The sequence below is a fragment of the Lepidothrix coronata genome, unplaced genomic scaffold, assembly GCF_001604755.1.
Source record: "Lepidothrix coronata isolate B3197 unplaced genomic scaffold, Lepidothrix_coronata-1.0 Scaffold27, whole genome shotgun sequence".
NCBI classification, from domain to species: Eukaryota; Metazoa; Chordata; class Aves; order Passeriformes; family Pipridae; genus Lepidothrix; species Lepidothrix coronata.
Genome location: NW_016690207.1, coordinates 6863297 through 6918887, shown reverse-complemented (window position 1 = coordinate 6918887; position 55591 = coordinate 6863297). Strand labels below are relative to the sequence as shown.

The window sequence follows — 55591 nt, the reverse complement described above, 5'->3', positions numbered from 1 at the left end:
GATGCAGGCTCATGGAGGCTGGAAGGGACTTCTGGAGGGTCTTTCTCCCAGCTCTGAGGTCAGACCAGGTCGCTGCGTTGTCAAATATAATTCTGCCTTTTTCTGTATCGACTCCCCCTACCCAGGACTTTTTGGGCAGAAAAAACTACGTCCATTATTATCTGAGTTCAGTAAAGTTGAAAGGTGAATTCCAACTACACCTTGACAGTGGGCCACAGGGAAATCTCATCCTTTTTTCTTCTTCTGTGCAAATATATTTATTTTGTGGGCATTTATTTGTCTTTTTCTGGGCTGCAGCCCTTGTGGTGCCAAACCACTGTGTGTCTCCTTCTAATATCTGGTTTTTGGATGTAATGGGATCATTTGTTTCCAGGCTGGCAGATTTTGTGTTATCCTGTGAAGATGTAGTGACAGACATGAGTTTTCAGCAAGAATGAGGAAGGAAACCTCCTTCATGGCCACGTGAGTACTTTTATGCTAGAAAAGAAATAAACTTCAGGGGAAGTGATGGTCTGGATGGATTGGTGGTGGGTTAAGGTTTTTTTAGGGCTGAATTTTGATTTTACCCCTTGTTGGTGACACAAGTTACTGGAGCTCAGTCCAGATACTGAGAATCAAGAGCCAGACTGGGCCTATCCAGGCTTGGTCACAGATCCAACCTCCAGCTGTTCCAGTTGCTTAATTAATAATCCCTTTTGTACAGATTAGGGGTGTTTTGTGCCTTCCTCTGCTCATAGTTCTGGGAAGGTTTTTTTTTTTTAGTTGCTGCTGTCTCCTACGACGGATTAGTGGGATGGGGGAGACCTCCAGGCCTTAGGATGCTGGCCCCATTACCTGCGAGGTGAATGCCCTTCCCCCCTGCCCCCGCACGTGGCCCGCGACCCCGCAAGGAGCACACACAGACCACCAGGGAGGGACGGACGAAAGAGGAAGTTTATTGTGGGGAAGGGGTTTATAAGGCTTTTAGGAGGGTCAAAAGGGGGCCAATCACAAGTTCAGCGGCACAGAAAAAAACAATCAGGTAAGGGGTCAACAGCCAACAGGAAGGGGTTAATAAGGACAAGTGAGTAACACCTCAGGACACCTTCCCAGGACACTTTGTATGGGAGACAAGTCCCTCACAGGGGTGTCGGGAAGAAGAAACAGTAACCTTGCAGAAAATACAAAAAGCCATTTTGAAAACATGTTTAAACCACATTGAAAACTTCTGTGTCCATAACGTTTGAGCTGTTTTCCTCTTTCTCCTCACCAGTCCATCTCTGACAGGACTTCTTCCATCCTGCATATGGCAAATCCATTGCCACAGTCTCCTGTTTTGAAGAGTGAACACCAAGAACATCCCAGAGGCTGTTCTCTGATAAACACAAAGCAGCCTTAAACAACACTGGCATCCTTAATTTCTCAGGATGATGCATCAAGAATGTATTTTACTATTGTGTTTTATGGTTGTATTTTAAATTCAGGCCTATTTGCTTAAATTTATTTTTAAAAAACAGGGAATACTTGAATTTCCAATGCCCCAAAATCAGCAGTGGAATTGAATCTTATCCAGAAACTAGTTTCTGAACTGATTTCAGAATCACACTCTGGGTTTAGATGGGGCATTATTTATTCCTGGGCTGTCAGTTTATATTTTTCCAAGGGACTTTATTGGAGTTTTTTGGGGATTTTCAAGTGTTCTCTATTTTTACAGGCTCTAACCAGGGATGTGGGACTGAATCATATCCATCCAACAATACTTCACTGGTATATTAGAAATATCTTAATGAAGGGAGAAGCTTCAGCATGGAAATTATAGTGATTTTTTTTTTTTTTCCATGAAGGACCTAGAATTTGGCTCACTTAAAAGAGTTGTTGATATTATGTGTTTTTGGAGGCCAAATAAACCATAGGACCTCACTTCAAGGTAGTTGGTGTGTTGTTTTTTAATGTATAAATTGGGGGGGGGGGCTGTAATTTTCATTTTTATGGTGAGTTCTGCTCTGACATTTCCTGTCTCAGAGGTTTGGGATTTTGGCTTGCAGGGGTTTGGGGTTTTGTTTTGTTTTTCTTTTTTTTGTTTGTTTGCCTCTTTGTTTGGTATTGTTTTGTTTGTTTTTTAAATTATTATTTTTATTGTTAAAATATTTTTATTTTTAAAATAAAACTAGAAATAAAAATAAGTGAAAAGTAAAAATAAGCAAAAATAAAAGTGAAAATAAAAATAAGTGAAAATCAAAGCAAATTTTAAAGCATTTAGACATAAAACACAACAAAAGCTTTCTGTCCAAGCAAGAACAGACAGGAATTTCTTTATCCAAAAAACAGCTTTACAGTCATGTCTACACATCCAGTGCTGTCTGAGAGGCTCTAGCTCTGCTCTTAAGCCTGGTCTAAAACATAGAATTGGTTTCTACAGAAGATGAATCAAGTAATACATGACCTCACAGCAGCCTCAGCCCCTGAGCTCCAGTGATAATTAATCAATTGGTTAATTGAACTGTTCCAGCTGTGGTTCCTTTAAACCCAACAAACTCAAACTCCTGCCCATGTGTAGAACACTACAAGATCTAAAACAAACACTTTGAATTTCAAGATAAACTAAATTGTTTTGACTGTAATAAGGGACTTTAAGAATAAACTTTCTATTTTAGTGACACTGCTGGGTCCCAAGGTGGAGTTTAGACCCAGCCTTCACCTGAGCTGTGCCAGGTAGGGTTTTTTCCTGATAAATTGCAGAATTAGGTGGGTTTTGTCCATTAGGTTGCAAATAGTCTCCCAGCAAAGAGGAAACAAGATCTGCACCATGTTCCACCTGCCCATAGAGGAAAAAACCCCAAACCCAGCAAAAAAGACATTTTCCCATCCTTTCATGGTGGACAGCACTCAGCAGGTGATGGAGCAGGTGATGGAACAGAGGTAGCACATCACAGGCAGTCAGGGTAGCACAACAGGTGTATCTCGAATATGCTGCAAATCAAACAAAAATTATCTGTTATCTAATAGATTCAAATAAAACCATCTCTCTACCACACTTGTACATCCAAGCAGGCACTGCATATTTTATTTTCCAACAGTATAACCCTGAGAGAGGAGGGGCAATTAAAGTCACCAGGGAGGAAGGTGAGCAAGAGGTAAGTGCTGTTCTTTCAGCATCCCAGCACCAGTTCTGGAGACCAGAGACTCCAGTTTTTCCTGCACTATTAATGGCATGAGTTGTGTTTCCAAGCAGTACTGGCAGCTCATCTTTTAATCCAGGTAACTCATGTCCCCACCACAATATCACCACATGTGGGTATTCCTACCCAGCACATGTGCAGCTGAGTCCACTAAGCAGCAAAAGGGCCACCAAGGAAACGTCCTTCTCTCAGCAAGACATTGACCCAGGGACTTCTTGGGTGACCAGTGGTGCTGTGTCAGTGATGGTCCCCATGAGGATAAGGATGTTCTTGGTGAACTCAGAACACCTACAGAACCAGCACAATGGGGTGTCCCAATGCCAGTCTTAGCAGGCAGACACAATGCACGGACCTCACCACGTCCTGCAAGGCAAATACACATTGTTAAGGTTAATGAACAGGGCAACCTGTTTTGTGAAACACACTGGCACACCTGAATTTTTAATTTTAATTCCCTGCCCTGAAATACAGTCACTGGGTATCTATTTTAAAAGCATGGGAAAAGAAACACCCACTAGGAATTCATATACTTGTCCACATGTGAGGCAAGACATGAGTGACGTGAGCAGGACGAGACTCTACAGATATCAAGGGGAAAATAATACATTTCTCAATAAAGCTTCTCTAACACTTAAAATTCATGCATTCAGAAAGATGGTTGCTGGTCTGGAGTCCCACAAATTGCAGTGGAGATACATGACAACTAAAAATTAGTTTATCATCCCTGTCACACTGTGGAACTCCTGCTGAAAACCAGAGCATCCCACAAGCAGGAGCAGCCTCCTCTCCACCATCCCGACACATGCCCAAGAATCTCCAGTCTCCCAGAATAAACTACCCCAGGCAGAGCTGGAAAACTTTCTCTTCCTTGACAGCACTTCCCCAGCTCTGCTACCCTTCTCTGGACACCCTCCAGCATCTCAATGTCTTTCCTGTAGTGAGGGACCCAAAACTGAACACAATTTGAGGTGCAGCCTCCACACCTTTGGATGAGATTCAAGTTATGCTTCCTCAGGGAGGATAAATAAGTGTGTACTGCTGACTGTTGTTTCTTAAATCACTTGAGTTAATAGGCAAGAAATGCATTAAGATTAAAAAAAATAGGAAAAAAAAATTAGAAGTTCTGGAAGAGAGGAGTGACCTAGAAAATCTAATTGTCCTCTGAACAGCAATTGCCCTAAGTTTGGAAGCTAAGTTTACTAATTAAGCTGAAACAGTAGATTTTAGTGGTGCTTAAAGTGCTAATTTCAACTCCTCTTTAAACCATGAGTCTCCAGCAAGTCTCTCAGCAATTACAGTAAAATGTTTTGCATAGGAATGGCTTACTGAGGGTCTGCAAAGCACCTCAGCTCTTCCTGAAGAGCTTCTTCCAGAAGCTTCTCCTCCTTCCAGCTGCAACCAGCCAGCCATTGTCCAAAGGCTTTCAAGACCAGTTCCTCCAGGCTAAAAGCCCGTTCCTGACTTTTGCCAGCAGCAGAGGATTTGTGGGAAAGGGAAAACCTTCATCTCTCCCTTTCCATGCATTCTCACAGTCCTTAACCGCTCACTGACTTCAATCTGAAAGCATAAGGGTCCCTATTCCTTCCAAATACTTCACTGTTCTGGGTACCTCAATCATTTCCCCCAAATTTAACTGTGCAGCAGAGAATATCTGTCATTAAAATCACCAGTCTTAGTGTCTCCGTGTGCTAATAGACAGGAAAAAAGGTAAAATGCAGGTATAACCTTGGATTCCAAAACATTAGCAACGTGTGGAGCAGCAAAGAGACAAAGCATCACTTTCTGACCAAGGTATTTTCAGAGAATCACAGTCCACAGCCCATGGAAAAAGATTATCCATATCACTGCATCTCTGGGGACCAACAGCACAGACAGACCGTAGGACAAATTCCTGCAAAAGGAATCTGATGTTACGTAGGAAAATAACACAGGAACAGCATCAGTTGGGTCAGTGTATACTAAATAATGAGGTCCCCAATAATTAAACCCACCCAGAGACACATCCTAACCCAGCTTGGAGAGGCAGGGACAGCAACAGAATGGAGTGTCACAGCTCTGGATTCCCACCCTATTTCAGGGTCACCCATGTCTGTCCTTAGGACACGAGCAGCACATGCAGTGATGGTTTTGGGGGGACAGTGTAAACTTTCCTCATCGCTTGCACATCACCCAGTCATGGAATCCCAGAATGGTCTGAGTTGGAAGGAAGCTTAAATCTCATCCAGTCTCACCCCCTGCCACAGGCAGGGACACCTTCCACTAGCCCAGGCTGCTCCAACCTGGCCTTGGACACTTCCAGGGATGGGGCAGCCACAGCTTCTCTGGGCAGCCTGTGCCAGGGCCTCACCACCCTCACAGCCAAGGATTTCTTCCAGTATCCCACCTAACCCTGCCCTCTGGCAGTGGGAAGCCATTGCCCCGTGTCCTGGCACTCCAGGCCCCTTCAATGAGTTTTATTCCCTTCCAGCTTCAGTGGGACAGGTGTTACAGAAGATGCCAATCTTACACTCAGGCTGGCTGGGAACTGCTCTACAAACACAGCTACAGCCACAACAGCCTCATGTCTTCTTTCTACTCCATTGACCCAACCAACCTTGGTCATATCTCAAATACAGGACAGCTCTATCACCCAACACGATGACAAGTAATTTTGAGGGCTCTGTCCAAAGAAACCCTGTTGGGCTTGGAGCATGATCCCACTAAACCTGATAAAACACACAGCTGGATGATCGCTAAGTGTTTGCTCTTANGAAAAAAGAAACATCCTCACTAAAACCTACATTTTATGCAGCAAAACCCTCAGTAAGAGATTCAGCACTGCAAAGGTAACTCCAGGGCAGGAAAAACAACCAGTGAAAAGTAACATTACTGATCAAAGGGGAAAGAGATGGTTTTTGCCTTTCTTTTCAATCAAAGCTCAGTACATCAGGTTGTAACCTCTGCATGAAGCTTCCCGTTAATGGCAGCCAGTCTATAACAACTTGACACAGTGACCTTACTTCTGGGCCCAGGAGGATTATTAACAATCAGAGCACATCACAAGCTCTCACTCTGGTACAGGAGATCAACATCAGCCCCAGTTAAAGACAACCAGATACTGGAGAAACCAGTGCTCAGAGGGCCAGTTTGTTTTAGAATCCCAAATAACTGTCATGTCTGTGTGGGTGCCAAATGTGGGAGCCCAAAATGCTGCACTCACCTTGGTTTCTTTGCTCCTCAAGGTTCTTTTGTGGACAGCTGCCAGCAACAGAAAGCATTCATCTCCTTCCAGTCCTGCTCCAAATGGAGAAAATACAAAAATAAAATACAAGAAATAAAATAAAATACAAAAATAAAATAAAATAAAATATGCCATGCTTACTCTTCCAAGGAGCTCCCATGGGGCTGGGACCTGCAACCACCTCGAGCCAAGAAGGATGTTTCTGACCATCCCAAACTTGCTTGAGTTTTTGGAGCAGTGCAGCTCAGCAGGGACGTGTCCAGACTAAACAGGCTCTTGCACTCCTTAGAGGAGGACAGTAAAAGTGTTGAGGGATAGTAAAAACAATGCTGTTTGTGCTGCCTCGTTCACCCAGCCCAGCCCCCAGCTAAGCATGTGGCACAAACATTTTAGATGCTGATGATGAACTTTTTGATGATGATTAGTGATGTTCCCTCACTAATCCTCCTTAATGACATCTTTGAAATTTGGTTTTGATCTTGGTGGCGGGAAGCACCTCCCCACACTGTTCTGCTGCAAACCAAAGGAGACACCAACAGCAAACCAGATACCCAGAACTGAAGGGTTTTTTTGGAAGTGACCAGCTCCAGGAAGGGAATAAAGCTGTTGGAGAAAAGCTGAGATCACTGCAGGGGTCTCACTTACCAAGACTATCCATATGCCCAACTCCTATCAGCTGAAGCCACGATCTTGCTTTAAGGGTCTGTCTCCAAGCTGGGCCCTGCCCAGCAAACACCCTGTCTCCCAGACACACCAAAATCCATGCCAAACCTCCTTCCTCACCTATCTAACGCTGTTAAACACAAGGAGGAGAGCAGCTGCCTGCCAGTGCATACAGGGCACCTCCATCCTTTCCATCCACTGCCACCCCCCAGGCAGATGAGTCCATGTTAAACTGCACACAGTCCCATCCCTCCAATATTTCATCCACCCCCAAACCATTCTGAAGCCAACGCTGCCTTAGCCGTGCCTTCGGCCTCGAGGCATTGTATTCAAGAGATCCATCAAGATGGTGTGTTAAAGTACTTTATTGGATACTCTGCACATTAAGCTTTGTACAAAAACCTCTCCATTAACACCAGAGTGAGCGACAGCCACCAGGAACTTTGAACACTGGCTCAGTTCCCTTCTGAAGAAGCAGAAGTGAAAGTAATGTTAAAAAAATAGCCAGATTGGCCACACCAAGTTGGACCCCACCAGCAAACCAGCCCTGCAGTCTGAGCTGCAGCACTGAGGATTAAAACCTCCATCCCAGACAAGTCTGGTTTGCTCTTGTGACCAAAGGGATGCACAGAAAAGGCTTCACAACTCCTGCTGTGCTCTGCCTCGGGGTCCTGCCTCCCACTTCCGATGCTCCTCCATCAAGTGCCACTGTAGTTTATCAAGACTAATTAAAAACCTCATCTCAAGAGCTCAAAGCCAGCATGGAAGAAATTTTCACGCCTGCCAGGGCCTCATTTGTCATCTGAGCTGCTTTCGGGCAGCAGGGCACTGCGGGAGCCCTTGGTGCCTCTGCGCAGGCACAAACCACAGTCCAGCTCCACGTCGATGTCCCCGAACTTCAGCTGGCAGGACTCGTTGCAGCTGCAGGAGAGACAGTGACAGTGGTCAGGTGTTTGTGAGCAGCAGGAGCCGTCCTTGGAAGGCTGCTAAGGACTGTCTGCCCTGCGGTGGCACCCAGCTCATCCTTCCCGGCCGAGCCACACTTGGACACTCATGGACACCCACTTTTCTCATCCCATGACACACACTAGTGATGGATTTCCCAGCCTAGCATGGGGTCGAGGGATTGCTCCTGGCCCCCCAGCTCCTGCACTGCTCCAGGCCCCCCAGGCCCCTCTCCACCACGTACCAGCGGGATGCAGCCGCGTTGGTGCCCACGACGGCGAGAGCACCCAGGTAGTGCCAGCAGAAGCACATGGTGAGGAAGGTCAGGTTGCTGGGATCACTCTGATCCCAGCCTGGTCCTCCCCAGGGAGGGGACAGCACAAACCCAATCTGGTCATAGACAAAAGAGATGTCAGACTTTAGCACATCCTTCCTCTTTCCCTCCTGATTTTAGCCAAGCTGTTGCAGCTGACTATGAGCATAATTAACCCCAAGTAACACCTGGAGCACTGCCCTCGGCACCCCCAGGCACCCTTGTCTCTCCAGATTGACACAGGGGTGGGTTTCAGGAGGAGATGGATTCTCTGCAGACAATCCTTAGGGTTTGCAGGGCAGCCCAGCATGCCCAGAGAAAGACGATATCTCAAAGGTGACATTGCCAGGCTGTGCATTTCCCCCTAGACCCAAAGCTGGCTGATTACATGAGAGATTTCCAGATGTTTCCAGTTACATGGAACAAGCAGAGGAAGAAAATGGACCTAATGAAATGAATAAAAACTCCTGATTTTGGTTTCCATCCCTTTTGGGCTCCGATTTCCATTTTCCAGCCATTTCCAGGTCTGTCCACACTGCCTATATTACACATGCAGTTCTCCACAATGACAGCTCTGGCACCAAACCTCATTTCCTCTTCTTATTTACCATGATACGCCAAACAGCCTACATGTTTAACCCCAACAGATGTGCCATAAGGGGCAGAGCAGCCCTGCTCCGCTCATCTTCCTGGGTGCAAAGCTCAGAGAACAATGAATACACACGGACCTGCCAAAGCCAAGAGCCCTGCAGAAGGAAGGAGCTGGTCCTGAAGGTCTCTAGGATGATGTGGTCTCGGAGGAACACCTCCAGGAGGGCACAGAGGGCTCCAGCAAAGATGGCCATGGCCAGCAGGGAGTGGAGGTGGTGGTCCAGTGCAGCATCGCTGTAGTCACGGAAACAGAAGAGCAAACCTGCCAAGATCCACACTGTGTTAGCAAGGACACTTTGGGATCTGTTCTTTTAAAAAAACCATCTGAAAACAGACAACACTCTAGATTTTGCCATGATCTGCCTGGTGGGAAGAGCCAGACATCAACCAGGTTGCTGTCCCAACCTTCACCCTGCCAACACCACACAGCCCTGGCACTTGGGTCTGTTCTGCCCCCTGAAGAGCCCCCATTCCTGGAGGGCCCCCTGTGCCCCAGCCAGAGCTGTAGGGCTGCCAGGAGGAACACAGGGCTGGGGACCTTGAGCTCAGAAGATGGTGGGGAGCTTTGCATCAGAATTTGTCCCTCTGTGCATTCAATCAAGGCGGGGGACAACCCCTTTTTGTGACTCCAGAGAGAGCCAACTGCTTGTCACCAGGAGCAGCACATCCCTTGAGCATCCCCTGTACACCTGGGCCACCCAGCTGGATGGAATCCTTCCTATGGCCGGGTTCACATTTAGGGAGGAACAGGGAGGGGGTGACTTCAGCACACAGCCAGTGCCATCACACCTCCACAAACCTTCCAGCTCTGCCTGCACGAAGCCTTGCTGGTCCCAGAACAGCCCAGGAGCTGTCACACATCTGTCACACATCCATGAGCCCCGTGGTGCATCCCTGTCCCGTGTCCTGCCCTGCCCCAAGCACCAGGTGGGGCTCACCTTCGATGAGCAGAGCCACGGACAGTGAGAGCCGGTCCAGGCCGGGTGGCAGCTTGAGCCGGGACTGCGAGACCATGTCCATGATTCCAGAGAGGAGGAAGAAAAGGTAGATGGTGGAGTAGTGCCAGTGGGTGAGGTCTGTCCAGCTGCGCGTCTTGGGGCTGTACAGCTGCAGGTGGGGACCGGTAGGGACAAACTGCTCCACCAGGATCCCTGGACAGAGAGGGGAAAGGTCACCCTTGTCCTTTCACACAGGGGAAAGGACAAGGCTGCAGGAGAACTTCCCTTGCAGGGCTGAAGCCCAGAGGAAAACATCACAGTGTGCCACCAGCACATCCCCAAGCCCTCCCACACCAGCTGCAGATGTTTCCCATTACAAACAGCCCCAGTCTTATGGGACAAAGCAGTTGCATCATCATTAGATATTGGGGCAGAGACTCATCATCATCTCTTACCTACTAGAGCAAAGAGAGCTTTGAGAGCCCCCTCAAAGATCTCTGCACGCTGGGTCCCAGAGCTTGGCTGGCCCTCAGCATCACCTTTCTTCCTCAGGTACTTCAGGGGGTACCTCACGGACCACCAGAGACCAAAAGCGAAGAAGAAAGTGCCCCGGAGGGCACTGCCGAGGAAACTCGTTGGCATCGGGCTTGTGTTCTGGACCTGCAGGGACAAACAGTGCCTGGGGACTGACCCAAGGGAGATGTTGGACTGCTCCCTTGCTCAGCATCCTCAGGGATCCACATCCCAACAAAGAGGGTGTACGTGGCTCTGCCATCAGCTGTGAACAAGTAATACCAGAGGTGGGACATCACCGCGGGGAAGCTGCCACTCTGCCCCACTGTGCACACGTGTGTGCATAGATGTGGCTGCACACATAAAGTCGTCAGGACTTAGTGCCAGAGAACAATATATAATATAGCACCCAAAAAAGCGTAACACCCAAGAAAACATAACAAAGTTTTTCCTAATAAAAAGCAACATGACAATTATTTCCTTAGACCATAAACTCCCTCCAAACTAGGCAATTACCAGGGTGTGAATCCAGCCCTGGATTCAGGAGCTCCAGCCAGCCAAGGTTTTGGCAGGAGGAAGCAACCTAGGAACCATTAACATTTCCAAAAGGAGCCTCATGTATATGCCACATAACCTTTGTTTGACACAAGGGAAGAGATTTCATCTCCAGAGGAAGAGATCCAAGACTAAAAGTCTTGACATTAAGTAGGATCAATGCCACTGAGCACCAGGCAGGATGGAGAGGAGCAAAGGTAGAGCAAATTTATATCCTGCAAAGTATTTAAGCCCATACCCAAATTCCTAGAAAAAAAATCCCAGTGCAGCAAGTGCAGAGGGAATAAATAATGATCTAAGTGCTTAGAGCAGTAAGCCTTTGATATTACCTTGGGGTGGTCTTGTCCCTTCCAGCAAGACCTCTCTCCTTGCCCTCTGTAAGCTTCTACCACCTAAGGAGGACTCACTTTTCCCCTCCACGTGGTTTTCCGGTCCTTTTCTACAGCTGGGATGCGCAGAGAGGAAGGCATTACTCATCCCAAAGCTCCCACACCGACCTGCCCTTGCATCACAAATCACATCCTCACCGTGTTTATAAATACCAGAGCAAATTGCAGAGGCTGGATGAACAACTCCAGCACGTTTGCCAAGTCCTCCCACACTAGAAAGTAATTAGGCACTGCAAAAGGAGGGTAGGATGTGGCAAGTGCCTGGGGGGAGGGAGAGCTCTGCAAGACATCCCTGGTCGGGGCTGCAGCGCCCAAGTTGGTTGGATTGGCTCAGCCCTGAGTGGCAACCATGGGTTTGGATGTGGAAACTATCATCATCCATTGCATCTGTGGGACACAGACAATCCAGGGAAGGCTCAAAACTGTGTTAAGGTTTCCTTCCAGGAGGGAAGTTACTAAACAGTCTTTCAGGGAGGTGAGAAACGCCCCATCCAGGAGCTGGTTTGAGGACCAGGGATGGCTCTCTGCTCTATTTTGGGTGCCCACATTAGGGTGAGGTGGCCCATGCCCCAGGAGAACCCAGGTCTTTCCTGATTATAGCCTGGACACCCAGTCCAGGGCACTTATCTTCCCTGCACAGACATCTACATGCCGGAGTGACTAACAACAAATGCGATTAAAGGCCATTTAGGTAGCACACAATTGCACGATATATAACCAAATTTTACCATTGTCCTCTTGTGACTGCCAGGGCAACAGCCTGGGGTTGGAGTCAGGAGCGTACCCTGATCCAGAGACATGTCAGGAACGTTAATGTAACGTGATTAACTGGAGGAGAGGAGAGTAGAGACATCCCAGAGCCCAGAAATGACAAATGACATGTCCCCCCTGCAGCTCCAGAGGGTGCTCCAAAGTCACAGCAGCATCCCGCATTAACCCAGAGATCCATCGCCCCACATCCACCAACCATCCCCCCTTCATCTGAGTGAACCAGTAGACCCAACCCACTGTTCCAGAGCTGTCCCTGGGATCTCTTACCCTGACCATCCCACTCCCCAGCAGAGCAGCCTCGCTCTACAGGGCCAGGGACCCTTTTGCTTTGAAACCTCTCAGCAGCTCAATCCAGCAAGGCTTTGGGGAGCTGCCATGAGTCCCCTTTGCTTCCCAGCACCTGGACACAGCACAGAATCATTGAATGGTTTGGGTTGGAAGTGATCGTAAAGGTCTCATAATCCCACCCCCTGCCACGGGCAGGGACACCTTTCACTAGACCAGGTTGCTCCAAGCCCCATCCAATGTGGCCTTGGACACTTCCAGGGATCCTGGCATGTCCTGGGACATCTCTCCCTTAGCAGGGATGTCCCAAACCCACCCTTAGTCAAGCAGAAATGTGCATGTAATCCACTCAAAAACCCCCCACCTTCTTTTATAAAACAACCACTCTTTTGCAGTGAAACCAGACATGTTTCCAAGCAACAGTCCATTTGCACAGCTCATATACTTGAAGCACAGAAAACATCCACAGAGCCCCTCAACCAGCCCAGTGAGCCCAGCCCTGACACCCCTCACCCCCAGCTGCCCCCACCCCGGCACTGAGCCCACGCTCACATAAAAGCTGATTAAGCTTCCAGTGAGCAGAGCCAGGGAAGAGCAGAGACACAGGGTTATTTATTCCTCCTGTGAGCTGGTTTGTCTGTCAGAGCCCCTGAAATATGGCTGCAGTCAGAAGTTATTACCTGAGCTGCCCTTCTCCCCCCACAGCTCCCAGGCTGTGCTGCTCTGCTTTAACATCCATATGGGAGCTGCCTGCTCTGCTTAGGAAGCCTTTCCTGACTGCTCCCAGCCTGCCCAGGTTCAGCTCAGGAGAGACAGCATTCCTGCCCAACTTCCAGGCTCTCCCCTGGAGCCATTGCAGCTCCAGATCCATCACTATTCATGATTTTGACCCCACTTGCCCCAACTGATGAGGGGGGATCGATGCTCAGAGGGTGCCATCCCTGTGGATAAACAAGCATTCCCTACAAGCACCCCTGGGTGCAACCATCAGCATCCCAGAATAGCCAACTTGTACAGAGATGGCAAGACCAGCACCTGGCCATGGATGTTTGGAGGGTCTCCCTTATGTGGATCCTCCTCCATCCTTGGACACTTCCAGGGATGGGGCAGCCACAGCTTCTCTGGGCTATCCGGGCCAGGGTCTCACCACCCTCACAGCCAAGAATTCCATCCCAATATCCCATCTAACCCTGCCCCCTGCCAGTGGGAAGCCATTCCCCTTGTCCTGCCACTCCATCCCTTGTCCCAAACCCCTCTCCAGCTCTCCTGGAGCCCCTTTAGGCATTGGAAGGGCTCCAAGTTCTCTCTGGAGCCTTCTCTTCTTCTCCAGGCTGAACAACCCCCATGATGTACCTCCAAAACACAATGAGCTCCTAAAAAGGGGATAAACCCATATATTTCTGGCAGACTGCCTCCATCAGCACCACTTCCACCACCATCATCACCCTGAACTTTGGTCTCCGAGAGATGGACTCTCCACACCTCCCTTCTTCCCAAGCTCCAGCAGCCACAACCATCCCATGACACAGCTGCTCACTGGTGTATGGGTGGAAGAGTTTACCTGTGACTCCTGCCTGTCCTTCTCCCTCTCCAGAAGTGTCAGCAAGGAGGTTATTACTCGGAAGAGGCAGATAAAGGGAGAAGCCAACACGGGGAGGTGGCCCTCAGACAGGATGTTTGGAGCTGAACATCCTGCAGGCCAGTTCAAAGCACGCTGAGTCAACCAGCTTTCCCAACCTGGGACACCTCCTGTCTGCTTTTAAAAAAACAACCAGCAACTCTTCTGCAGTTTGCAACAAAAATCAGGAGGAGCAGCCAATTCCTGTTCCCATGGCAACCATGTATATTCAGTTATTATGATGGGCTTTGGGATGACTGGGAAAAGAGCCAAGAAAAGATAAGGCTGCAGTGTGGTCTGACAGGGCCAGGCCCTGCTGGAAGTCTCTGAACTGGGTTGCCAGGGACATGATAACCCTTTTAGGGGGTCCAAACATATAAAAGTTGCCTAAGGGCAGGAGATTTTCAGCCAGGAGCTCACAAACCAGAGCAGAACCTTTGTGAGCTCCACCTCCCAGCCCACAGCAGCCAAGAAGGGGACGATGGCTCTCTCTCCCCGCCAGAATACGGGTTGGCAGGACACAGCAGTCTGTTTTACTCCTTTTTACCTCTCTAAAACTCAACACTGCCCAACACCAAGCACCCACAGACACAAACCATCTCTGACTTGCCCATCCCACTGCCAAGGACTGCACAGAGGAGCAAAGCAAGTGCCTCAAGGCAGAGAAACCCCACGGGCCACCTCAGTGTTCCCGTCTCCCTCCACAGCACTGAACTGATGGTGCAGAAACACTCAGCATTGCTCTGGAGCCCTGTTCAAGCCCCCAGCCACAGGCACTAAAAACCACTCAGCACATTCCCAACGCAGGATTTCTCCTGTGGAATTGTGTGAGTGTTTCTCTCCCATAAAACCAACCCAAAGCCACCCCTAGCAAACCCACAGGACAAGCTGTGCCCAGCGCCACACACGGGAGCCCCAAGGCTGGAGCAGCACAGAAGCAAAGCAGCTGCACAACCCTCCCCAGGGTGATGGGCTGTGCTCCAGCACAGCCAGAAAAGCCACCAAGCCATAGCCAGGAGCTTTTATTCCCATTATCTCCATATCAAGTGGAAGGAAGGAAGGAAAACAAGAGGCTGGTGGTGGTGCTGGCACACAACCATGCCACACACCCATCACTGCTCATCTCCAACGGTGCCTGAGGAGCAGGATGTGTGACAGAGGGATGAACACACCTGAAAAAGGGTCCTGGACCAGCAGGGAAGCCCAGAGCAGCAAAGGGGCTTCCACAAACGCAGTTTCACCCAAGTTTAAGCTCCAGGAGCTTGTTATAACACTGAATCCAAGCACAGGGAGAAATACAACCCTCACAGGAGCTCTTCCTTACACACCTACCCCTGAAAACAATACAGAAAAAGAAACATACCTTTTTTTGCTGGAAGAAACCCAGGAGCACCATCAGGGACCTCTTTCAGCTCAGCTTTCCTTTCCGCAACCACCCACCTCTACAAACTCCAAAGGGCAGCTTAGCACAAAGCCCTTTCCCAGGCAATAGGAGTCAAGTCCTTGGGGAAAGTGGGGAAAGGCAAGCAGGGAGGGCAGCAGCTGGAGAGTGAGGGGAGGAAACAGGGCCTAGATGAAAAGTACCTGCTCAGAGGATCAACGTGCCTTTTTCCATGGAATTTAAAGGGCCAGCAAAGAGTAAAGCTCTTAGAGAAAGTTTCTATGAAAAGGCAAACTCGAATTACAGACAGTGAAAGATGTTTTTGGTGTGTTGAATGGTTGAGGAAAGGGGGTTTCTACCCTTTTGACCATCCCCACGAGAAAAATGAGGGTGAAACTGTGAGAAGTGGTTGTGAACAGCCCCGTGAGGAGAGACATGGAGAAAGGATGGCAACCCTCCCCAAATCCCAGAGTCGATCGCACACACCACGTGTGCTAAAATCACTGTGAGCACAGACAGATGCAATTCCATTCCAGTTCCAGCACATGCCTGTCCCCATCTTCCTCCCAGGGAGAGACTGGGGGAGGCAGATCTGTGTCCCACACCCTCCAGCTTCTCTAATGTCCTCAAGCTAAACCTTGAACTGAATTTGATTTCATATTTTTGTGTCCCTCTTTTTCTTTTTCTCTCTCAGCTGTAACTGCAACATCCTCTCCCTGAAGGTTCATCATCGGCCTCAATGCTAATGAAAAATGTGATAATGTTTGCCTCCTTCCCGGGGGTGGCAGGAGGCACAATCTAATTAAAGGTTTGCCAGCAGCTCGAGTGCTGCAGATGGATGGTTGTTTGGGAAGTGCAAAGGATTATTATTATGATGATGATGATGATGACTGCTAACACCAGATTTCATAAACAGGCAACAGGGGAGGTGAAGCAGGTGGTAAAAGCATAGGCAGGACTTGTTCTGCTGCCCACACCTTGATCTCAGCCCTACATTAGTGTGGTGTGCAGGGAGATCCTATCTCTGCCCGAGGAATGAGTGGCTCGTGGATGGGCTGTGCTGGGCTCTTGATGAAGGGTTTGTCTTTCCCGTGGCAGGAAGAGCCAGCTGCCAGGAAATTTGGCTGCTCTGAGGGGTGTTGTCTGTGCTCCTTTGTAAAGAAGGGCAGGACTGGTGGGAGGATCAGCAGCTCCTTCTGGCCGTGGATGAGCAGGTCACTTGAGTGACAAAATTCAACATCAGTTACACAAGAGAGAAAACATCTCTGGGACATCCCACAGGGCATCCTGCTCCTTTTACAATCAGTGTGGCTATGGATACAAATGCATCCCCCAGCCCACTCCAGCTGCATGGCCAATGGGTCCAATACAAAGACACTATAATTCAATTTATGGAATCATAGAATTATTTAGGTTTGAAAAAAACTCCAGGATCATCAAGTCCAACCTTCGAGTCCAGCCATCATATGCTGAAAAAACCAACAACTGATTGATATTAAAGTTGTGCTAAAAGCAATTGTCCCTGTAAGACTGTCCTAAAATATCTATAGGAAATAAATGCCAAGATGGCTTGTGGTTGCACCCCTCTGTATAATAAACCATCTCCAGACATCTTCATGCCTTTGGGGACCTAAATTATTTACAAACATGTTTTTTAGCTAAAATGAAAATCCTTAATTCTCACCCAGAAATGAACCCCAATTGTAGTTCCTTCCTTAATCACAGGATCTCTCCTAATTCACTGACCTTCATACCTTGGGAAAGAATGTGCCCCAGAGCTGGCAAACAAATTAGTGAGTGCTCTGCTGACAGTCCTGGGATGTTTGTAGAAGCAGGGAGTTAATGAGGCAGACAGAAACTATTCCAGACACTGGGTGCTGCAGAGGGAAAAGGTGTTTTGTGGCCACTTAGTGACAAGGGCCAAGGATTGAGAGCAGCAAGGAGAGCTGTGAAGAATTAAATAAACCCTCTCCCACTTTCAAAAGCAAGGAGTGCTTTCAAAAACCAAAGCCAGCTCTCATCTGTGTGCCCTGGGATGGAAAAAAACTCTGGATTTTGGACGTGGGGTGGCTGCAAGGTGACTGCAACCAGCCTGGAGCATGCTCCTGGTGCCACCTGCTACTGCCCTCCTCTGGCTATTTGCTGGGAATAGTGATGCTTGGGCTGGTTCCTGAAAGAAAATAATTTGGAGGAGAGCAGAAATAATTCAGGGGCCTTTTTGCTGGTCAATGAACTGATCTCTGTCCTGCAGCACTGCAGTGACTCGTTTGTCACCTTCCACCTGCCAGTAGGAGGAGGCACCTGCAAAATGGGTTGTGTCTCATTGCAGCAGCAAGAGGAATTCTTGAGATTTAGAAAAGCTATTCGGCTTTGGCAGAAAAAGAAACATCTGCAAAATGCTTCTTGTGTTCAGCAGTTACAACTGAGATTTTATTGTGGTGTTTATCAGATGGATTTAGGGAGATGCAGCTCTGCTGCTTCACTCTCCTCGCTCCGAGTCTGCACCTTCCAGTATCCAGCCCTGCACAATAAACTGGCTCAGCAGTGGGAATACAGGAAAATTGGCATTCAAGGAAAGTTGGTTAGTCTTTATAGCACTGTTAGCAGCATTAATATCCAGGCTGTAGCTCTGGTGTCTGCAACAGGCTCTTTGCACATGAGGGATGGGGGTTAAAAGATGCTTTCCCTTGGACTTGCCAGGAGCTGCTTTTCTGTTCAGTCATGAACACAAGCACAAAAATCAGCTGCCATCCATCCCCCTCATTTCACAGCAGGGAGAAAACCTCAGTGCAGAGCATCCTTCCTGCCCCAGACATTGAGACATGAACAGTTGCAATTCACCTCATGCTATAAACATAAATATATATATGTATATATTTATTATATTTACTGTTTTTAATCCTCATACTCGCTACTGGTATATTTTCCTCCCGAATAGGAGGTGACATTTCCAGTCACTTTTTGCAAGAAATTAGCTGGCAAAGGCAGCCTAAAAACAAACCCTGTGCCTGTTTCATCTCCTTTCCAAGCTGAGGGGGTTTATTTTCAATGGAAAACTGGGACGTTTCATGACTCCCTGCTGCTTAACCGTGTATGTTACAGTCCTCCAGGCTTTGCAGGTCTGAGGGATGGATTTGTCTAAGCTATTATTACACAGTCTATAATTTATCAGTCTTAAATTTAAGGATATCAGCTCAGTGAGGATTTTTATTTCCCATTTATTCACTCTCTCAGCCTTTAAGTGAACATGAAAACGATTAACAAACCCCCTCTTTAGTTCAAAGCTGCAGTGATAACATTCGTATTGTGTACAATCAAGCCCTGCTGGTGCAAAAATTGCCATAACCTCACATTCCACACTCTTTTTCTCATCCTCTTCGGGGTGGTGCCTTGCTCCAGAGGTACCTGACCTCAGCCTGGAGGTTTCCTTGACTTCAATCACAGCAGGTCAAAGTCTCCAGACTCCTGGAAAAGTCAGCTGGCCAAAGGATGCCCTCCATCCCTATGGAAACACACTTGGCAACCCATGGGATGAAGCAATCTTGTCATGTTGAATTTTCATGCTTCATTTTGTTGTTGAAAATCACTTAAAATGGTGCTTGCCCCTGAGCTGGCAATATCTGGGTACGGATGGAGGGCTCCTGCCCTCACGGGCTCAACCTGCTGCCTCACAGCACAACAGTGGCTCCTCTCACTCCTCCAAAACAGAAATATCTCATTAGGATTATTTTGTTCTAGAAAACAGATTGTTCATGTATTTGGAGAAGAAGTTTGCAGCCTCTTCACTCTTCATCAGAGCTGCTCAGGAAGGTGGCCTGGGAGCTGGGGTCACCCTTTTGCTGCCGGACCCCCAGGCTGATGTAGGGCTCTCCACTGCTTCTCCTGAACCTCTGGAGGCACCTGTAGCACAGAAGCAATAAATCACTGATAGCAAAACCCTCAAACTAATGCCACTCACCAGAATTCTCATGTAGAGGTCCTGAAATGATGTTGATGGGGGACTGAGGGGGTTTTAGTCTGTATAAAGTCTATTTGCTGCCTTAAACTGGACTATCCCTTCTGTAGCCCACACAACAGCCCTTAGAAAACCCCTTGAAGTGGGATAATGTCCCCTTCCCATCCCCTTGGAAAAGCCACGCTGGGGGCTGGCACTTCTGAACCATCAGACAAGTGCTCTCATCCCTCTGATGATTCAGTGACGGCCAACTGCTTCAGAGTCCTTGCAAGGGAGGGGACAAAGTGTCAGGGGGACCTGGAAATGTTTTCATTTCTCTATTGAATTAAAGTTTGACTTCAGCACTCAGTGCAGAGGGAAAAAATATAGTATGACTTCCAGGAGCAGCTCTGGGGGCTCCATTATTTGACTTCTTCCTGTTTAATGCCTGTGCCTCCCACTGACACTCTTTTGCATTCTGTGCACTCAACAAATACTGTGTGTGCTTGTCACCCTGCCCTCAAACGTGCTGGAGTCTGAGGCTGCTTATTCAGCTGTGACTTTGTACTCTGGAAAGGGCTGGAGTACATCTGTGTCCCACTGCAGCCACCCCCATCCCTGCCCACCCCACTCCTGCCTCAGTTCCTGCCCAGCCATACCAGTAAGTGAGGGTGTAGTTTATAGTCAGGATGGCCACAGCGGCTGCCCAGTGCCAGAAGAAGCACATGGTGAGGAACATGATGTTGTCATGGTCCTCCTCATCCCACATTGGACCCCCCCATGGCTGGAAGAGCACGACTCCGATCTGGGTGGAACAAGAAATTCATTAACTTGGGGAGAAAATCGTTAGAGAATCCCAGACTGGTTTGGGTTGGAAGGGACTTTGGAGATCATCTCATTCCACCCCCTGCCATGGGCAGGGACACCTTCCACTCAGGTTGACGGACACTTCCAGGGATGGGGCAGCCACAACCTCATCCACCCACACAGTGAATCACCTCGATCCCCGTGGTGACTGAGGGTCTGAGACAGTAAAGTCCAGCCTTGCAGAGAGGCCACACAAACCCAGACTGTGCCCCAGATCTCTCTTTTTCTGTATGATATCCAGACACAACCGTCTCTGGGCATTGCAAACTCTGAGCCATCCTTTAAAACCCCCAAATTTAGTATTTTACAAACTCAGCCCAGTTTTTAACCTTTGAATAAAGGCTGGTTTGAGTTACTGGGGTTGAGAAAAGGGAGGGGAACTCAGATTATTTTCAGCAGCTTAGTTTTGGGAGCGATTATCTCCAGTTGATTTCTTTGCTTCTCCAACTTCTCCCAAAGCGAGCAGCTGGCTGTATCTTAACTCGGCCATTTTATTGCTGGGGGCCTTTGCATCTTCCCACTAAACCAGAGGGAGGGTTGCAGGGTGCATTAGACACATTAAGCAATTAGTACTTGGTTGTTAGATACTGCAAAACATTGCTCGCTGGCTTTTGCTCTTCCCCCCAGAGAAGCGATAAGCCAAGACTAACAGCTCTTTCAGCAGGAGCAGCCAGCAGAGATGACCTGTGAGAAGTAAATTCTCAGTCTGGGTTATGAGCTATTTATGAAGCCAGCCTGGCAAAATTATCCCTCGGAGATGTGTGATTGGTATGTGATGTACAGCTCCTTCTCCTCTGTCCCCACTGCTCCCTCTGAGCAGGCACAACTGACCTGCCAGAACCACGTTCCCTGGACGATGGTCATGCCAGCTCTGAACATCTCCAGGACAATGTTGTCCCTGAAGAAAACCTCCAGCAGGATGCTGCCAGCCCCAGCAAAGATGGCGATGAGCAGCAGGGAGTGGATGTGCTGATCCAACATGGGCCGGTGGAGGACGTGGTAATAGAAGAGAAAACCTGTCAAAACACGTGTCCTGCTTAGAGCAACAGCAGCAACACCAACTGTGGCCACAGAGCAGAGCAAATCAACTCCCTGGATGGTAAACTGAGACAGGTCACCATGTAAAGAAGGGACTCCACATGGCACCATTCCTCTGGGTCTCCTGGTATCCCACCATACTGGAGGGATGAGATGCCCAGCCTTAGGGCAGGAGGATCTGAGCAATACAGGAACCAAAGACAGGCTGGTTTTCTTCCCCCATCAGTGCCATTACCTTTCCCCTCATAACCAGGTTTCTGCTCTGTCCTACTTTCCTATTGCTAAACTTCAGCATTTCTTGGGAGCTGTAAATGATAAATTTCCTGTTATTACAAGCCAAACTTTGCCTGTTGAGGTGCCCCTGCTGCTGCCTCAAAAGCTGCTGTGATCACGAAGGGGAAAATAAGAGGAGATGTGCAGTTTCTATATAAGCAAGACCTTCTTTTCCCATGGCGGGGGTTGGAACTAGATGATCTTTAATGTCCCTTCCAACCCAAGACTTCATACAATTCTGTGATCTAAGAGGGGTCTGGAATCATGGCTGGCAACTTGCAAGACAGCCAGAAGACAGAATGATATTCATGATGTGCTATAGCCAGAATAAGTCACTTCAACTTGCCACATGCCCTGCAAGCAGATGAGGCTGACGATGCCTGCAGAGCAATCCGTGGCTCTCGAGGGGAGCCCAGGGCAGGGGAACAGCTCTGAGCATGTCAGATGATGCAGCAGCCACCAGCCATTCATCACAAGGGAGCTCATTCTGCTGCTCCACACCATGGTCTCCCCAGAAATCCCAAACCAAAACCTACTGATGCCTGTATTTCCCATCTCATTCCAGACTGCCCTGCAATAATATATCACCTACAATGTGTAGGACCTCCAGAGGCATTCCAAGTAATATTCCAGTCAGGTAAGGCAAATTTTAGTCCTTCTCTGATTCTGTCTCACTTGGTGTGTTCAGCTGGAGAAGAGGAGACTGAGGGGAGACTTCATTGCACTTACATTTTCTTCAGGAGGGATAGAAGAGGGACAGGCCCTGAGCTCTGCTCTGGGGGGACCAGGGACAGCACCCAGGGAATGGCTGGAGCTGTGTCAGGGCAGGCTCAGGTTGGATCTCAGCAAAAGGTTCTTCCCTCAGAGGCTGGTTGGGCACTTCCCAGGCTTCCCAGGGCAGTGGGCACAGCCCCAAGGCTGCCAGAGCTCCAGGAGGGTTTGGATGATCCTCTGGGGTACAGGGTGGGACTCTTGGGGATGGGCTTGTGCAGAGCTGAGGTTGGACTGGATGGTCCTTTTGGGTCCCTACCAACCCAGCATGTTTTGTGATTCTGTGATCCCTCCCTGAATTAAGCACCACCTTCTTCTACCAACCTTCGACAAACACGGCCGTGGACAACATGAGGCGATCCAGGCCCCGCGGCACCACCTGGGAGATGTAGGTGAGGACATCCACCAGCCCGGAGAGGCCGTAGAACAGGTACATGGTGGTGTGCTGCCAGTTCATCAGCTTCACCCAGTCCCGACTGGCCCCGCTGTACAGGTACAGGTGTGGCCCGTCTGGCACGAACTGCTCCGCCAGCATCCCTGCACAGACACACAGCAGCTGGGGGCTTGTGGGGAATGCTGCTTCATGCTACTCACTGCTGCTGGAGGCTTCTGAAGCAACAGCTTCAGGTTTGCATCAGGGAGAAAAGACCGCAGGAGAAACTCAGGCCTATTAACACAAGCTCAGCTTTGGGAAGGGGAAGAAGATTTGGTCTTTTCACATCAAACTCTACCAGAGATTAAGGCAACATGAACATCAAGGATGCATCCAGGCTGCCCAGGGAAGGGGTGGAATCACCATCCCTGGAAGTGTTCAAACACATGTAGATGTGGTGCTCAGGTTCATGGTTTAGTAGTGGACCTGGCTAATGGTTGGACTTGAGGATCTTAGAGGTCTTTTTCAACCTTAATGATTCTCTGGTCCTTCCATATCTGAGCCAGTTTGTCTGGAGTCAGGGCTCCAGTGCAGTCATCGCTGCAGGCTGGGAATTTACCCACATGGCAAGTGAAATGTAAGCCTTACCTATGAGAGCAAAGACAATTTTCATTCCCCCTTCCATGGCATCCACACGCTGGAAACTGTAACTCCTGTGGGATTTCTTATTCGCTTTCTGGCTGAGGTACTGCAGAGGGTATTTCACAGACCACCAGAGCCCAAAGAGCAAGAAGAAGCTGCCTGGAAGTGCATGACCCTTGAAATTCGCCATCCCGACAACCTTCTCTGGCTACAAGGCAAAGAAAAACAATGTCATTATTCAACTTACACCAGTTATTTGGCATAACACTGGGAAAAATAGGATTTCCCTTGCACGGAGGCCTGGAAAAGGCTTGACCTAGCACATAGGAATAGGTCGGAGAACTGGAAAACCCTCCAAAGGTGAGAGGTGGGAACAAATGGGACCTCTCTGAGGTCTTTGCCCCAAGATTAGAAAATGTCCAAAAAAGCCAGACTAGTTTAGCAAAATCCCTAAATCTGCCACAATCTCTGACACATCCCAGCCTGTACCTTGCATTCCTGGGATCCCTCCCAGCAGCAGCTCCTGTTTTTCCTGCTCTTCTGCAAGAATGAACAGACTAGGGAAGGGGGCTTTTTGGGACCAGGTAGGAGAGATAATACACAGGGAAAGCAGTAACGTCTAGGGGTAAACGCCAGTGAGTTTCTTTAGTTCCTTGAAGAGCCACAGAAGTCCAAAATGTTTTAAAATTCCTGAAATTATTTCAACCTACAGAGGGGGGAAATATACTCTGCATTTATTCCACAAACCAAAGCATTTTGTTAAAAATAGAGCTTCCCAAAAGCTGCTGGAAACAAAACACTGTGAGTTTGGGCAAACCAACCAACTCGCTCCCTGCATCCTGACCTCCTCACACTCTTCCCTCCCCAAGGCACCCCTAAGCCAGAATTTGCAGGGAGGATCCCAGCCAGGCTGCCCCTCCATGCCAGAGCACACCCCCCTTCTCCCTCCCCCCCCCCGTTTGTAGGGAGCCAGGGGACCCATTTCCTGAGACAATTACACCAATTAAGCCAGGCTGGCTCCTGTTTGCCATTTGCTGGTTTGCTTAATTAGGTGGAGAACTGATTAGTTCTTTCATGTGAGCTCCAGAGTATGTTCAGGGACAGCCTGGGTGTGAGGGGGTGCCAGGCTGGGCAATTGGGATGGTTGGAATTGATAACAAAGGCTGTGCTGCTGGCGCCCAGGACGTCCTTCTCCAGTCAGTGACCTTCTCTCTGTGCTTAACACCTGGTGGAAAACATCCCTCCCGTGGGGTGGATGCTTTGGAGCTGGACCTGAGCTCCCCATCCCAGGCACCCACATCCTGATTATCCTTAAACCACCAGTGGCATTTTGGCCTTCAGTCTCCACTCGCTGGAAATATAAACCAAAAATGCTCTTCTGCTGTTGCACAAAGATAATTTGGGTTGAATATGGCTCACTGCTGTCAGCCTTGGAGAGGGAGAGCCGTTCCTTGGCCTTTATTAATGTCTGATTTCAGTCAGTTTGTCCCAGGGACACCTTGTTTCATCCCTTGAGTCCATGGCTGATGCAGGTACCATCTCCCAGAGGTGCCTGCTCCCAGGCAGGAAAATCCCTGTAGCCAACCTGCCTGATCTGAGCTGGTTTAACCAAACAGATCATCCAGCACCTGGTGGGGAGCAAACATTGGCTCCTTGTGCAAACACCATCCCAGGACGTGCAGCTACACACGGCAGTGACAGGCTGATGCCCTCGTGGTCACACCAGGCTGGTCCCACAGTCCTGTCCTCACCAAACACCTCTGAGCTACCAGTGGGTTCAGGAAAACTAATTTAGGAGGGGACTTTCTAAGCTGTGCACAGAAATGGTGTTTTCTCCTGTACTCACTGGTAGTTTTGCGGGTTGCTGTGAGCAGCACTGCAAAGGCTCTGCCTTAATTCATGACTTCAAAGGAGAGATGTATTGACAGTGGGTACATCGGGTAATTAAACAGAAAATCAAAGCAGTGCTGGCACGGTCCAGTGGGTTAATATAATCATCCCTGTAGTCCTGTCAAACAGACAACCAGGGAATGGGAGCATCCACCTGGATCCCTGTGGTTAAGAGAGCAGCATTCCCGAGCCAGGGAGAGGGCTGGAAAATCTGTATTTTCTGGGTGAGCAGAGAGTCCCATCATGTAGCTACAGTGAGGTAAAGGCTTTAAACTGAAAGAGGAGGAAGTTAGATCAGATACCAAGGAGGAATGGTATAAAATCAGGGTAATGACTGGAAGCAGAACTAAATCCACCCCAGAATACCACAGCAAGAACTACTGCAGCCATATTATGCCATGTTAATGGTATAATTATAAAAGGACCACAATAATGTGTAGGCAAACATATAACTCTATGATGTAGCTCCAGCAGTTACATGTTAAAGGCAGATACACAGTGAGACCTTCTTTGATGGAGGATGGTTTTTTGGCCACAGCACCTCAGCTGCTGTCAGTCTGTAGGGCTGGTTTGATGAGCTCCTGCAGGTGCAGATTTGGCATGAGGAGAGACCCAAACCCTCCCTGGAAGGCTGGAAACAGCTCCGTTATTTCCAGGTACACGTCAGTGTCTTTTCACCTCTCATGTCATTGTGAGAGACACATCTCAGGGTTTCTCTGCTGAGATCAACACAGTCAAACCGGGTTGACCTGAAGGATACCCTCATTAACCTCAATTAAAGATCAGTTAGATGGAGCATGCATGTCCACCTCACAGTGTCTGCACGAGCTGGGCTGAGCTCGGTGGGGTGATGGGGGCTGTTGTGGGGTTGCTGGAGTCCATTCCTGCCCGATCCCTCACTAGCAGGAATCACGTGGCTCAGCTGGGACATGTGACCAGCAAAACTCTTTCTCCTGCTTCTCTTTCTCCTCTGAAAACATGCAATGGGTAAGCACAGGAGAAAAACCAGCCACAATTATGTTTGTGCCTCAGGGCACAAACAGCCCCTGTTTATCCCTACAGCTCCTAAGGAAGTGAGACTTGCCTGCAATCAGCAGGGAAAAGAACAAGCTGGAGGTCCAGTGGATGCTGAGGTTGGTGGCCACAGCCACCTTCCCAGGACATCCCTGCTGAGTGTGACTTTGCCCCTTCCCTCATCCCCTGACCCCGTGTCTGATGACAGACCCGTGTCCCCGCTGGCCTGTCATTAGTGCACTTTACCCCTGTTTATTACGATGCCCTGTGCTGCGTCAGCTTAATGATTTACTGCTTCATCTGCTCTTATCACCTCCCTGAGGAGCTGGTTCCTTCTTGGTTCACAGCTAATGCACCAACCACCCAGGGAGGCAGCCGGGAGGATGGTGAGGAGCCCAGTGAGACTCTCCCCTCCTCCTCTTGCCCTACTCTGGCAGCCACAAAACCTCTTTTCAGCCAAACCCTGGGCCATTTTACTTTTCCAAGTGTCTCGTTTGTTTACTGAGATTTTTGGGGGTTTTTTAAAGGTTTTATTAGTGCATTGATAGTGTCTCAGTCAGGGCATCACTTCCATTTCCCCAGCTTGGAATTGCAGTCTGAAGTTCACCAGTGGAAACAGCTCGCAGCCATCACCACTACAATTAACTCTGCCCTTCACCCTCTGTAAATCAGGCAGTTCAGACACACCAGAGCTCGTTTGCTTGCTTCAGGACCTGCACTTGGCTCTGGGAGCAACTGCGGGTGACAGAGACAGTCCCCAGGGAAAAGCTGACTCAGGGAAGAAGAGAAATGTCTTGGCTTGCAGAAAAAAAAACAACCGAGGCTGAGCTGGGGAATGCCACTGAGATGTGTATCTGGAAATAACAAAGCCATTTCCAGAGGGGGTTCAGGTCTCCCCTCATGCTGAATCTGCAGCTGTAGAAGCTCATCAAACCCCGCCCTTCAGACTGACAGTAGCTGAGGTGCCGTGGCCAAAAAACGATCCTCCATCAGGCTGGTTGCCCTGAATGTTCTCCGTGTGTATCCCTGAATACAACGCAACCCACAGCCCAAATACTGCACCTGGGAGGGAAGGTGGTGGTACAGACACAGAGGTGAGAGATCTGTGCCTCTGAGGACAGAAAGACGACACCCAAAAGATGTCAGGAGAGGCATCACTGACAAAGAAAAGCTCTCCTGTATCCTGCACCGCCTCACTCCACTACCAGCACTGTCTCGTTTGTCTGCAGAGACATTTCTAATCATAGCAGCACTTCCATTAGCTCCCTCAGGAGCTGGATCCCTAATGCTTTAATGTCAGGCTAAAACCCTATTCTGAACCATTTCATCCCATTATGGTCAGGTTTTTTCCTCTTTGCCTCACCCATGCCGGGGAGTGTTAACAGGGACACTGAGCAATTGTGTTCTTCATCCTGGCGAACCCAGATGTGTCTGCAAAGCCAGGAAAGCAACTTTTCTGCCTCTAAAGGATCCTTAAGGGTTTTGGACTTAGGTTAAAAAATTATCATCATCACTGGAAACTATTAAACGCAATTGTCAGGGAGTATCTGAAGGACCATCAGGTGTTGCAGGAGCTTGTATGGTGACTGCAGAGAGACAGAGAAAATAGACTGAGATAATTCAACCCACTGAAATGGGAAAATTCGGTGGGGAAGTTCAAACTGGGATGAAAGCTTTAAACTCAGGATGCTGGACCTGAGGTCTGTTTAATAGACACATCTGAAAAGAGTCACTGGGGGAGAGAGACACGTAAAAACTGGTGATGGAGAGATTATACTGCTCTCTGTCTCCTCTTCTTTATGCTGCCTTTCTTTGCCTGTTTTATAAGCTCCTGTTTCAGATTCTCCATCCCAATCTCTGCTCCAACCCCTATCATCAGGGAAGCAGCAAGAAGCAGCTCCAAGTTACAGCCCAGCAGAGAAAGCTCAGAAATAAAACAAAGCCAAAGTCATCTTAATTACGGGGGCTTAGAGCACGCACTTCATCACCCTTTTCCTTCTCTTTACGACCTGTACTTGTTTGTTTGTGGTTTTACAGCACTGAGGTTTGAATTTAAAAATTATCTGTTTGGGGAAATGCACGCTACCATCTTAAAAGCCATTTTTCTTCACTTCTGTGTAATGCTTAAGTGATTAAAGTGCTTTCTAAAGGGGGTGGGTGCCACCTGTGCCCCAAACTGCCCCCCCTGGCTCTGAGATGTGCCATGATGGGCTAGCCCTGACTCCAATAATTCCTATCACCTTACAGGTACCAACCCAAAATAAACTCAAAGCCACATTATCACCACCAAAAATGCCACAAAAATCAGGATTTATAGGATCCTAGAATTCCAGAATGGTTTGGGTTGGAAGGGATCTTAAAGCTCATCCAGTTCCACCCCCTGCCATGGGCAGGGACTCCTTCCACTAGGTTGCTCCAATCCCCGTCCAACCTGGAATACTTCCAGTCGTGGGGTATCCACAGCTCCTCTGGACTCCACAGCTTCTTTGGGCATTTTCCAAAGAGGAGAAGACTGCTTGTCCTAAAATTGTCCCAACTGCCCCGGAATGTGACACAGGGTAAGAGCTGTAGGTCTTCAACATTCCTCAAGGAAAACAACTAAAGAAACCATTTCCATTGCAATATATCCCAGAAATGTCCAATTATTCACCTACAACACATAACCCTCAGCCTGCTGAGCGCCACATCTGCCCCCTAGAGAGCTGTGGCCCCCCAGCATCCCCCTCCACCAGCACCCTGTGCCTCTGTGATCACATCCTGAGCTGCCAAAGAGAGAGGTTGTTAGTTTTTTAACGATAATCCGGTAGGAAGAAGGAAGAAACCCTTCCCCTGCAGGAAAAGTGTCCCTGTTCATGGCAGAGAGGTTGGAACGAAATGAGTTTAAGGTCCCTTCCAACCCAAGCCATGCTGGGATTCTACGATTCCAACCTGCACTTTTTTGGGCACTAAAAGCGACTTTTCTGGGCACTTCTGCGGGGAGAGGAGCGTGGGGAGGGACTTTCTGATTCAGTGGTCGGAGCAGCGATTTCGGCTTAGTTTCGAGGCAGAGGTTTCGCATTTAATTTGGCAGGGAGGGGAGCAGGGAGCAGGCGAGGGCTCCTCGCGGGCAGGGCTGAGGTCCGGGGGGGAATCGTTGCCCCCCGGCTGCCCCGCTCTCACCTTTCCCTGCTTTCGGCCCCACACACCATGTTTATTTTTCAACTTCCTCCTTGGAAAACGCTGCTGCGGGTTAGCCCGGCTGTCCCATCGCTCCCAGCCCGGCAGGGACAGCAGGAACCCTCCCGTGCCCCTCCAGGGTGCTGGGACACCGCGGTGGCTTGGGCAGGGCAGAGCGCACCAACTCCCCCCCCCGCAATTTGCTTTCCCAAGGGGAGTCGGTCCAGGCTTACCCCACCATCACCCCTCTCCTTCCTCCCTATGGGGTTTGGATCCAAACTGAGGGGTCCCCTAAGGGGCAGGCGGGGGGTTCCCCTCTCATCCCATGGTGTGGGGTGACCTCCCCCTCCCCAGCCCCCTCCCCGTGCCAGCCCTGGGCAGCAGAGCCTTACCTGCCCCGTCGATGCCGCTGCCACACCTGCTCCAAGGTGACCCGTGCTCCTCCCCTGCCCCACCCGCCCCCTCCCTGCCAGCTCTGGGTGCCCACAGCCTCCCCAAACCCCAGCCAGGAGGGAAAAGTGGCCCTGGACACCAAAATTCCCCACTCCTGTGCACATCAGGAACTGTCATTTCCAGTTGCTCCCCCAAAACTCTTCCGTGAGATCCTGACTTCTGGTTGTCTCAAGGCTTTCTCCCCAAAATCTTTATTTTCTCACATTTCATGGAATGATTAAATTTCCTTCTATCAGACCCCCCTGTCACCCACACCATGCAGGGCCAGGGGAGCTGTGTGGGGCATTACCCCACACCCCAGGTCCTGCATTCCTCACCTGCATTAATTATTAACTGGATTAATTCCTCCAAAGTTCTTCATTTTCTGTGCTTCCCAGGTTTGATGGATGCTCCTCCTGGGATCCCCACTCAGAACCCATATTTCAATCCAAATGCGATTTTCCGACCGGGCCTCCTATAAAACTGAGTTTATCCTTTATAATAATTTCCACTTTCATCTCCAGCCCTGCAAGTGCTTTACAAATGTTAAATAATTAACCCCCACGACACCCTTGGGAGAGAGGGAAGCATTATTATGGCTATTTGTAAGGGAAACTCTGACAGGGCCTTCTGTGCTCCAGCCCTGGGTTTTACTCACTTTTAGGGAACATCTCAGCTACTTACAGCCCTGAGAGCAACTACACCTGCCACGGGGAATTTGTAGTAAGAAAGCTCGATTTTAATATTTTAAATATTTTACATATAAATACCACCCTGTTTTATAAATGACTTGAGGGTTAGAAGTGCTGTCTGGCAATCCCCTGTCTTTTCCTTATATTATTATATTATTATTTTGATTTATTAGCATCAAATCTATTCCCTCTCCCTGTCCCACAATGCTGTTTAAAAGGTAAATCTTTAAATAATAAATAATTATTCATTAATCCACCTTTTCTCACCTCTCAGAGAGGTGGGTGCTGCTGGAAAGGAGGAAGCATCCTACAGTCTTCCTCTCTTTTATCAGCAGTGGGGTTGGATGCCCAAACTCTGTATGGTTTTAGGAGGTGGGATGATTCAAATGTCCCAGAGACAAAAGCCAAGCTGCAGGTATTTCTTGTCGCTCCATGAAATTGTTTCATGAACATCCCAGGAGGTGCTGACATTTTAACCTGTGTCCCACAAGCCCTGGAATAAATCAGAATTAATCAAGGCATTTACACTCACCTCACACAGGAGGATTTAACCCAAAAAAACAACCCCCAGAACTGAGGTTGAGAAATAAATGGAAGCAAAAGAAGTGGTGAGATGGAGGGCCTGAGAAAATGAAGAGTTATTTAGGTGGGGAGTTGCTGGAAGTTCAGGAAAAAAATTCCACGGCATGTCCAAAACTGCAAATGAGACCCTAAAAATGCCATGGAAAATCTTAGTTGTGAGTGATGAAGTTCCTGGAGCTGGTACATAAGAAGGGCTGAGTATGGTTAAAAACTAAACCTGACTCTAAAATGGGAGTTTGTTCATACCCAATGCTCTGCCGAGTTATGTCGGTGTTTCTTGGCTACCAGGAAATTTGCACCTTCAAATATTTGCAGAACCAAACCACGGGGTGTGTAGGGGGTGGATCTTACTATAAGGAAACAAATAACCTCTCTGTGTGCATTTATTGTAGTAAAGACCAACCCTGAGCTGGGATTAAGTGGAACCTCGGCAGAATGTCTCACTTCCACATGGTCCTGAGCAACCATTTCCTGATAAGACAAACCTGAAGTCATCTCTAATTTATAGCTGTATCTTCCTAGAGCTCAGGCACCCTTAAAACAGTTCCTTAAACAGCCTTGAAATCACACGTAAAGGCTTTGAATTCATCAAACCTGTGTCCAATTTGGGCTCTCACCATCCATGGGAGTTGAGCTACCACTAGAATTCTGGTCAGCACAGCACAACCAGCATAAAAAACCCAGAGATCAATTCCTAATTAACAACATTTCTAAATCTCATTGCCTTCCCATGAAATCAGTCCAGAAAAAAATTCATAATTCCTATTCTAGGAAATGTTGAAGCCTCCAAAAGCTGTTTTGTGTCCTGCCCATCTCTAATTTTCCACCTCCTGATGTCTATTTTCTCCCTGCTCATCCCACGCAGAACTACAGCTCCTAAACACATCCATAGGAGCTCTGGCAACAAACAACAGCCTGACAGTCTCTTCACACTGACATGCAAATCTGCAGGGAATCACCAAGAACAAGGAATGTGCTGCCCTGGGAATCATCTCAGGATGCCCTCTGGGAGGATAAGATGGCACCTGCAGTCTCTAAGGATGCAGTGTGTGATACAGGCAGTGGGAAGAGGAGGGCTCAGAAAGAGCTCAGAACTAATTGCTCAGAGAAATGGGGGAAATGATGGAGTGTAAGAGCCAGGAAATTAGTTCCTTTATTTTCCTGTGCTGGCAGAGGGAACGGGTGACAGAGTCACCTGCCACGTGGACATACATCCGGAGGGATGAGTGCACAAGCTGCCTGCAATCTGCAGAGGCAGGAAAATGGGAAAGCAGGCTGGAACACTGGCCAGGCACAGATATTTACCTGCTCCCTCACTGGGATATCGATGTGTTTTCCAGCTGAGACAATGACACCTTGTGTTCCTTCCCCTCTTCCTGCACCCACGAAACCTTCCTAAAGGAGCAGGTGCTGTGGGATGCAGCACCCACTGCAGCCAATGGGTCTGCAGGAAAATGGGTTTGTATCTACATCCTCCCATTTCTAAGTGAGCCACCTCCTGGTGGAATCTCCCTCAGCCTTCCTGGCACCCAGGGAAGGATCCTTTCAGAGCATCCTCCCATCTCAGGGCTGTTTGTCACTGAGCGCTCACCCATCGCGTGCAACCCAGATCTCCAGTGATGCTGAAGTACCTTGGAACAGGGGAAGGGGCAGAGACCTGCAGCTGCTCCAAAGCACCATCACCTAAATTTATCCCTCTCCGTGGGCAGCTTTATTCCCCGCACACTGTGGGATAGGGAGGATATTTGTGGGTAGGATATTTATTGACCTTCAGCAATGGAAATACAGCCCTGGGGAGGTACAAACTGGGAAAAAACAAAAGGGATGGCGAGGGACCCTTTAAACTCTGCCCAAAATGTGACCTAATTCTTACAAACACTCTGTTCCCTCACAAAGATGTCCAGGAAGGAGTTTGCCAGATGGCAAAAGGAGGAGGTGAATAAATCCGATATGGCACATCTGCAGCTGTGGGGAGCACACAGCATCCGTGCACAGCCAGGCTGGAAAGGGATTGCTTTGGGGCACAGCTTGGCAAGGAAAGCAGACATAAGCAAAGGGAAACCCCAAAGGCTTCTGTTACATCCCCCCATGAACAGATCTGAGACCCCAGCTGGGTAAGAACAAGTGAGAATGAAATGAAAGCAGGGAGAGCTCAGACACGATGTGATTCCAACTGCATCAGTCCCAGCTGGATGCCAGGGCTGGAGCATGTTTGGACATGGAAAAAGCATTAATAAGGGACAGAAGATCATTAAAAGGAAAATTATTTATCCAGAAAAGAGTAATGGAAAGGAAGAAGAAAGCAGAGGGTGAGGAAACAGTGACAGACAACAGAGAGAGAGGTGCAGGGAGAGGTGATGAGGGATAAAAGTGACAGCAACAGCACCCAAAAGGGACCACATAGAGGGCAAAAATCCATGGGAAATTTTAACAGGGTAAAAAACCAACTCACAGCTAAAGTGGAGTAAAACAAAAAAAAGCAGGAAGGCAATGAAATGCTCCCCGAAACCACCTTATGTGGAGAGTGAGCCATCTGGGAGAGGTGCAGGGAGCCAGGTAGCCCTTAGGGCTGTGCCGTCAATATTGTCCCCGGGAGTTAGCCAAAATTAAATCTTCTCGTCCTGGGAGGTTGGATTTGGGGATTTCCCCCCTCCTTCCAGCTGCCGTTCCGCAGTGATGGAGCAAGTGCGCATCGCAGTGGCAGATGCAGGAATGTCACCTCCCCAGCAGGGCTCGGCCCCACTCTCCATACCCACGTCACCAATAAACAAGAGGCATTTTTGGTGGGGATGCCTTCATCATCAACACCTGGAGTGGAAGAAACGTCTCTGAGTGACTGTGAGGTTACTGGGGACACAAAGCTGCGAGGGCCCAGCAGGGTCAGATGCAGTCGGTAGATTTACCTGAAAAGAGGGAAAATCAGTTCAATCACCTTGACACATTAATACTGAACCCTTTGCCTTTGAAATTAGCTTTGGGAAGTGTCATTAATACTGATATTTAATTTGTTTCCTCCCCATATTCATCATCTTTACAATCTTCCCCACTGTTCTCCTCCCCAGCACTCCCACTCCAGCTCTCATTCACAAGCAAACATTTATAATTTCTGCTAATTTTCCTTTATTTTTCAGTCCTAAAAGCTGCATTTCATCAAAACCCATACTTGGGACCAGGGGAGAAGAGCAAATTCAAACCCTGATATTTTCTGACCTTTAGCGATGGAAACATAGCCCCAGCATGCTACAAACCAGCATCTCCTCACGCTCTGCAGAGACCTTGGATAGGAAAGGATTTCAGCCTGCCCTGTAAATCCATGCCCACGGAGGAGGATGTTTTGGGATTTGAGACCTGAGGGCTTGGGGGAGCAGCCTTCACACCTGAGAGGTTGCACTGGGGATTTGTGTTGTTAAATGGGAGAAGAGAGGTGGTAATCGGGGATTAGGGGATTCCTTGTGGATGCAGGGATGTGGGATGTTGGATGATGCTGCAGCTCCAACCTCGGGGACCAGCCGTCACCTGGCACGACCAGACGAGCCTTGGGTGTGCAGGATTGAACCCTGGGAATATTCGGGAACACTAGGGGGTGCTGAGGGCCTGCAGAAAGGTTCCTGCACCATCACCGAGGGATGCTTAGGGGTGTGAGGGGGCAGGTCTGGGAACGGGGGGGCTGCACCTCCGTTTTGGGGTTGGGGGGAGCCCAGTCCCAGCCAGTCCCTGACTGCCTGTGAAAAGCTCCTTGTGTTACTTTGCCACAGCCTTCCCTCTCCAAAGGCACTTGGCAGCAGCTGGGCTGCCACACTGATTTCAGGAAGAACAGCTCTATCCCTGTCCCTCCCTCTCCTTTCCGGGGGTCATCCCAGACATCACATCCCTGTTTTACCAACGGGGAAACTGAGGCACGAGGCAAGGCCTTACCCAGGACAGTTCCCAATCCTACCCACTGTCCCAACCCGACTGGCAGCATCTATTTTCCAGCGAGGAGGTAGCACTGCCTTTTGGGGGGCCCTGAAACAAATGCCAAGGGATTCAAACCATCCTTAGAAAAATAAGGATTACAGCAAAGTGTTTGTTTTCAGCCACCTTTGGTCCTGCAGCTTTCACATGCATGGATGAGTTTTCCAGCAACCTGTGAGAAATGAGGGGGCTGCTAATTAGGGTGAAAACTCCTCTTCCCCAGGTCCCTTTGCCCACCATCCCCTTTCCTCTTCCCCCCGCAGGCTCCGGTTACGCGGCGGGTCCATAAACAGCGTCTAAAATAATTGTGCAGTTGTCACCGCCGGGAAGGGAGGGGGGGACTATTTTAAAACGCCCGGCTTAGCCCAAAGGGCCGAGGGGATTGTGGCACAGCCCAGCTGTCCCCGCAGAGCCGGGCGGGGGCTTCAAAGTGCCAGGCGGGGTGTGTCAGCGCCAGCCTGTCCTGGGACGGGGGAGCCGGACTGGCTGGGAGGAGCTAATGGTGTTTTGATGTGTTGCTTCAAGAGCAATTGCTGGGGCTCGGGAGATGTGAGGAGCAGCTGGGAGAGACCTGGGGGTGATGGAAGGAGGATGAGTGGAAGGGAGGGAGGAATAAGAGGGAGGTTGCGAAACGGATGCAGGTGTGGGGAGGTTGTACATCCCTTTTCTCTTCAGAATTTGGGGAGAGAAAACCCAAAGCAGGGGGATGCTGCAGTGCCTCTGCTCTGGACAGGGGAAACAGGGACATGAGAGTTCCAAATGGAAAGAGTAAGTTTGGATTGGATATTGGGAAGAAATCCTTCCCAGTGAGGGTGGGGAGGCCCTGGCACAGGTTGCCCAGAGAAGCCGTGGGTGCCCCATCCCTGGAAGTGTTCAAAGCCAGGCTGGATGGGGCTTGGAGCAACCTGGGCTAGTGGAAGGGGGTGGAATGAGATGAGCTTTAAGGTTTCTTCCAACTCAAACAATTCATTCTAGGATTCTATGTGCCCAAAGGGAAGCACATCTCACCAAAACATTTCTCCTTGTCCTGTACTATTTCTGACAGTGACACGGGCAGTATTTCCTTTCACCAGGCAAAACTGAGAGTCTGGAAGAAGAGAGAAACACCAACATCTCATAATCCCATGGGATAACCAAGCTTTAGTGCTGCCATGGCCGTCAAGGCAGGGCTTCCCCATAGCTCCATTCAGACAATACTTTTCTGCTGCTTCTAATGTAAGAGCTGATGGTTAAAGTATTATTGGTGCCCATCAGCCCTAAGCAAACCCAACCTGCCATTCCTTCTGGTCAGTGTGAGGCTGGATGGATGAGAAGACAAGGATCTTGTCTTCATCTTGATCTCTTCTTGTTTTCCTGCTCTGCCTGCTTGTGAGCAGGATTTACTCCCTCCTGATGGCCACTGGGAGCTGAATCACAGAATCCCAGACTGGTCTGGGTTGGAAGGGGCCCTAAAGATTATCTGATTCCGGCCCCCTGCCATGGGCAGGGACACCTTCCACTAGACCAGGTTGCTCCAATCCCTGTCCAACATTCCCATCAACTATTTACAGTCTCATCTAAAGACCATCAAGGTCTTTCCCACATGTCCTGTCCTCCAGGCATATCTGCATAGCTGTGTTGTGCTCTCCTGACCTTTTAGTTAAGTGGGGGGAGGTTTGGCAAATTCAAATGAGGCTTCACCTGAAGTCAGGATGAACCATTTAGGAACTGCATGAAGCCATGTGAGGACACTGAGGGCACTTGGTGTGTTCAGCTGGAGGAGACTGAGGGGAGACCTCACTGCAGTTCCAACTGCCTGGGCAGGGGCAGAGGAGGGGCAGGGACTGAGCTCTGCTCTGGGGGGACCAGGGACAACAGCCAGGGAATGGCTGGAGCTGTGTCAGGGCAGGCTCAGGTTGGATCTCAGCCAAAGGTTCTTCCCCCAGAGGCTGGTTGGGCACTTCCCAGGCTCCCCAGGGCAGTGGGCACAGCCCCAAGGCTGCCAGAGCTCCAGGAGGGTTTGGATGATCCTCTGGGGCACAGGGGGTGAGCCTGGGGCTGGGCCTGTGCAGGGCCAAGGGTTGGACTGGATGATCCTTGTGGGTCCCTTCCAACTCAGCACATTCTGTGATTCCACGATCTAAAAGAGGTTAAAGACTCAGATCACTCACCAGATGAACCCTGAGGATTCCCAGCACCAGGCAAGAGCCATCTTTCAGCAGCTGTGAGCCATTTTTTAAAATGGGTTTGAACTCCTGCAAACACCGAGACTGGGGGATGGTGGTGGAGGGAGCAGAGAAATGTGAAAAATAAATTGTGTTAATTATCAGTCCATTTGTGTGACGTGAGGCTGCCCTGGTCTGACATCTCATGCCCCTGAGCGGCGGTTTGTCAGGTTTTAGGCTCTCATTCCGGGGTCCCAGAGGGATCCCTGTTTCTCCACACCCCACGGGATGGCAGCTGCTCCGATCCCTCCCGTCAGAAGGTTCCGCCGGCGCTCCAGAAACCATTTCGGCAGCATTTGTCGCAACAGCCCCTGCTAATCTCTCTTTCATTTGTAATTATTTTCTCACCCCGGCGCTCCGACACCGACACCGGAGCCGCCCTGCCAGCCCGGCCTTGCAGCGGCCCCGGCCGGGCCGGAGGGCGGATGAAAAGGGCCGCGGGGGCGGGCGCGGAGCGGGGCCCGCCGGGCTCGGGGGCTCCACACGGGCTGGGGCTGCCCCGGGGCCATTGAAGTGGGCCGAGGGACGGGGCCAGCGGCTTTGAGCAGCCCGAGCTAGCACGGCCAAGAATAATTGAACAAATAGTTCATCTGGTGAGCCAGCAGCTGTAGGGAACAGGCGATTTCCAGAGGATTAGGGGGGAGCTGTGAAAGGGAGCTGCCATGGGAAGCCTAAAACCCTCATCTTGAATTCAACTGGCCAAGAACACATGTTGGAGCCTTTGACTTACTTTTTAAGCAACTTTTCTCCCTCCACCCCACCCCCCTTTTTATCCAAACTACTCCACAAACCAGAACGTTTCAGTTGTTGAAGCACAAGGCAGGAAAAATGGGATCCATAGGAGTAAGATTAATTACTTAGTGGTAGTTGCTTCCTAGATGGGGTTTTTCTATTTCATTTTGGTCTCATCCTGACAGTTGCATTTATAATTATTTCCCCAGCATTTCCATTTATTGGGTTTATAGTAGGGAGAATTAGAGATGGCTTGTCAAGCAAAGCTGAGCCCTGACATGGAGCAGCCACTTCACATTGCTGCCTCCTCTTCCTCTGCCATGGCGCAAACACCCAAAACAAACACTCTCCACCCAGCTGCTGCTTCCCCTGGGGGAAGTCAGAGCAGGTCTAATCCCCAACCCCTCCGCTTTGGATTGCATGTGAATAGATCCAGTGAGAGATGAAGATAAGGCGCCTTGGGAGCGCAGCTCTGGAAACTGCTCCTGAGCCTTGTCCCACGGGGTGCTCCAACCTCGACCTGAAGGATCATGTTTGGGAGAGATCATCCTGGCTGTACGTCACAGACCTCCCCTCTCCAAAGGCAGAGGCTGCATCACCCAAACTAGGCCCTCCTAAAACCTGTCTGAAAACCTGCTGGCTCTCGCTCAGACACAGATTATGCATCTTTCTGGCCTTATTTGCAAGGTCAGGAGCCTTCAGTAGTCTGGATTTACACTGCTCAGAAGTCAAGTGACACAGAGATGGCCCTGTGGAATTAGAGATTGCCCAGGGAAAGCCTCCAGCACCTTCTATGCCCACTCTCAATCCACCTGCAGACCACCTCAAAACCAGCTCAATCCACCAGCAGACACCCAGAGGAGTGAAACCCAGTGAGCATCACCAGGGAAAAGCTCACCCTGGCCAGACAGACCTAGGATGAGCTGCTGCCTTGACCTCTCTCTCTCTCTCCCTTTGCTGCAGAGTCAAAACAACCAGCTTGGGTTAAACATCTCATTTTCAAACAGCAACATGAGATTAAAGCCCATTTCCCAGCCAGGGACAGACTATGGTCACCTCTGTGGCTGGGCAGACCCTCCAAACCCAACACCAAAATCATATACATGTATTTACCCTGACACAACTCAAGTTTGAGGTTCTCCCCAGTTCCCCTCCTTTGCCTAAACCATACCATATTTAAAGATGAAGGTCTAATGGTGTCAACACTCAGGTCACAGCAGGTTCCTTCCAAGCCTTGGTCTTCAGGAGACAAGAGGACAGAGCTGGTGAAAAGCCCTAAGCTAAATGGCATCCTCTCTTCCCACCACTGTCCTCAAACTTAATTTGGACCAAGATAGAGAGATAGTTAATGATATAATCACTATTTTGAGAAAATTAATCCTTTGTTGGGTATGTATTTGGCAATTCCCACAGCTGCATCACCAGCAAGGAAACCTTTGGGGATGGGCTTTACCTAACTCCAGTCACTCAGCAAAAAAATAAACTTTTAAGCCTTTCACTTGCTGGTACAAAACTAGTTTTTACTGCCTTTTCACTGGAGCATTATTCAGGCTAGTTTTAAATTCATAGGCAGTGAGAACTCCCTATAAAATTATAGCAACTTCTAATTTTTTTTTTATTATAGTGGAAGAAAATGTGACAATATCTGAAGGAGAGATTTGCTGGGGGTTATTAAACCCAGAGCTCTGTGAGCAGATTTCAGTTTGGGGAGGTTGTAAAACATTGACTGCTGAAAATTTTCCAGGAAAAAAAAAAAAAGAAGATTGTTCTGTGCCATATTTCTCAAGGATTCACAGCCCAAAACTGTCCTTTTCTTGGTGTTCAGTGAATCTGTGGTTTCTGCTGGGTGCCAGCTTGTAGGTAAGAAGGGGTGAGTGTGGAGAGGATAAACATCCTCAGAGCCTTGGATGGGTCACTCAGCACTAAAAACAATTATTATCAGCTTCTACATTTGGTGGAAGGGGGATGATTTCTACAGAAAGCCAAGTTCAAGGCAGTTCTAACAGATTTCAGCACATAAACCACAGTTCAAGTGGAAAAAAGGGGATAAACCCCCCCACTTTTAACTTATGGGCTAATGAGAGCTTAACAAAAGGAATCTCATTTGTTGGATGTTTTTTAAGTACCCTTCAATCATTCCACTCACTGGAGAAACCTTAAATTGAATCTCAGCCCTAGAAAATGCATTACTTATTGCTGAATTGATGTCACTGCCAAAGAATTTTCTCTGGGCTTAAGCTGTCTGCAGCAACACGCCAGTGGCACGTTCAAGATGTTTCCCTATTTGTGGAGAGAAATTTCTTGTGTTGGTTCTTCACTCTTCCCTTTCCCCCTGTTTTTATTTAAGTCCTTTTCAGGGGTGTGATGTGCCTTTGGAGTTGAGTGGGCTGAAGGAAGCAGGGGTTCGCTGGAGATGGGAATGTTCATGTGTCATGGAATTTTTTGAGTTGGAAGGGACCTTAAAGCCCATCCAGCCCCACCCCCTGCCATGGGCAGGGACACCTTCCACTAGACCAGGTTGCTCCAAGCCCCGTCCAACCTGGCCTTGGACACTCATCCCACCTGGGTTTTGCCCAAAGCATCGAGGATTCAACTCCATATCTCCCCTCTGACCCACCTCTCATTGCTGGATTTACTTTAGTCAAGTATTAAAATCACAAAGAAGGGGCAACATCTCCCAGGCATTTGATCCGGAGCCTCTACACCCCAGAACGTGTTTGTCTCTGGAGTTTCGAGGCGGGTGAATCGGTGACAAACATGTTATCAGTCAGAAGCCTCTCACTGTACCTGGCAGGGAGGTCACACCTTGTTTGCACTGCCAGGCTGCAGCTCTTGGGACACACCAGCACTTCCCAGGACACACTGCTGATAGCTGAAACTCTTCCAGAGGTGGCTGCTCCAGGTCCCTGCTCGGCACAACATCCTGCATCACATTATCACAGAATCCCAGAATGTGCTGAGTTGGAAGGGACCCACAAGGATCATCCAGTCCAACCCTCAGCCCTGCACAAGCCCATCCCCAAGAGTCCCACCCTATGCCCCAGAAGATCATCCAAACCCTCCTGGAGCTCTGGCAGCCTTGGGGCTGTGCCCACTGCCCTGGGGAGCCTGGGCAGTGCCCCTCCAGTCTCTGGGGGAAGAACCTTTTGCTGAGACCCAACCTGAGCCTGCCCTGACACAGCTCCAGCCATTCCTTGGGTGCTGTCCCTGGTCCCCCCAGAGCAGAGCTCAGTCCCTGCCCCTCCTCTGCCCCTGCCCAGGCAGTTGGAACTGCAGTGAGGTCTCCCTTCAGTCTCCTCCAGCTGAACACACCAAGTGCCCTCAGTGTCCTCACATGGCTTCAAATCAAGGCCCTTTCCCATCTGTAATATATTACAGTCCATTAGATGTCCCCGTGTGCTGTGGTAGGAGCTGAGATGGCATCACACCTGGGAACACATGGGGACAAAGCTGGACTAGAGTGCAGCAGGTGTCCAGATGGTTTCCTGCCTCCTTTCTAGACCAGAAGGACAGAAACTCACTTAACACATGATATTAAAGCTTCACAAGGTTTGTGAGGAGGCAACGTGTCTGCAACACATAAAACATGGAATCCCGGAATGGTTTGGGTTGGAAGGAACCTTAAAGCCCATCCAGCCCCACCCCCTGCCAGGCAGGGACACCTTCCACTAGCCCAGGTTGCTCCAAGCCCTGTCCAGCCTGGCCTTGGACCCTTCCAGAGATGGAGCAGCCACAGCTTCTCTGAGCAACTTGTGCAGGGCCTCACCCCCCTCACCGGGAAGAAGTTCTTCCCATTATCCAACCTAAACTTATACTCTGTCATTTTGAAACCCTCCCTCTTGTCTTGTCACTCCAGGTCCTTGTCAAAAGACTGGGCAGATTGAAATACTTCATTTTAAAGCACCTTCAGCTTTTCTTGGGATTCAATACAAACAAAGCATCAAAGCCCAAATCTTAACTTCTTTGTGTCCCACTGCAGATTTTTCCTGCCTTCGCATTCTGGTACCCAAACTACAACAGTGTCCCCAGCTTTTACCTTCCCTCTTCATTTTCTGCCAAAAAGGCAACCAGAACTCCACTCAGTACTAGTTTTTCCTTAGCACTTGAGACTGATTATCCACTTTTCCTCTTGACAGAGCTTTCAAATCTGGGCTTTTCCACATTTCCACCCCAGTTATTCCTTTCCATGGCTGTAATGGCTTTGCTTTTTCCTCCTTTTGCACCACGTGAGCAAAGAACAGCTTTTTACCATTTAAATGCAAAACCATTTCAATCTTTTGAGCATCAGCTTCATCCAAATATCAGTTTTGTAAATAAACCAAAAAAACCCTGAATTCAGCAGGTGCTTATTTGGAACTTTATGGCACCAAAATTACCAGAGAGGTAAAATTGCCACAATCCCACAACTTGCCTCCTAGGAATGAGGGAAGTATGTGAACCCAGTGTGAGCACCAGAACCTTTCTGACTATTAATTAACTTCAATGTAAGGAGAAAAGGAGGTCAAGCAACATTTCTCCCAGGAGATCCCACAAAGGCACTGAATTGTCTTTACAGGTACTTTTAACTGGAAAACACCATCTCGCCCACCCCTGCTTGACCCTTAAAGGACCCATCAGATCCGTCTTGACTTGGAACTTTTTCCCAATCCTCCAAGCCCCAAAGCCTCGTAGTCACAAGGACTCCTGTGGAGAAGCTCTGAAGAGCAAATGTGCAAAGGCCACAAAGGAAACAACATCCCAGTGAAGTCAGTAGGCTTTATGATCACACCAGCGTGTAAGCACCTGATGTCTGTCCCTGTATCTTAAGTATCACACTGAATACAGGAAATGTGATGAACCATTTCTATAGTGTTCTGGGCTCTTTTTATGTGTTCACTGCCTGAAGCCAGATCAATAAAACTGCACAGTAAGGGGCTCTCAACCTACTTCAGGAACGCTGCTCGAAGCCAGGGCTTTGCAAACCCTTTCTTTCCCATCTCCAGGGAGGACAAATGCAGCCAGCCAGCATTTTTGCCAACCCTTTCACTCCTTATTTCACAACCCCTCTGTCTCCCTCCTATCATCCTCCCTCCCTGCACGTACAGTTGCTGATGTCTTCCCAACCAGATGCACACCTGCAGGAAAAGCTGGCATCTTCTCTTTCCAAGCTGTCATAAAGTCAAATAGTTTATGAGTCTATTGATGACAGATAAATTAATTGCAGAAAATATGAATGACTTAATATTTTGTGTGCTAATATATTTTTTTCCCTTCTCTTAAATCTACGTCATGTACAAGATATATCTCAGGCTATTTGGGTCATGTTCAGATTCCCATGTCTCACCAGCTACTTAAGGTGGCAGAAGATCCCCTGTGGCTTTTGAGCTCCTGGATTTGATGTTTTAAGTAACATGACTTTTTTGGAAAGGTGCTTAATGAACTTTACTCAGCCCAGACTAAGGGTGGAAGGAACAGGGACTTTCAGGGAAGATTTTCACTGGGTATGAAAGCAAACCCAAATCCAACAGTTCCCACCAGATTCATCCCATCCTGCTTAACCTCAGGGTTTAGGCTCTCTTTGTAGCCATCAGACAGTGAGGAAGTAATTCAAACTGCCCCAATCAGCTTTGGCTGTTTAAAGCTTGTAAAGCTGAACCCTCCATAAAACATGGGACAATACACAGATTTTATGGCTCTTTGCCCTGTGACAATCTTCCACAAAGGATGACACAGGTGTGCTCCATGATTGGATGTCTGATTGAAGCCACAGATAGTCATTGGGATTTGTGAGGTTTTGGTTCATCCCCCACCATTGGGCAAGTGCTTGTGGACTCAGAGGAGCCCAAATCACACATGTGGGTGACCTGGATACAGATGGAGCAAGTCCAGGTTGAATCTGGCCACAGATCCCTGTCACTTATGCACTTATTGATGACTAACCCATTACTGCCCAGATAGAGATCTCCAGTCAATATATTAAATCATTACCTGATATTGATCCAACAAGCTTCAATTATCTACTTAGATTTAAAGAAATTTCAGTGTGTGGATTGAGGACAATCATCTGTAAGTTTTATGCAACAGAGTATTGATGAGCAGGCAGAAAACATGACATCTAAGGAATGAGTAAGATGGGGTGGCTCAGTCAAGAGAAGGGGGTTGAGGAGGGAGGAATAATTAAAGCCATGCAAAAATATTTAAGTGAGGTAGTGAAATAACCTCTGTTGACTCTCAATAGGTTGAGTAAGGAATGAAGTGGAACTGGAACAAAGGGATTCTAAACATCTAAATTTAATGAAAAAACAGAAGATATTCCTCACAGAAATATGGAATTCCAGTAATTGGTGGGTTTTAAGGACAGGATAGACAAAAGTGTCAAATGTGGATTAGACAAAGTTGTCTCTGCCTTTGCACCTGGAGGGGGCGGGGGGGTAAGATGGTGGTTCAAGGTTGCTCTCCATCTCCGCTTCACAGACTTGGTGCAAAACATTTGGACACGGTCAGTATTGGGACTGAAGTGGATGTTTACAGTCAGACATGTTCTTTACTAGTCTGCAGATCTTGCACTGCCAAAGTCAATGGCAGAGATAAGAACAGCCCTCCTTTTTCCTCTAATTAGTCATTAAAACAGGGTAACGCTATAGGAGTGCTGTCTAGAAGAGCTGGGATTAACAGTGGTTATGTTGACTGCCCCCACATCTTTGCTAGACTTTAGAAGAAGGTCTCAAACCGAATGACCTAAATAACAATGCTGTGTTTGGTCTGTGAATGCGATCCCTTCCTGGAGATGAATGAGGTCACCTTCCCATTTGCTTGGCACCCATTAGGGACAGGATGTGTTGTGAGCAGCCAGAAGATGAGGTTGTTGCTCCCACACACCAAGGCAAGGTTGTTGACTCTGCAGTGCTACACAGAGTGGACTCTGAGATTGTCAACAACTCTGCTATTGGAGGATTTCCCCCAAATTCTGCCACTGATTCCTGTGGCCCTTCTGCAAACACTTCACTTCCGCCACTTTCCAGGCTGGAGGTGCATTATAAAGCCGAACACGACCAGCTACTGGGCAGCGCAGCATTTTAACACTATTTGGGCTCAAAGTAATGCCATTGCTCTATATTTGCAACAGATTTCTGCTCAGCATAGTAACACATCACAAGTGAATTCCACACTTCAGTTGCAATGACTGTTAATCGGGTTTGTGCTTTTCCAGGGGAATAATTATTTAAACAAGAAGGAGCAGGTTCCTCGACACTTGATATTTAGTCTTTGGGATGTCAACAGAAAACAAGTCCCAAGCGGCAGAGACCATAGCACAAGCCAAGCAAGCACAGCAAGGTCTCTGTTCCGCTCCCAGGGAAGACAATTTGTTCTGGTAGAACCATACTGACCTTAGGGGTTTTGTTTTTCTGGCATATTCTGGGGTAGTCTGGAGGGAAATATGAGTTCCTGCCTCTTGAGCCATTCCACCTTAATGGAAAATAAATAAAGAAAAGCTTGAAATTGTATGAGAGTGAAACCAATGGAAGAGAATCTGGAGAACTGTGCCGTAGAAGACACCCTTGCTATAAAAAGTGACTTTTGATAATTGCTGGAAAAGTGCCCGAGTGTATTTTGGGAGAGAAGGGAAAACAAATAAAAATTAATCTATGACCTAATGTTTCTGGAACCCATCCACCAACCTGGGTGCCCTGTGGCTGTTTAAATTTTTTATCTCCCTTTCCAGCAGGCGTTTCACAATGTGGATTGTTTTGTGGGTGCGAGGCAGAAGCAGCGAGGCTGCACCCTGTCAAGGGCCCTCTCTGGTCTCTGCCTGGGATGGCTCTTATTCAGGTGAAGAGCAGATAACACCTCTGCAGCCACTTCATCATCAGCTGTCACAACCTGAAGACCTCATTAGGATGGAGACATGAAGAAGAGCGATAATTAAATTGAGATGTAATTAGACAGATGCTCCATAGATTTACTGCTACTTCTCTGCTACTATTGTAAAACAGCAATAAAAGGAGAAAAATTCCAAAGGCAAAATATGAGTAATGAGAGAATGCAGTTATTTATGCTTGCATATGTCATTTCTGCTATGGTTTAATATATAAATATATCCGGGATGATCCTATGAAGTCTGTGGCTGGTAAAGTTTCCTGGATGTGTTTTCCCATAGGGAATGATGCTGTGATCTCTCGGCTCTGACTGGGAAGTGCTGCTGTCTCAGTGGGTTATGCCATGCAGGATCATGATCCCAGTCTCTTGAGGACACAAATCAAAGCAGGAGTAGCAGTGAGATGTAAGTGGTAAGAGATAAAGGAATTAAACACTGGATCAAGAGTTCACATACCACAAGTTGCTTTTGCCAGTTTTCCAGACAAATCTTCTCTTCAAATGTGCTGTTATAAATTAATCCAAAGCTATTGGAATCAATATTTTTCCCTGCTGGACTGGGCTTAGCAAGAAGCTGGTCTTGATGACAATTACATTTGCTTTTGGCTGTAAAACCACTGTGACCATATTCATCGCTTACTGCAAATTCATCTGTGATTTGGGGAGGTCGATGCACTCAGGAAAAAATAATCTGTGCCCTTTTGCATTAGAGACTTTTGAGCCTATCTGACTTCTGCTGGCCAAGAAACATCTATAAACTGGTGGTCCAAGTAACTACACTGTTTATAACCTGCCAGTCCAAGCCTTGCTTCTCTATTTTCTGAGAACCCTGTTTGTAGGAGGGAGAGTGGCCCAGCCCAGGTGCCCCATAGCTGTGACAGCTCTTGCCCTCTTTGCTCTGGAAAGGGGCATCCACGTCCCCAAAATTGCTGCTTCAGGATGAGGGCTGTGCTTGAATTCATCCTGTGTGAGAGATGCTCCCCCTCAGCTCTGCTCTTGTGAGACCCCCCCTGCAGAGCTGCCTCCAGCTCTGGGGCTCCAACAGCACAAGGACCTGGAGCTGTTGGAGCGAGTCCAGAGGAGGCCCCGGAGATGCTCCGGGGCTGGAGCCCCTCTGCTCTGGAGCCAGGCTGGGAGAGCTGGCAGGGGGTTTCACCTGGAGAAGGGAAGGATCCAGGGAGATCTGAGAGCCCCATTCCAGGGCCTAAAGGGGCTCCAGGAGAGCTGGAGAGGGACTGGGGACAAGGGATGGAGGGACAGGACAAGGGGGAATAGCTTCCCACTGCCAGAGGGCAGGGATAGATGGGATATTGGGAAGGAATTCTTCCCTGGACGGGTGGTGAGGCTGGTGAGGCTGTGGCTGCCCCATCCCTGGAAGTGTCCAAGGCCAGGTTGGATGGGGCTTGGAGCAACCTGGCTGGTGGAAGGTGTCCCTGCCCCTGGCAGGGGGTGGAACGGGATGATCTGAATGATTTTTCAGGTTCCTTCCAACCCAAACCATTCCGTGTTTCTGCCATCATATCTATGCTCTGAACCAGCCTCAGCCCCTCCTGATTAGGCTTTGCAGAGAGTCTGGAGGTGAAGCTCTGCTTTAGGGACATGAGGCTGGTGTGGGTTTGTTGTGTGGAGTGACACAGAGCATCTCCCATGCCCAGTGCCAGGGCTGTTCCACTCTGTGATTCCCATGGGGCTGGGGGACACTGGGAGCATCCAGCTGAATTTGTGACTCTTGGGGGTGCTGGGCTTCGGGACCTGATCTCTAGACATCAGTGAGAGCTCGGTCTGGACAAGTGCAGAGACAGTTTGGGACATGAATCTTTACCTTGTAACCTGCCTGCCCTGCTGGTCTCACCCTTTCAGCTCAGACTTGAGCTGTGCCATGTGAGCCCACATTTTCCATTTGATTTTGCAGCCCGTGGGGCTGTTTGTACAAGATTGGCTGGTTGGGATGTGAGCAGATTACGAATCAAAGGGAAGGAATTTGCTCCAGAAAATGCAATGGCAGTGATGGCTCCCCTGAAACCTTCATCAGATGTAATTAAACAAAGCTTCATATTAAGAAAGTGCTTGTACTTGCTGGCTCCCTTAGGCTGAACTGGCTCTTGTTTCCCCATCAATTAACTCTTTCAGGCACAAACAACCATTGAATCCCCCATCAAAGCACAAGGCAGGGCAGCAAGCTTATCCCTCTGCTCTCTCACAGGAAATGGAGCAACAACACCACTCAATGCAAGACCAGAGGAGCCTGAAATAGCACCTTTCATCCCATTTTTTAGCTCTGCAAGACCACTGAAGAAACAGCAGTGTTGCTGTTTCACCCACCACCTAAAGACGGAGCAGATGGAGATGCCTAAGACATAGGAGACTCCAGACCCCAAAAGCCTAACTCTCTGCACTTGATGGAAAACAGCCAGGACATGAATTATTAGGTGCAAAAGTCACATTTTCCAGCTTCCCAACAGTTAGTTTCTCTCTGCAGATCCACGTTTTCCCCTGTTCAAGTGGGGCAGTAGCTCATTGCTACAGCAATCCCTCCTCCTCCTCCTTGAGACCTGCATCCATGCAGCTCCAGGGGAAGGCAGAAGCTTCAGGCAGAGCAATGCTGTAGGGAGAGGGGCAGGATGATTTAGGAATGCCGTGTGCTCTCCTGGTGAACAGGGTGCTGAGCATCTGCCCACGGCTCAGAGAGAAAATAAGCTGGGAGAAAACATAACATCTTAAAATCAGCCTGCAGCAAACATTTGAGGGCTGCCAGAGACAGCACTGAGAGGTTTTAAGGGCTTCCCATCTCCCTCACCAGTATGCAAAGTTTGGGGCAAAAAGGGTGAAAGTTGAAGGATACAGAAGATCAAAAAGGATGAAAACGTTCACAAAAGGAGAGCAGGGACCAGAGGTGCCTTGGGGAGCAAGCTGGGACCAGAGCAGCCCTGGAGCATTGATTAGAGTTGACAGGCAGTGAGAGCAAGTCCTTTTTCCTCCCAGAATACCTTTTCCTCTCACCATTTATCTGAAATGTGCCTATTGTTAAGAAAAGGTTCCCTCCCTGCCAGAGTTCCTTGCTGCCGCTGATCTGGCAGCATCAGGACGTGCAGGGGGTTGCTGGACCAGGACTGGGGACCAGGGCTAAGTGGGAGAATTAAACAGCAATGGGCTGCAAATGTGAAGCCTAAATAAGCCCCAGGTTCAAGCTGGGGCTTGTGAGGGGGATTAGGTTGTGTGACATGAACAGACTGACCCTGATAACCCCTGGGAGGGGGTCAGGTCCTGTGCTCCCAGTTGAGCCCCCACATCCCTCGTTGTGTCCCCATTGAAGGAGGGCCAGGCTGTGGGTCAGGTCATGGGTGCATGACCAGCCAGGAGAGCAGAAGCAAGTCCTTAATTCACTGCAGGCTTGTCTGAGGCCTGCGAGTCATTTCACCTCATGCCCCTCCACATTTCAGTTATTTTGGTAAACTGGTGGTGCAAAAGCATTTTCAGCCTCAGAGCCATTGTGCCTTTCTGTGTGGTCTGGGGCAAACCATGTAACCTCTCTGTGACTCTGTTTACCACCGACACACCGAGGAGCACATCATTTACCTCATCAGGGCTTGGGAACCTTAATTATTCCCAGACGGATGGATGCTGCATAAGCACAGTGTTAGGATGACTAAAGCTTCCTGGAGGTGCCTCTAATATCTCTGATTAGTTTGTTTATCCCCAGATTCTGTACCATGGGCATGACAAAAATTACAAGGAGCATGTTTAAGCAGGGGCATGAATGCTGTGCCAGATCCCTCCAGGTCAGAGGGAAACAGATGATGGAAAACCAATTAATTTTTTACAGCAAGAAAAATAGCTACAGGATTAAGAAACATTAATTATTTATTGAACTGCTGCCTTTGCAGGAAAAAAAGAGAGTTTATACATACCTGTATCTATATAAAATAATCACTCATTGTACACAACAGGGTAATAACTTCAGTAATCTGAGCTCCTGTTTTGATACTGCTCTTTTCTCAGAGGTCAATTAAAATAATGAGAGTGAAAATACTTAGGAGCCTCAGGAAGGAAAAAAACTATCACAATAATGACATGGGGTTGAGCTATGGAACATTTAGCCCATGGTGCCTGGTTGTGGTCTCCAAGATATGAATTCAGTGTCTGAGTAAAGTAGCTGTGGGTCTGCCCTGAGATGCAGTTGAGCTCCAGTATCAGAGTTGGAGAAGAGCTGCAGCAGCTGAGCAGATCAGCTGCAAGGTGGACACTTGCCATGAGCACCTCACTGTCCCAAAGGTAGGATTAAATGTATTTTCTGAAGCCACCTTCCTGCTGGTAATCACGGAATCCCAGAATGGTTTGGGTTGGGGAGGACCTTAAAGATCATTTAGTTCCACCCCCTGCCATTGGGCTGGGACACCTTCCACTATCCCAGATTGCTCCAAGCCCCTTCCAGAGGGCAGGGTTAGATGGAATATTGGGAAGAAACCCTTCCCTGTGAGGGTGGGGAAGCCCTGGCACAGGTTGCCCAGAGAAGCTGTGGCTGCCCCATCCCTGTCCAAGGTCAGGTTGGACAGGGCTTGGAGCAACCTGGGCTAGTGGAAGGTGTCCCTGCCCATGGCAGGGGGTGGAATGAGATGGGTTTGAAGGTTCCTTCCAACCCAAACCATTTTGCATTCTGTGAGTCCTGCCTGAGTACCTGGGATAGGATGAGCTGTGCAAGGCAAAACCTTTGGGATCCTGTTGGTGTCCTTGCCCGGTATGTCCAGGTGCAATCCTCAACATGCAAACACAGGGGGGCATAAGAAGCAGAATGTTTTAATGCAGCTCCAAACTGGAGTTTGCCATATGCACACACGCCCAGGGACAAGGGAACCCCCCAGCATTTTCCAGGAATGACCCTCTCCAGAGGAGACCCAGCAGAGCTGAGCCAGGACCATCACGGCAGCGACTGGGAACAAGACTGAGGTGAACGGCAAGTCCGTACAGACCTCCAGTGAGAACACCTAGCACATTTCATCTGCAGAGGGGCCCTAACCCATCAGGATTCCTCAGTATATGTGGCAAGACCTCCTTTATCCAGGTGGCTGGTGGATTTGGAGGCTCTTCTCCAAGCCTCAAAGAGCCGGACTAAGATCACCTCTTCAGTCCAAACAGTGAGTCAGCAGGTGGGACTTTGACAATTCCATCCCATGGGAGATCATTACATCAACCAACTTCCACATCCAGGGCTGACCTGTGTATAGATAAATAATTTAGTTGCAGGAAACATTTTTTTCTAATGCAAGAGAGGAAAAAAATGTCAGATTTCCTTGTCTGGGCACCCAGTGGGGTCATTTCAGCAAGCTCAGTGCTTCCAACAGCTCAGATTTCTGCAGAGACCTGTTTGCTACATTTTCAACCTCACCATGGTCAGCCCTGCCCACACCCCCCCCTGCCACGGGCAGGAACTTCTCTATTTGCTGCTCTTTCACTGCCTGAATGGTCTTAAACTAATCCTCCTTTGCCCCTGATTATCTTTGGCCAAAAGCAATGCAGTCATTGTGCAGTGACATCAGTAATTATCAACACAGAAGCACAGCAATTTACCAGGTGCAATAATTAGGCACTTTCCCTTCCCCCTCCCCCGTGATGTGAAATGACAAAGACCAACTGGGTTTGCTTGTTCAGGTTGAAGCCCATGGAATCTCCAGTTGCTGATGCTGAAGATGAAGCTTTGGTGACTGGAGCAAAGCTAAATGCTTTGCTAACTTGGGAACAAACTTGGCTCCTGAATTTTATTCCCCTTTGGAAACCAGGCCCATGTTTTGGCATAATGTCTCTGACCACAGGAGCTTCAGGCTTCTTTCCTCTCCAGTCAGGATGTGCAAAAGCCAAGGAAATGCCCTGAAACTCTTAATCTGTTTGTTGTTTGGTTTTTTTCAGCCACACAGAGATGGTTTGATTTGAGCCTGGTTCAAGTCTGTGGCAAAGTTGCCAGGAGGGGGAGAAGATAAAACAGGAGGAATTTCCGATGGCTCTTTTCCACGAGTCTTCTTAGCTCTGTCTTCATTTATCTTCCAATTTTGCAGCAACAGAGGTTTTCCTCTGTGGTGTTTTAATCCCAGCCACTTCCAGGAGCAAGGGCTGTCCTGAGCATGGAAGTCCCTGAGGCCACCTGCCTGTCATGACCTAGATTTTGCAATTTACAGCACCACGTTTTCCTGCGAGGGGTGATGTGGCAAATTTGTTTTCAAATGTGGTCACAGCGAGGCAGGGACCCCACCCACGCCCAAACCACCGAGCACACCAAGATCCACACAGCTTCTTCTAACGATGCCTGGGCAAAGCCCACCCTCTGCTGTTGGCCAGGGCCAACACAAAAGCCAACAAGGAGGTTTTTTTTATCACTATGAGGCTCTGGGTTATCCCAACAACCAGATAGGGCTGGTCCAAAAGACTCCCATTGGAATTTGTTGGGGGAAAGGGGAGAGACCAGGAGGAGGCTGTGTCCCATGAGAAAAAGGAATTAAATGTCAGACTATGTCTTCTCCCTATCAAGAAGGATTAATTTCCTAGGATTCCCCTGCAGGGACAAGTGAGTCAGGCCAGTCCTGGTCTTGATACAGCGGCACAATCCTGGGGCTTCCAAGGGAAAAGCAAGAGACAAAAGTTTGATTCATAAAAGCTTGGGGAAGAAGGGGAAGGGAGAGGAGACGATAATAATAATAATAATAATAATAATAATAAAAATGCCTAGGGGTGATTTCATAACATTAATAGGTAATGTAGTCAATTATGTAGGCTTATTTTATTTCATCAAAGTGCAGGTGGTGAGCTACAGCTCCTCACAGGTGCTTTTCCAATTAGCTCCACGTATTCTAGGTGAATAAATGGCCCAGTGCCAGCCCTCCGTGCCACCAGCAACACACTAATCCAAACTAATCCCGAGGACTCATCTTGCTTCATGTTAAAGCAGCCAGAGTCTGTTTTATTTATTATCTCTTGAAAGATCTCTCCTCGCCTTGGAAAAACAAGGAGGGCTCTTTCACAGCGGAGGCCATAAATACACTTCACTCGGCATTCACCGAGGGCTGGGAGACTATCACTGCCTCAATTCAATTATTGCCATTATGTAATAGCAGATGAATATCCTGTTCTGCATTTGCTAAATGTTTTCTTTTAATAATCAACTCATAGCCACATAATGGGGCAGCTTATGCAATGAGCTCTTCAGGGAGACATCTGTTTTTCAGCATTGGTAATTACCACCATCGGATCACTAAAATGTATTTATTTACTTTTGTTATTACAACTGGGCGAGCCCCATTGCTTAGGAAAGCAGCAGGCTGATAAACCAGCCTAGTGTGGGCATGGTGTAGGCAGGAATTATCCCACGTAGCCCCACACACACATACCTGATCCACCAGGCACTTTGGGTTTAACATGACACCTGGCTCCTCCTAAAGCGCCTGCTGATGATGTAGGTACAGAGGAGAAGGGCAGAAATGGAGCACAACCATCCCTGGTGGCTTAGTTGGTCACTGTAAGTCCAATCCCAGCAAAATCCAAGACCACACTTGCAGAAACATCCATGTTCATCCCACAGGATGGATTTTGTGGGGCATCATCACCAACATTGTGGCTGCTGGAGGTCAGACACTGGGCATTCTCATAATGCTGAGGGCTCAGCAGCTCGCTGGTAATTTGACCTGAGGAAAGGGCCAAAAATGTTCCATTTTGACCTGATGCAGGGAACTTTACAACCTACCCAAATCTTTGCATATCCTTTGCCAGACCTCTGGTGATTCTTAGCAAAATCATTAGGGAAAGGAAGTTTTTCCTCACAGTTTTCCAAAGGAGCTCATTTACCCTATGACTGAGCAAGCTGCTGCCAGAGGCTCTCAGAGGTCCTCTAGTCCCTAATTCCCATTAGTTTCACTGAAATCTCAGCCCCTTGCACAATGTTGGAAGCCCAATGCTGGGGGTTGGAACTCAATCCTCTCTAAGGTCCTTCTCAGCTCAACCCACTGTATGATTCTGTGTTGCTCACTAAAATCTCCTTCTTTTGGGGTTTACCCGGCCACCAGCTCTGAGTCACCCACAGACCCCCAGCACCTCTTTGGACACTCCTGGAAGCCCCATGGGTTCTTGGAGAACCCTCTAAACAAAGCCAAGCACCTCTCCATCATTTGGAAACCATCCCCAGGTTGGTGGGGAGAAGGAGGCTGCCAGGGTGAGAGCTGGCTGACATCATCCGGATCTGCTCCAGGACCATCAGACACCTGCTGAGCCTCCCAGGGCAATTCCACGGCAGCTGCTGCCCGAACCCACGAGTGCACAAGCAGGAACATGAGTTGTTTGGATCGCTTTGCCTCCAACATTGTTCTCTGGAGTGTTTGAAAAAGGCCTAATGAAAAGTGACTCAGAAATAACTGACAAGTGCCAGCCTCACCTTCTTATTGTCTCATCAGAATGGGAATGACAGTGAAGGAGAAGAGTCAACCTTCTCCATAAGATCCGCTGTCCCAACTTGCCTGCAACTTGGAGGCTGAGGGAAATGTTGACACACGGTTGACATCTCTGCTTGATTTATGAACAGCTCGAAGGAGGGGGAAAGAGGGGAAGAAGAATTAAACATTATAAATCAATGAGTAACATCCATAACCCCGAAGTGCTTGTTGTAAACAATACAAAACACCGGCCTAATTTTTATAAGTGTAATTTATGAGGAGCAATTCCTTCCAAATGAGAGAATTTAAAAGGAAAAAACCATCACTTGTTAGAATATCATTAATTCAATCAGATGAGAACTAAGCCAGCCATTGTTCCTAATGGTGGAAAGTCTCATGGGAGCTAATTGCTCCTTCATGGTGCCTCTCAGCATGTCTGGATTCAAACCTGTGAGTGCTGGAGGAGAACCATGGCTGGGGGTGGGAGAGGTGATGGGCACAGATGGACCCTCAGCTGTGCAAGTCCTTGTGGCAGCCCTGGGTACCGCGCTCTGCCCTGGCTGGAAACCTCCTTCCAGATGTGGAGCTTTATCCCAGCATCTCCCAGCTTGCTCTTCTCTCCAGGGACTGACTTAGACCCTGCAGCAGAGAAATGTTGCTGGGTAATGATCTGATCTCTTGGGCAGTGAGGTCTCAGGGCAACACCAGGTCAGCTACCTCCCAGCACAACGTGGGTACTGTGGGAAAGCAAAGGATGCTAAACGTGTTCCCAAAGTCAGGAGCGATGCCCAGACTGACAGTCAGGGGGTATTTTGTAGCTGGAGTTGCAGCTGCACCCTGCAGCTCCCCAGACTCTGCAGCTCCCCAGACTCTGCAGCTCCCCAGACCCTGCAGCTCCCCAAACCCTGCAGCTCCCCAAACCCTGCAGCTCCCCAAACCCTGCTGACATGGGTATTAAAACTTCTGTGGCAAGGAGGTGGCATAAAGTCAACCCCAAAATCCTGCTGTTACCTCTGCCTGCCTCATTTCTCACCATCAGCCAAAATTCCCTCTCGTATTCCCCACCTCCAGTGCTGGAAGCTGCAAACAGCACCTGGGGGAAACAAACCCTATTTTCCATGTTGTGGAAGCACAGAATAAGGAGTGGGCCCTTCTCATCCCAAAGATCTTTCAGTGCAAACAGAAAAGCAAGAGATGGAGAGAAAAATTATGTTTTCACACTGACCATCACGCCAGGGCTCAGCCAGAGGTCCAGACAGTTACTCTCTCAACTGTGGTTTAAATTAATCCTTTTTAATTTGTGCCACATCACCTTGGGAGTGCACAGACAGGGGATGGGACAGAGCCCCTCATCCTCTCCACCTAGCTCCAAAAA

At 48.7% G+C, this 55591-nt stretch overlaps 2 protein-coding genes across 3 annotated transcripts; both read right to left on the bottom strand.

The window, feature by feature from the left end:
• Positions 1-7461: 7461 nt before the first annotated feature.
• Positions 7462-14056, bottom strand: LOC108494700 (transmembrane protein 45B-like). 2 transcript variants are annotated; one of them, XM_017809507.1, is made up of 6 exons: positions 13963-14056; positions 10344-10548; positions 9889-10101; positions 9028-9212; positions 8231-8376; positions 7462-7962 (listed from the first exon to the last, which is right to left on the bottom strand). In XM_017809507.1, the coding sequence occupies exons 2-6, from the start codon at positions 10528-10530 to the stop codon at positions 7833-7835; spliced, it is 861 nt and encodes a 286-aa protein (XP_017664996.1). In that variant the 5' UTR covers positions 10531-10548; positions 13963-14056; the 3' UTR covers positions 7462-7832. The 2 variants fall into 2 exon arrangements, with proteins under 2 accessions (XP_017664996.1, XP_017664995.1); XM_017809506.1 differs by lacking the exon at positions 13963-14056 and adding an exon at positions 11286-11378.
• A 4457-nt stretch (positions 14057-18513) lies between these two features.
• Positions 18514-29791, bottom strand: LOC108494701 (transmembrane protein 45B-like). Its single transcript, XM_017809508.1, has 6 exons — positions 29751-29791; positions 23305-23506; positions 22608-22820; positions 21033-21217; positions 19994-20139; positions 18514-19300 (listed from the first exon to the last, which is right to left on the bottom strand). Exons 2-6 carry the CDS (start codon positions 23486-23488, stop codon positions 19183-19185), a joined length of 846 nt encoding a protein of 281 aa, XP_017664997.1. The 5' UTR covers positions 23489-23506; positions 29751-29791; the 3' UTR covers positions 18514-19182.
• Between the last annotated feature and the right edge of the window lie 25800 nt (positions 29792-55591).

What these genes read in the sequence shown, in the direction of transcription:
- LOC108494700 (XM_017809507.1), bottom strand. Translation starts at nt 10,530, where the DNA reads ATGCCAACGAGTTTCCTCGGCAGTGCCCTCCGGGGCACTTTCTTCTTC. An exon ending in AGGGCTCTTGGCTTTGGCAG is followed by an intron (nt 8,377 to 9,027) that starts GTCCGTGTGTAT and finishes GTCTATGACCAG; the next exon opens with ATTGGGTTTGTGCTGTCCCC. An exon ending in AACGCGGCTGCATCCCGCTG is followed by an intron (nt 7,963 to 8,230) that starts GTACGTGGTGGA and finishes TCTCTCCTGCAG; the next exon opens with CTGCAACGAGTCCTGCCAGC.
- LOC108494701 (XM_017809508.1), bottom strand. Translation starts at nt 23,488, where the DNA reads ATGGCGAATTTCAAGGGTCATGCACTTCCAGGCAGCTTCTTCTTGCTC. An exon ending in AATTGTCTTTGCTCTCATAG is followed by an intron (nt 22,821 to 23,304) that starts GTAAGGCTTACA and finishes GTGTCTGTGCAG; the next exon opens with GGATGCTGGCGGAGCAGTTC. An exon ending in AGGGAACGTGGTTCTGGCAG is followed by an intron (nt 20,140 to 21,032) that starts GTCAGTTGTGCC and finishes TGTTCCACCCAG; the next exon opens with ATCGGAGTCGTGCTCTTCCA.